The following is a 58,887-nucleotide window of genomic DNA, read 5'->3' as shown; positions in this document are numbered from 1 at the left end:
ATTAGAGGAGTGTCCAGGTACAGATAACCCCAGTTTCTAAAGTTGTGATAAAACGTATGAAGAGGTGACTTTATGGCACTTATCTCTGTTCTCCTTCAGTTTTTGTTTTTCACATTGAGCATTTGTCAACTGACATGTTTGCCTTATGCGTGTCCCTTTCCCTCCCACTCATTGGACCAGAACTGCCTGTTCTGGGCCAATGGGAGAACAACATGCACATCCTGCCTCCAAACGTCTGTCTGCATTATTTTCTCCTCCTCGCTCGAGTCTGTCTCTTGGTTTGACGCAGGCCTTTCGGGTTTGCCTCTCCTCACGCGAATCCTTGCATTTACTGTAATCAGAGGCACGCAGAGATAGGCTTGTGCTGAGTTGACAACAGTAAGCAAGTGCCACCACAAAATAGTACACAAAGACACAGCCAGAGAGGTGAGCATGGGAGCAGATAAGGCAGGCGACCAAACAGAACAGATGGATTTTAACGGGCCGAACCAGGGGGATAAATAAACTGAAGTCCGATACTTCTTTTGCTTTTCCTGAAGCCGACCATCCTCCATCAGGGGACGAAAAAGTGTATTTACAGTCACAGAGAAGCTGGATGTGTGTCTTCCTGCATGCTTTTGTCTGAGAGGGGGGGGGGGGGGGGGGCTCTCTGACGAATGAGCATCACCACCCCTCTGCTTATTTGTGTTTCTGTCTCCAACCTTACGCCACTGCGCCGGCAAACAAATCTATTCGAAACTTCCCGTCATGAACACAAGACAAGACCTGTTTTGGCTAATACCAGGAGCAGAGTAGACTCATGATAGTCCAAGGCCTTGGTGACCTGCACCAAACACTGCAAAAGTCCCCCTCTCCACTAAGTACTAGTATTAACATGTCTAAACATGTCTGCATGTATAAATGATGAGTTCAAAGCCACGCGGCGCATACGCACACCCACGTGTCCACTCTCAGCTGTTTACACCAACATACACTGTGTTTAATACCGACAGGAAACTTTCTGACACCATAATGTATCACACTTGGACCATAGGAGGACATTTAGACCACAGGAGGACACTTGAACCCCAGAAGGACACAGATTTCCATTGGATTTACCCACTGACTCTCTGATGGAAATTACAATATTAGGCGGGTATTTGGTCATAAACAACAGTATTGGACTAAAGCTGAGAAATGAATTGTGTGTTGTAGTTAAAAAATTGACTAACAATTTTGCTCATCAATCAGTTATTTAAAACATTATCTGGTTACAACTTCTCAGTTTGAGGGATTTTTCTACTTTTCTCTGTTTTTTACATCATCTTTGTGTATTGGACAATTTTTCATGGACGTAAAATTACCGCCTCACTGCCACCGCAAGCCAATCAAATAGCTGTTTACATCCATGTCTGTCCAAATTCGTATTCTATAAGTAATGAAAACTTTGAAGGAATTCGAGGTATAAGGAACGTACGCGGATATCTTGAGTTGTGCCCAAAAACCTTTGTCTCCTAAATTCTAACCAGAGGGATTCTAAGTGAATGTTTGTGCCAGATGTAGTGAAACTCCGTCGAAGCATTCCAGATAAATTACATTGACCATGAAACTTGGAACATTTGACCACCTAAATCCAATCTGTGAGTTCAACCAAACCTTTGTGCTAAATATGAAGAAATGATCTCACAGCGTACCGAGATATTGCGTTAACATGAGCTGGACAGATAGAAGGACGACCCCAAAACATAATACTTCAGAGTGGTCAACAGCTTTAGCTGGAAGCATTTTAAAAATAAGTATAAGTAGTTGAGTTTAATTGCATAATTCAAAATGTTCATCTGATCATGGTGTTAGATGAAAAGTCACTTACAGTTCATCCTAAGGGGAAATTTAATGTGTGGACTAAGTTTCACAGCATCCATCCCCTTGTCAACCCCATGGGGACACAGGAGGAAATAGCTAATGATTGGACATGATTGTGATTAGGTTACATTTCCTGGACACTATAAATATATGTAACAATACATAAAATTGCTTCAGAGCTACAGTATTTCAGTCAGGATCAATCAAAAGGACAACAGACAAGACACAAATGGTCTTTTAAGACCAGAGACATTTTCTTCAAATTTATGCACAACATCGCCGTATCATTACTAGAATGAAAGAAATCGGTTTTATGTGGGTATTATTGCTCTGTGTCAATCAATTTCCGCTCAGCATCAGAGGCACGCCGCAGCAGATACTGTATCAGACAGATAGAAACATGTTCTCGCTCTGACAGAACACAACAGTTACATGTTTTCGCCCCATACAGGGGACTATAAGTCGTAGATTACAGGACATAAAAGTCGACCTTGGCTTGACCTACTGGGACTGTGAACCATTCATTTCAACATTTCTCTGTGTTAATTGGGCTTAAACAGTGGTCTGTTTACACACTCCCTGATAACCCTGACAACTACAAGGATTCTGTGTCACTTAATGGGCCTTGCACTGTGGACACAAAAATGACTTTTGTCTAAACCTGTTAGTTTAGTGTTTCTGTCCTGGTGCTGTGCATAACCATCCATCCATCTTCTGCTTATTTGGGCTCGGGTCACGGAGTAAGCTGGCCAAGTAGGGTATCCCTGACTTCCCCCGTCACGCTTTCCAGCTCTTCCTGGGGATCCCAAGGGTTCCCAGGCCAGATGGGATACGTAGTCCCTCCAGGGAGTTCTGGGTCTACCTTGGGCCGACTGGTTGGGCAGGCTTGGGAAACCTTCAACGGAAAGGTGCCCAGGAGGGTCCTCTTTCCTGTTAAAAATACAAATTAATGTTTTGATACGTTCATATGTCCAGCACCCTCCTATCATGCTATTGTCTCTGTTGTCAAACAGGTGTAGTATAACTGAGCCAAAATTCCTATTATTGTTAAAAATGAACCAGGGCGCAAAACACAGTAAAGCCACCAGGACTCTTAATAAAAATGAAAAATTGCACCCTTTAATACACTCCTGACCTTGTGGTAGTGTGAGCTCTTCTTGCACCATGCACTTTACAGTCACTATACATCCATTCATTCATTATCTATACTGCTTATCCTGTACGAGTCGCAGTGGAGCCAGTCCCAGCTGATATTGGGTGGGAGGTGAGGTACACCGTGGACAGGTCACCAGTTTATTGCAGGGCAAACATGTAGAGACTAACCACCATTCACATTTACATTCCCATTCACAATTTAAGACAATTCAGGGACTAACTCCAATCTGCATGTCTTTGGACTGTGGGAGGAATCTGCATTGTCCAGAGAAAACCCACACAGGAGGGGGGAGAACATGCACTCCTCATAGAAAGACACTGGCTGACACCAGGATTCGAGGCAAGGAACCTTGCTGTGAGGCAACAGTGCCAACCACTGCATCACCATGCCGCTCTGGTCACTTCACAGCAGCTGATAAATCCTCACATAGTTGTAAACAGCAAAGCAGATTCTGAGGTATTTCCCCACCCTGATTTCCAGAAACATATAAACCCAATTTAATTGATGAAAAGGTTTTATTAGTTAAAATCTATCGCTTTATTAGTTATAACCTATCGTTTTAACGTTCGCAAACTCTTTTACTGGGCCTGCATGTAAAAGCAAACTGAATCAACTAGAGAGCAGCTAATTGTGTGCAGAAGACAAAGTGTTTCTGTGTCCCGATCAGACACAATACTGTTACTGTAAGATCAAAACAACTCAAACGACAGATCATTTGTCTCCTCTCACCCTCACTGAACTCATGAGACATACTGTATTTCTTTCATTCAATAAACACGGCCTAACAAAACAGCATTATTTGAAAAAAAACAAATCTGCCCATCAAAGGATGACGTTAGTGATGCATATGCTCACAGGGTGTGTTCCTCAGGCTGCACATGTTTACGCCTATTACAGAGTAAAGGGCAAAGATCTGTACAAATGCCTATACTGAAATACAGAAACTGTTCCTCATCCTGTTAACATGTGACTGATGTCATATGAGACATTTAACAGATCACCCACTTACGATTACGGTCAACTTTGAACGAAAGCTTTGTATGTCGCTTTTATGACCTGTGAAAATGTACGGAAACAAGTAATTTTTCTCATTACACCAAAGATGAGCAAGCACTTCATAATCACTGAGGTTTATGATAGAGAATATGAATTGGATGCAAAGTTAATCTTGATATAAATGTTGGAACACAGAGATAAAGGGTTGAGATAATGTTGTGAAATGTTTTGTTTTGATTACACAAGCATGTTGCAGAACAGAAACACTGCTCTTTGTGTTCGGGACCATATGATCTGTTGAGGTCACTGATGAACCTCCAGCCCACGGCGTGACCTCACTCATCCCACAGCGCCTCCTCTCTGGCTTCTAACGTCTCCTGCAGCTCAGACATGAGGAGAGAGCATCGACAGAAACACCCTGCTCACCGATTCAGCCTTTTGTGGAGGGAAGGCTTGAAATGAATCCGTTAACCAAGTTTGAGAATAGCTAGTGAAACTGGCAAAGACTTGTCAGAGGATAACTTTATATAATAATAATTATAATAATAATAATAATAATAAGTACAATCATGATCATAATCATAATAATAATAATATAATAATCACAATCATGATCATAATCACAATAATAACCATAATAATAACCATAATAAAAATCACAATCATGATCATGATCACAATCATAATCATAACCATAACAATAACCATAATAATAATGAATCCAAGTGGTTCAATATTCATGTTTGAAAAGTGTATTCAGTTGCATCATATTTTCCTTATCCACTTTTCCTCAAAAGTGCATTTGTGATTCTATTTTTCTTCCCATTCCATTTCATTTCCACAGTGACCTGTTGTGTTGTTAGATAATCACAGCTCTTGTCCTGTGACTAAGCAGAATTTAAAAACATAATGGAATGAATTTAGAGACATGGGACCATTGACGTGCGGATTACGCTTCCTCCGAATTCAACATACTCCTTTCTTCCCTGATATTAGTAAGGGAGACAATGATCTATACAACCTAATAGGCAATCCAGTAATATGATTTGGTATGCTGATTTATTTATATCTTTTCTACATATACAAACTATGCTTTGCATTTTCCCTCATTCTCATGTCCCTCTGTTATCAAACCAACTCATGTTCTCCCCTTGTGTAAGTGGGGTTTCTCCAGGTTCTCCAACTTCCTCCTAAAATCCAAAAACAGATTGGGGTTATGTTCATTGCAGACCATAAATTGGGAATGGTTGTTGGCCCTTTGGTTTGCTGACAATCTCTCTTTTGACATTTCAAAAGTGTTGACAAATCTCACATGTTGCATGCAAAAGTTTCAAAACTATATATTGGGTCAAGCTAAAAAAGCACTCCACATCTTAAACATCCCATAATGCAACTCTGTGTCTCTCTAGCCTCTTCTCCACTGATTTTGTCTGCATTGGGAATGGATAAAACCAGCATTCACAACCGAGCTAAACACAGGGGTTTATTGGCTACTGCTTCTATCACCAGTGATGGATACATAACACCGAATGGATGTGCTAATTTCTTCTTCTACTTCTTTATTTTGTCCGTCTAGACGCTGACACACTCTATTACTTCATAATGCAGTCTGTCCATTTAAGATATGCATTTTACCAAAACTGAGTCACAAAAGACACTATTCAAACATTGTTAACTTTAACATGTGTTAAACAGATCAGTCTATTTATGGCCATCAGAGAACATGAATATCCAGAGGGCTTCCTGGTCCTGTCTTCTTTTGTACGCAGGCACCTACTTTCACTCTAATCATCCGTTTGTCACAGTGTGAGACAACAGGTCTGTACACACACACAAACACACACACACACACACACAGTCAGACACACACACACATACAGACACACACACACACACAAACACACCTTAAACTGGATGGGCCCTTACTTTGAAAATCAACCTTGCTCAGAATGAATCAGGCTCATTGTCTCACCACTGTCAAGTTGCCAGTTAAACTAAAACAGAGACAGTCTTGTGCTTTTTATAATCGATAATGAATCCTTCGATTCGCACAGAGCACAAACCACCCAACCTACCAGGGAGTGTATTGGCACTGCAGGATAAAGAATAAGTCTGTAAACAGGTCAAATTACTTTGAATCTAATTCCATCAAGAAATTACATAGTATAGTGCTATAATTAGCATGAACAAAACAACCTAAGAAAGGCTCTCAATACAGGCTTCAGGATTCGAAAGGTGAACTAACAGGCTGTTGTTTAACCTCCAGGCTGCCATACTTCACAGGAAGAAAAACATTAACAGTAAACTCAGTGCAGCACCTTCCCCTGAGGCCTCCTATAATTTATGGCTAAGATATGCTATTCAGCAGGTAACACCGGTTTTTAGACATCTCTCTATGAAGGGAAATATACAAGTTTAAGTGGGGAAACATTAGTTAAGTTTAAATATCAAATGACCCATGCTATGCAAGTAGATCTTTGTAAGCTCTGCAGTAATGATTGGGAGCTTTGTATACATGTTACCTGTTTTAGCTCAGAATGTGACAGAAGTATTAATCTATCTATATAATCCATAGCACTTATACTTAGATGGTCACAGTGCTGGCTGAAACCAATCCCAGTTGACACTGGGCAAGAGGCTGCATCCTGGTCATCACACAAAGACAAACAGTTCACACCTATGTTTAAAGAAGCATCTCCAATCAAGCTGAATGACTTTGGAGTGTGTGAGAAAGACATGGGGAGAATTTGCCAGAACCTTCTTGCTGTCAGGGCAATAGTGATAAAAGTGCTGTTTATTTGAATGTGAGTGACACAGGATAGGAATTAAGATATATTAAAATAATACAGAGAACACCTGCAGACATGCAGAGAACTCCACACAGTAAGGCCACAGCCAAACTGGAATTCAAACCCGGAAACTTGTTGGGCAACTGGTGCATAAAAGATCATGTTAACACCATTCAGTAATGTTGCTAAAGTGCTAAAGTAACTCTTAGGGCTCTTTCAAAAAGTCGTGGATAAGAGTTCCTCTCCTTAAAACTGCTATAGAACAAAATCTATATTGCTTTTATTATATACTTTTAATTACTTTTTGTTCACTCTTGAACTGAGATCAGTCCTGATCATGATTACCAAATATTCACGAGTTCTAGGATTTTAACCCCTTTGATTTCCACAGTTTTCTATATAAAAAAGCATTTAAAATGTTTTTGATTATTTTCCATGATAATGAGATTACTTTTGGAGGGTTAATACATCCTGGTACTGTATGCGTAGTGTTTACACAATGTAAAATAGATTTATTACAGGAACAGATATACACACAAAAATACACACTTTTGGAAAATGTCCTGCCATATGCATTAACATTATTATAACAATAAAACTGTAAAGGTTAGAAATGTCCTCAAGCTGCCCTCAGGGTTCAACCTGTGGATTCTCCCCTGGTATTCACACTTAAAACACACACACACACACACACACACACACACACACACACACACTCACACACACACACACACACACACACGCACACGCACATGCACACACACACACACACACACACACACACACACTCACGCACACACACACACACACACACATACAAACAAACACACACGCACACACACGCACACACACACGCACACACACTCACGCACACACACACACACACACACACACACACACACACACACACACACACACGCACACACACACACACACAAACACACATACACACACACACACCAACCAGAAGCAAATTAGTTCACTTGATTGTGCAGGTTTCCTCCCTCCCCAGTTCCCTGAGAAGCTCAGAGGGAAAAAAGCACAACAGAAACATATAACAATGGGTCTAGGAAACAGATCTTCAGTCATTTCACGTGCAGTCAAATCAGTGTACGCTTTAAAAGTTAAAAATAGCCCCTTTGCAAAGGGATGGCATTGGTTTTATTTAACAAACAGGAAGAACACACTGTAAACAAAAGGACGTTTCTCTGACGGGCAGAAACTTCAGAGTTTTTTTTTCATTATTGTGCTTTATCATTAAAACCACAAGCTTCTTATTTTACTCATATTTACAACAGCATCCATTATTTCTAGCCATAATAGCAAAAACACAGATTAGACTATGAATCCGAGCAGCTTCCTGCAGTAAGGTCAGAGGTCAGAGGTCAGAGCAGTGCTACCTGTCTTCTGTAAGGACCCTTCACAGCGGACAGATGTTTGCCATCATGACAAATGTGTTTATAAGTCAAACATTGACATTGCACTTGCTCAGAGGTGTAAGTTGATGTCCCTAACCCATCTGTGAAAACAAATAGTTCAGACCCCAAAAAAGGTTTGAACTCCTTAGGTCGGTCTTTAAAAAAAGTGTATTTTAACATGTTGTCCTTCATGCTTTCTAGAGCAGCTGCAGCATCAATGTATCTATGCGTATGTGTGTGTGTGTGTGGGGGGGGGGGGGGGATGTGATGGCTGAGAGTCATGGAACTGAAATGAAAAAGGTCACAGCTTTCTGTTAAAAGTCTAAGGCCCTACTGAGAAACGACTGCAAAAATTATTGAATATTATCTGAATATTTTAAGAAACTTTACCAGATCTTCAACAGTTGTGTTTTTGGTCCTTTTTCACCCAGAAACTCTGGTCTTTCCAAGATCTTCTAGATTATGTCCTCCCTTGAGACTTTTGGCTACCGATTGGAACATTAATGCGTCCAGAGTGAATAGTGCCTTATCTGATGCGGCTCTCCCGGTTGTCTTATCTGGCCTGCCCGAAACTCCGGAAGTCCCCTTGTATCCCAGAGGGCCTTTCACCAGACCACCGTGATGGCCTCCACCAGCTCTACAGTGTACAGTATATGGTGTCTCTGAAACACAGGACAACATTTAGAAAACATTTATCTGTTTGGTGTTATGGAAAATAATATTGACGTTAAAATTTTGGGGCTGCTTTGTTTCTCTTCAATTGTATCGCAATAAGGGAAAACACACATTCCTTAAAAGGGTTGATGGTTGTATCTAATCATGTGTGTGTCTTCCATTGACAAAAACTTAACAGCACATTACTGCTGATGGAATGTATTTGCTACATGAACTTACATTGGAAAAACAGGATGAAATTATTTCATATCGTTATATCACATCATTTTGCAGCTTTATTGTTTTCCTTATTGCATTCTGTTGTGATTTATATCCCTTACTGCAGGTGACCGGGTCAACTGCTGCATTGGGTGTTGTTTCAAAGCAGGAATGAGTGTTATGTAAGAACCGTTGTATGTCAGGACCTTAAGAACTTGTAATGGTGTTCATCTCTTATCTGTCCGTGCCCACAGAGATACCAGCACATCAAGCCTGCCAGTATCTGTTTATTCCACAATACAGTTGCATAATAAAGAGGAGGTCATGGGATAACATTTTGAGGAGTAGTTGGCAAGTTTTGGAAATACCCCTCTATGATTTCTGGCAAAGAGTGAAATGATAGGATTGATGGTGTAGTTATTTCGCTGGAACCTGCAGCTTGCTCAGCAGACAGAAATGGAGATCCAGGAAACCGAGCACTATACGAAGCCAACGAAAAGCACTGTGCCACCAACGTTAACGGCTGGTATCTCTTTTGTTTAGATCAGTCTCTGCTGGATACCTGCCAGCTGGTCCCGATCAATAGTCTGCCAAACAGTAGAGCTAGTCCAATGACCAAAATAATTGATGTTTCATAAATATATTTAAAGATAACAAATTCTGGATCTGCTTCATTATCTCCATCCGCACCGAGATTGAAGGGCTTCTTCCCAGAACCAGACCATGATAAACCTATGATATTATCTCAACTACTTATTGGTGGCAGTTGCAGATCTCTAGTCATATTAGTTGCTATACTAAAGCTGGAAAAAGAAACTGTATAAATTTATCAATAACAATCCTCTAAATACATCCTACATTTCTCATCAAGATTCGCCCCAAATTGATTTTGTTCTTCCCGGACCCATCCTGCATCCTTCCAGCAAGTTTCATGGTAATCTGCCAAGTACTTTTGTGCAAAGCTGCAAACTAACAGATAAAACAGATAAACGCTTATGAAACATAACCTCCTTATTTATACACAAAACAGAATGGATCAGATTTGTTTGCTTGTGAAGTCAATTTGAAAGGAAATGCCAGAAAGCTCTCTAAATCTTTGAGGTTATCACGTGCGTCATGCTAGATTATCACCACCACCAAGGAGGATATGTTTTCATTGCTGTTTGTGTATCACTAGGATAACACAAAAACTACTGAACCGATCTATTTGAAAGTTGGTGGGAGGGTGGGGTACAGACCAAGGGAGAACACATTGGAATTTCGATTAAAGGGCAACTTTCATTCACATTACGAGAATTAAGGACATTTACAGGAATTTCTCCCAAAATAATGCAGAGATCTTTATGAAGAAGAAACAGGCGAAGAAGACTTTGACGGAGGTATTGGCACGACAATGCCAATCTAATGATGGAGGAAATTGTTGATCTTTGCTGACCAACGCGTTCCGCAGCTCACGGAACTGGAGAAGAGCCGCTGCAGCCTGCAGACATGAAAGAAAAGATCTTGTCACAGAAACACGAAATTGCTGTTTTGGGCCTAACCTAAATATTTAAATGAAGGAAGAGGTTGTGTATACTCAGTTCAACTCTGCAGGCATGTCACTGCAGGCCACCTCTGTCCAACACCTTCTTTGACATGAGAGTGTCCATCTTTTGAGTTCCTTTTGCAAAAAGTGGAAGATGTGAGACATTGTTTCCTTATGATGCCTTTACCTGCACTGGTTTGTTCACAGAACAGGCCAATACTTGCACCACAGCTTCCCGAGAACTGCACAGTCATTGTGATATGTCTGCACCTGCAAACTCCTACATGGTTCCTTCACAGTTTCACATTCATTTTCATCAGTTCATTAGTTGCTTTGATGCTTCTCATGTAAGGTCATTGTGTAAAGAGAAAAGCATTAATTAAGCAACATATCATTAGTTCCAACACTCACCCCGAAAAAACTAGCCGCTTGAGTTTATACTTACCTTTTCCTTGCCTGAGCATAAATTAGAATCTACCCACACTCACACGCACACACACACCGTAGGGAAAAAAGGCCTGGGGCAAGTAGCACACCAGTGATCATGATGCAATATCTTATTGCCTTGCATGCCATGAATTCTCACACATTCAGCCGCCAACTGTAAGCCCCATTGGTGCACTACGGGCTACAGAGTTTGGAAATGTCAAACAACTTGATTTTTTCTTTTTCCTCTCTCTCTTTCTAATGTAAACTAATGGAAAATTCCACTCAGTGTCTGGCTCTGTACTTTGACTGACCCTAGTGCCGCCATATCTCTGTCTGAGGATCTGCGGCTCTACTTAAACACCAATCAATATATTTGTTCCTTTGTTTGATCTTTGCTCCTCGCAGCTTCGACAAAGAAAACAGAATGCATCACTTGAGCAAACATTTGAGCAGTTGAGGTTTGGGCAGTGACGCAGACTAACTTCAGGGCGCACGTCCCTCAGCAGCTGATGGCCATCTTTCATCTGCACTTCTTCATTTGCAGGATCAACAGGTTATCGAGCAGGTTCACATGTGGAGGGAATTTCCAACTGGGACATATTGAGCATAAATAAGAGTATCTTACAGGCTGGTGACATTCCTTGAAGTTGTCTTATGAAATGTTGCTTAAGTCCTAAACATATAAAACCTCAATCATGTCTTTCGGACACATTGATTTGTATGAACTCATTAAACCTATGCGAAGCTTATACAGTGGCAGTGCTTAAGTCAATATTTACCAAATTTCAGTTAACAATAAACATCAAGACAGATCAATTAAAAGTCCATGGTTCCGGAATTTGGGGCAGGCCTGCAATCAATGGAGATCGTGTCACGATAACCTGCACTCAGCTGAATATATGGATCTTTGTGGCATTAAATTAGACTAAATTCTGAAAAACATGTCGGCATATTCAGCCACTGGGATGATAAATAATTAAACCATATCTACATTTATTTATTAAAAAAAAGCACTATAAATAACAAACATATTATTTTGAATGGTTTATTTTTTAGATAAACAAATATATATATAATAATAATGACTTTTGCTTTATAAATTAAGTCTATCATTGTTATTAATATTAGTAAAGTAAATAATTTATTTAAGGAGCTAAACGTTTTTTAATACTCATTATTATTGGGGTCATCTCAAATGCAAACGTGTTCATTTTAACGCATGAATTCATCTGAGGTTATTTAATTGAATCAATACAAGGACCTTTATGCAACAAAGCAACTTGAGCAAATTCCAGGCGTGGGAAAAAGTGACAGTTGTATCAGTTTGGGGCGAATGACTTCAGATCAGTTGATCTGCACTTTGTAGGCGTCAAACAGCGAGAGGGTGTTAGACTAAAAGCTGCAGTGATACCAAGTTACAGGAAGAGAGAGAGAGAGAGAGAGACTCCACTTTTTGGGCGGATCCTCCACCTCTCCGCTCCACACCCCCCACTCATCCCTCTCCTCCCCCGTGTGTCCCCTTTCCTCCCCCATGATCACGGTTCACTACATGCGCAGCGGTCAGTGGTGCAGCAGCTGCACGTGGTGGAGGAGCAACAGACACACAACAGGGCCAGCAGTAGTCGCAGTAGTACTCGCAGAAGTAGTTGCAGGAGAAGTTGCAGTAGTACTCGCAGTAGCAGCAGTAGCAGCAGTACTCGCAGTAGTCGCGCGCACAGCCCCACTCTACACTTATGCACCGTGCGCGTCTCGATGCTGTCACCGTGCATTGTGCCGAACCGTCGCGCGGAGGGACACGCACTTTTTGAATGCGCGCGCACAGAGCCGCTGTGAGAATGAATACAGCGTAACGCTCGGGTATTGTTGTCTCTCGCCCCCTCTTCTTCCTCCTCTCTCTTCTCTTCCCTCCTCTCCTCTTCCTCCTCATCCCGCGCGCTCTCTCTATCTCTCTCCCTCTCCTGAGCCGAGTCGTTGCACTTAAAGTATGGTAGATAAAGGCCCCTTGTTGACCTCTGCCATTATTTTTTACCTGTCCATTGGGGCGGCCATTTTTCAAGTCCTGGAGGAGCCCAATTGGAAGCTGGCTACAAGGCACTATAGTTCCCAGAAGGATAAAATACTGGAGGAGCATCCGTGTCTGACGAGAGATGACTTGGACAGAATACTTGAGGTATGTTCTTAAACTTTACTTTTTTCAACTTTCAACTGTTTTCACATTGTGCTGCACTCTTAATTTGAAAGGGAAGGCACGAGGGCTTAATGGTTCTCAGCTGGTTTGTCTCTAACGCTCACCAAACACACGCACGCACACACACACACACACACACACACTTGTCTCCTGTAGTCTGCCACAGATATGGTCCCTCCTGTTATCTGTGATGCATGAAGCCTGACTGTGTGTCCATAGTTAATGCAGATAATTATTTTATAACCTGGATGATACAGGTGCGTGTGTGCATGTGTGCGTGTGTGCGTGCGCGTAGCAGTGGTCCTGATAGCCAGAAGTGGAGGGCCTGTAACCTGTAGCCCACCACAGCCTCTGCAGACACAGTACATGGTGGTCCATTGCCAATTTCTTATCAAAATGCCTTTTCTTTAACTATTGGTAAATGTGGTGCCATTGACCCCATAGGTTTTACTTTCAGCTCTGAATGAGCACACACCATGTCACCCACTGTGGTCTCACAGGTGTTTTTACACTTGCCCTAAGACCTCGATATTTCACACATTTGTGTGTGTTTCCCACACACAAATGTGTGTGATGGGGGGCCCACGATACACAGCCAGGGGATATGAGAAAACATATTTTTGTACACATGTAAAATGATTCCAAGGCACATACATGAGTGTCCCCAGAATATATTCTACTATATGGGTTCCAGGACCTACGCATTGTTGAAAGCTTTTATACGTGGTACTACTACGTGAAACAATCTGTCCACAACAGTGTTATGGCTCAGTATTAGTTTTAATACAACGTGCCTGAAAACACATATCACGTGACCACCGTGTACACTGAGCAGGAAGGCTTGCAGGTCCCACTGGACACATTGCTGCATATTGCACAAATAAGCTGTTGTATCACTGTTTACATGCAGAATGTAACTGCTGAACAGCTGTTGGTAAAGACAACAGGGTCACAACACTTGTATGTGAAAAGTCATGTTGTGATTTACACCGGACGTCGAGGCCATTGCCGATTTTTTTTTTTTCCGGAAATGGGTCTCGTGATAGGAGCCTGACAAATCAACGAAGGCTTCAAAACAACCAAATCAACAAGCTGTGTACGTCATCGCAGTGTCTGCCCGACTTCAATGCCTCCCAGAGTTTTCAAACGGAAACAGGGCCAGCACGGTTTCTAAACTTGATTAATTTACCTGAAAACTCCCCAGTGTGGACGCCAGACGTAACCCTGGCAGAGTTAATACGTTTTCGAAACAAAACTGTAGTTGTATGGATGAAGCCTTCTGACCGGAAACATGTCTCAACCTGTTACCCTTCTGTGGGCCCACATCAGTAATGGGGAGTTACTATTACAACCCCCCACCCTCCCCTCTTTCTCGCCCCCGGCCCCTCCTGCTTCCTTCACCCTCTCCTCCTCTGAAAGGGATATGTCCCTGAACCTCCCCCCACTCATGGCACCTCCGCAACAGCCAAATAGCTGCACCGGCCAAAATCTCCTGCAGGAATATAATCATAGAGAGATTGGGAATTTTACCTCCAACAGTTTGCTGCGGCTGCAACAACAGCTGGAAGGCTCCAGGGGTGAACTCTCCAGAGGCTCCTCGGCTGCAGCTGAAATATTTCCTGCTGCGCCGCGCTCCGTGTGACAAAGACCACTTAATACCACGTGCGGGGGTTTTGAGGGCATTGTCAGAAGATGATATTAAATCACTCCTTAACTCTTTCCTCACCCACACAGACAGTTGAGCGATCCTGTTACCACCGTTGTAGATGTGCAGTTTCCCGGTGTTTTTCCTCTGTAGCAGTTTGCCAAGACACCTGCTCTAAAGGCTTTTTTTCCCCCCCTGCTGTCAGTATATATAAAAACGGAGAAACGTGGTGACTTTATCGGCCTCATTTGTGTTCGGAGCAGTGAGTTCTATTGGGTTTCCACTGTGGAAACTATGCTCGGCTTGTTAACAATTAAAATATATAAGCTGGCTTAACAAGAGCAGGCGACTGCGCGGCTGTAAAAGTTAGTCTTCTCTGTTTTTATTAACAAGGAGTTTACTATTAACTATAGGACCCTTGAAGTGGTCACACTTTAAACATTGTATTTTATGGCCCATCAATGTTGGCTCTTGAGAAGGGGTCGTAAAATCTCAGTGGGGGGGGGTGGGGGGGGGGGGGGTAGTAGAACTTATAACACAAACTCCCCCCACTTAAATGCATGTAATCTCTTTATGTTGAAGCTGTGTGAAAGAGGTGTTTATTCAGGTGTAATATGGTTTTTGAGGCGGCAGTCTTTGCTGCTGTTGGACTGAGTGGCTTTATTCAAAGAGGACTGTTTTAAAGTTACCTTCCAGCAGTGCTATTAGTGGCAGCCTGCAAAATGTATCATACAATCATATATTCAGTTGTACGTCAAAGCCCGATGTGAGATCGTGTCACTTGGGTTTCAATTAGCCTTTTTCCTCAGCGCCGCTTTTCTCTGCACTTGTTGCCTCTTGACTTTTCTGAGGAACATTGTGTTGCTTTGATTTCACTTGCGAGCATGACTCCTTGAGTTTCTCCAGTATTCCCCCTGCACATGACGGGAAGATCACGTTTCTGTGGTTAAATAAGATGTTTGCAAATGCTGCTTATCAACACACTGCTGTCACACGCTTAGAGGGAACAAGGCCTCTGGTCAGAATGGAAAGCGCAGATGAATGAAGTGATTCACTGCTTAGGATAGTTAACTTTGTCATGTGTCGATGTTGCCGTGGCGCTGGTTAGAAATGGTCAAGACTTTCTTCCTCTTTTTGAAAAATTGTTAAGGAAGGTAGCAGTGGATGTTAACATCACGAGTTTAGAATTCAAGGCTAATTAATAAACAAGACACAAATAACTTTGTTGACCTCAGTGATTAGTTAGATTTGACTCCACAGTGGACTGTGTCCCCTTTCAAATGTCACTACACTGTGCAGGAGGTCATAAACCTAGTTTAGCAACAAACTTGCAACAAACCAACAATTTTAGTTTGATTAAATATTGATCAAACTTACCAAAGAATTAGGATAATTAACATGTTTGGCATTAATGCTTTCAGACCTGTTAATGGTATGGCCTCTGTTAACCAGATGTGTTATAAGAACGGTTTTGCCGTCTTAAGATTTTACAGCTCGTCCATTTATGTGTTTACCAAATTCAGATAAAGCTGTAAAACTGTCCCAATTTGTCTGTACTTTGACTAAATTAACACCAGTTTCTTGTTAATGTTACTTTGTGAAGACTTGATTGGTTTATGCTTTGTAGTAAACTCTTTCCCGGATCCTTTCTAGATTTTCCAACACCCCTCTGTGTTGGCTCTTTTGTTGCTGCACTGCAGAAAGTAAAATTTCATTTTATTTCTTGGAGCCATTGTTCTCTATCCATCGACCTCCATATCAGAAATCAATATGGGATGACATTGACGAGCTGCAGTGACTTCATTGTTTAGAAGTCAGTCAATCCTGCTCACGAGCAGCTGTTGCTTGTTTGCTGGAAGTGGAAAAGTACCTCGGAGCTGGAGCGGTGTGCAGCACCGCCAGCTGTGCTGATAAGGGTATGCTGTCCTCTGGTTATCAGAATGTGGCAGTGCTAACTGCTAAGTCTGCACTTAAGCAATTGTTTCACTTCCCCAGAAGTTAAAGGGAGTGTTTCATTATAGGAGTCTGTGATGCACAGGCTCTGGTTTAGTCATGGGATTTGTGTCACATGTTTTGCTTTCAGTGTGAATGTAATTCAACTTCATGTATTTCATAGCATCCATTTTCACATCTTGAGCAATCCTCAGTTTACAACAGTGGCAACATTTGTCTATAGTTCTCTTTTTTACTGAAAGTGTATATTCAATGGATACATTTTTATTTCCACATTTATTAGTTTGTTTCAGAAAATATGAAAATCACAAAGACAAATTAAGAGCTCTTGCTGGAATTTCTGTTTCCACTCTGGCACCGTTGCTCGCTGTCTCTTCTACTTACTGTAACCTCCAGCTGACAGCTTCACATTTTTAGCAAACTTTGTGTTTTAACTGGAAAGAACATGTAACCTTGTGATCACAGTGCTGGTTTGCCATGGGTCTTGAAAGTATGTAGGACTTTCCCTTATGGCGAGCCCTTTTCATGTCCAACATTCACCTCCCCTTGTAGACAGCACAGTCTGTATAGTTGTGCTGTGTACTGTCCCCTTTAGCAGTGGTACTATTGTGCAATTGTCAAATGTAAAAAAATACAACCCTTAAAATAATTTGAAGCAAAGTAAGTTTTCAAAATTCAATAAACAATTATTTTATACAATGATGTAATGTAACATACTTGGGGCTGTAACTAAATAGGATTTTAACTATCCATACATTTCTGATCGACAATAATGGTGCGATGTCTTGAGTTGTTGGTACCATGGTCCCAAATCCGGAGATATCCTGTTAGTTTTTCCTGTTTTTAAACGAGGTCAACAACTACATTTCTGCCACTGTTTAATACTGGTGAAGTGTTAACTTTAGTCAAATCTAGGATGCCACTCTGTCATATATTCTACGGCTTGTAGAAAATCATCATCAGTGAGTTCACAAAGTTTTTGTGCTTGTGGTTTCATTTTATTTGGCACAACATCTTCACATATTTACCCCCCCCTCGTTCAATTTGTCATGCTCTGGTTATCCCTCCTGGCACAGTGCTACTTCGCTAAAAAAATATTTAGAGAGATTCATATCTGCAGAAGTTATTCACAATGATTGCTTATTTAATTTGTTGTTTTTTTTCCTTTTTTTAAAAACAATTTTTCCAGAACTAATTTTGAAATTAAGAAGAAAATTCAAGACACGTCAAATGATGGTGTTTCATTGGGTCTATATTTTAATTGTCCAACAATCTTGAATTTATGTTGGTAGCTGTGAGTTGATGACCAAGTATCCAGAGGTCAGATTTGTGAAGACGCCAGTGAAACAACTTCCTCATGAGCTGGTTTGTGATCACTTTTACACACTTATTGCTCATAAGGAAAATGAACTGCTTCACCTCCCAGTGTTGTGTAAGCTAAGCTCAAGTTTAGTTCAATGAATGTTTAACAAATGCATAAGCATGTTACCATTTAACCTCCATAGTCTGCATTTAGTTTCAGAGGTCATATTCTTTGCCCTCGCACCTATATTTCTGCTTGCAATTTGTTCCCAGTGCATTCCTATGAATCAGCACTTTGCATGTCTGATAATTCAGCACATTTTATCCGGCAGACAGACTGAACATGGGCAATGAGTCACCCTCACTGGGCTCAAGTGAAGGTGCAGACTGAACACTCGCAGTTCATAGACGTGACCCACAAAAGATTAAACGTGTCACTTTCTTTTCCTTTTTTCCACACAGCAAACAAACCTCAAGCTGTTAAAACAGTCATAACTGTGCAAGGGTGTAGGAGGGGAGGGGATTCAGATTTCATACTGGCTGCAATGGAGGAAATACTGTATCACAAGGTGTGTTTCCATGACCAGTGTCATAAAAACCAGTGTGGAAATTCTGTAAATTTGAAAAAAGATAATATTGCACAAACAACAAACTTGCAAGAGTTGGAAAAGTGGAATGGAAACAAATTGACCAAATGAATAATGAGGTGCAGGAGTAGAGAAGCTTAAATGTCAATCTCAAAAAAACGTCAGGAATGTGTAGATGAGGGGACTGAAGGTTTCTTGACTTCCAACTGGGCTTCAGGGTTTTCCTCTACTTGAGGTTTGATACACCTCGATGGGCCCTCTTCCTCTGTAGTGGAACATTGTTACCTGACTGCTTATTGCAATGAACCAACCAATATTCATATAGCTGTAGTGGGTGGAAATGTGCATATACTTAGTTTTCGCACAGGTCAATGGCAAAGATATGTCTTTCCTGTCTATATTCAATCAGCCCAAAATAGCCAATATAAGAAATTTATAAAAAATTGTCTTCCTTATGATATAAATTGGAAAGGCGGTGGTCTAGTGGCAGAAACTTGGACTATGGGCAGAGAAGGTCTCTGGTTCGTCTCTGGTTCGACTCCACGGAGAGACAACAAAAGACGAACCTGGATTGATCTGTCCAAAAATCCAAGAGTCTCCCTACCCTGTCTAGTGCCCCTGAGCAAGGCACCTTACTCCCCCAACATCTGCTCCCCTGGCGCCGTACATGGTCGCTCACTGCTCTGTGTGTCCTGCTCCAGATGGGTCAAAAGCAGAGATTAAATTTCCCTACCTGCATGAGTGTGCCATTGCATGTCTGTGCATGTGTTTGGGACTAATAAATGCAACTTGAATGTATGTGTTGCTTTGCCCCAAGCTATATACCTAAGAGTAAACAAGGATTTAAATGGGCACCTTACTGAATCCAGGTCCCATTGTGATCCTTTAAAAAAAAAAAATTATATCCATGAATGGCCTGAGCATGGCTAGGTTTATGTTATTGAAAGAACGGTTGATCAATTCCCAGTAGAAAAAAAAAAAACATTTACTCCTCAGTATTCATTCCCTTAGTTTACCCCATGCGTACAGCAATCATTACAGATGCTGTCACAAGAACTGGCAAATGTAAAAACGTACAGTTATCCACTCGACTGAGGTTTTTGCTCTTTAATTTCCAGTCATGATTTGAACACAAACTGGCTCACCACTACTGTCATCCTAAAGCCCAGTGGAAGAGCTGTGTTGTTAGAGCAGACAAAAGAATGGCCTCCCCTCGTGCCGGTAATTACACTGCAGAACTGTCACAGACCTGTTATTATTAAAAGAGCCAAGCATCCTCTAGTACTTTAGGGCTTATGTGAATTTTGCCAACCCCTGCACATTTCACCCCCACTCCCCTCCTCACTTCCAGCACGTTTGAAGAAAGAATAACTTTGGTGTGTGTGTGGGGAGGGGGGGGGGGGGTGAACTGTCCCAGCACACATGGCCAAGTGTTTCTAAATACACAAGGGACGCTTCAGTTTCTGTTGTGGCCTTTCGAGCACACATTTGGTCAGGATTGATTTAAGTGTTTTCTGCCTCCGCTTGATTTCAGCACTAAAACTTGCTTGTTAGCCGATGTTCAGTACGTCATGTTCAAGGATGTTTGAGACAAATATCTTCTGTGGCTTCAGCACATCATGATAGGGATCTTTGTGCATCCTCGGATGTTTGAAAGGACAAGCAAGAGAATAAACTGGTTCTTTTTAATCCAAAATTCCATCGTGTTTAAGAACTAGCTGTTTAGGGATGTAGCTTTTGCCTTCCTGTTTCCATACTAAAGTAAGCATCAGTTGGAACTACCGAGCCCTCGGGTTAAAGGCAACTCTCCGGGGTGCCGTGTCGTTTCGGCTCATCAGCTCCGCACGAGATGTGATCGTACGGCAGGAAGGATGCGGTGCAAGAAATTGAGTTTGCACACGACAAACGTCCTGTCTTCTTTTAGATTATTCAGATTAGACTCTTTTATAACATTCAATTAATGTCATGTTTTTCCATCGTTTTACTCAATCGTCTTGTTTTTCCTCCTTTCTTGCCCTCAGGTGGTGTCCGATGCTGCAGGCCAGGGGGTCACTATAACGGGCAGCAAGTTTTTCAACAATTGGAATTGGCCAAATGCTGTCATCTTTGCCGCCACAGTCATCACCACGATCGGTAAGAGCTTTTAGAGGTTCAGGAGTAATTAATCTAGTTCTGCTCAGAAAAGGGGCTTTCTTTTTTAATTTTGTTTTGACAAATGCAATTTTGCTCTAATAGGCACAAACGTGCGCCGGGCTGTCAGGCATTCGTTTAACACTTCCTTACTTTTTTTTTTACTGTGATAAACAATATTACACTTGAATGCTGAAGAACCTTATCCTGAAGCCCTTCTACAATGTCTAAATTATTGAATTATCTATATATGGCTGTAACAACCTCTCTTTTTTTGTTTGATTTTTTTAAAGGATATGGCAACATTGCCCCCAAAACGTCAGCAGGCCGTCTATTTTGCATCGTCTATGGGCTGTTCGGTGTGCCGCTGTGTCTCACCTGGATCAGTGAGCTGGGAAAGTTCTTTGGTGGCAGAGCCAAGCACTTGGGCCAATACCTGACCAAGAAAGGGTTTTCACTGGTATGTTGATGATGGCATTTTTTTTATTCTGGCGAACATATTTTAACATCGGGTATAAAATATTGACCTGAGGTAACCGTTTCTCTTTCTCTTTTTCAGAGAAAAGCTCAGTTTACCTGCACAGCCATTTTTATCCTCTGGGGCGTGCTGGTCCATTTAGTGCTTCCACCTTTTGTGTTTATGTCCCAGGAGGGTTGGACATACATTGAAGGCTTGTACTTCTCTTTTGTCACCTTGACTACAATCGGCTTTGGAGACCTAGTAGCAGGTGAGATGAGACATAGAAAACCTCTAGATAAAAGCAGCTTCCTCTTGATGGCCTTGAACATGTCACATTTATTGAATCAGTCATGTCATCACTTTTCCCTTCGGGGATGAATAAAGTAATCTATCTATCTATCTATCTATTGAACCAGTCAGATTTCAAATGACTCAAAACGAATGTCTTTGCTCTACAGGTGTGGAGCCAAATAAAGAATACCCAACTCTGTACCGTTACTTTGTGGAGGTGTGGATTTATCTGGGGTTGGCCTGGCTCTCTCTGTTCTTCAACTGGAAAGTGCGGATGGTCGTCGAAGCTCACAAGGCCCTGAAGAAACGCCGTAAGCTGCGCAAGCTCTCTCTAGACGAGCTCCGTCACTACAAAGAGTCTCACAAGGCCGCCCTTCGTCTGCCTCCCACTCCCAACGATGTCAACATCTTCAGCTTTCTGTCCAAGAAGCAGGAAGGTTACAACGACCTGATAAAACAGATCGGCAGCAAGAAAAAGGAGAGGATTTCTGGCAGTGCCGGTAACGGCATCGATAAATCCAAAGACATCAACCGCTCCAAGAGTTGCAATGACGCTCCCCTGTATAACACCATCCTCAGTCTGGACCGTTCACCTCGACAGAAGAGACGCTACAGTTTCAGTGACCGCGTCACCGTTGCCTTTTCAAAGTCCAAGAACTACCTCCTGGGCTCAGACAACGGTTTGCTGCTAACAGAAGATCAGGTAGAGGGCGACCTAGAGCTGGACCAGGACCAAATGTACGAGAACCAACTTGATAAAGATGTCGATATTGAGAAACGCGGAGTGGGAGAATGTGGAACGGGTGGTCGAAGGACGTGGGAATCAAAAGAGTACCACCCCCTGACATTCCAAAATGCAAACATTACTTTTATTGACGAGGAAAATTTCCTCAGCAATAACCTGGAGGAGGAGGACGATGTCGGCGATGATGATGATGATGATGATGATGATGGGCATTCCAAAGCAAAACTATCAATCACGACATGTGACGAAAACATTGAAACGAATTCCAAGGAGGAGCACAGCTCTGAATCTGAAGGCTCCGTGTTCACCAGTGACGGTTCAGAACACAGCCACTCGTATGAGACCCTTGTAGAGGAGTATGCAAAGGAAGAAAATACAGACTCTTAAAACTTAAGTCAACACAGCGTGCTGTTCATCTGTCGTTGACTAGTTTGGACTAGCATTGAAGTATACAAATTCTAATGTGAGCCATTTGAATGATATCAGATCCCATTGCAACGTCAGGGGCTCTGATAATGACACTGCCAAGATCAGATTTCAGATCGATGATTTTTTGAACGTTCACGTCATATTGCCTGATAGTTTTTTTTTTTTAAGTTGAGCTTCCTGTAAACTCTTGAACAACTGATGTCTAACATCTTTATTACCGAACACGACATGTAACCCCATGAGTATTACCATCTGCTCTATTTCTGTGTTTTATACAGTTTGAGAAATGATAGGCTACACATTTTGGTGCAATGTCCAAACCCAGAACTATTGACAAGTGCTTTATTTTTTTTTTTTACTCAATGGCTGATAAGGAATTTTATGTGGAAATTTATTTCTTTTCCCGTAGTTTCTTAATTACATATTCACCATATTGGTGTTTTTTTATATTTATTCAAATGAAGGACAAAGTAGCTTTTTATTTAAAAGAGTTAAATCGACATGGGTTTATATGTCTCCCATTGCACAATTCCACCAAAAAAGGACGGTTCATTGTCCACTCCATTACAGATTGTCTTAAAACCTGAGCCAAACATTTGTCCTTGAAGTTAATGTTCTAGAATGGTTAATGTGCCAATTCCCCCCTTCTTTTTTTTTCCATTTCGAATTTATTTGTATTTAGTGAAGTCCTTGATGACTTGTTGTGTCTGTGATTGCTGTTTTTTTGACTGTATGGGACAGATTCGTGACTGCACTAGAGGTCATCAGTTACGCGAAGGTCACATGTGAGGAAAATTTGAAACTCATCATTTCATCAAGTTTTTATGGTTAAATCTGAACGATTCCACCGGGGACGTGGTTTAAACTGAGGTTGTTTTTTGTTCTTCCAATCTTGTCGACACACTTTGCACCTGCTGATGAAGGTCAAATCTGTAGCGTCTAGCTTCTTCTCCCCACGGTAGCGCACGATGTCAATGCAACGACAATATTCCCACTCTCTCTCCCTCTCTCTTAAGCACCCTTTTGTTTCATTGTGTTTGCCGTGTAAACGTTGGCTGGAAGCCAATCAATGGGTGGCCACAAACACAGCTCAGCTCAGGACATGGCCTTGCTACTTGTTTGCCTTCGGGGGGCTCACACTGGCATGTATGACAGAAGTGCTGCCCACGACTGGTAGCCAAGGTGGACCTGTAAGTGATCAATGGTCCTTTTGACGTACGTTTTGTCATAAGACAACATCAGCAGTATTGGGGCTGACTATTGTTGTATTTCCCTTTTTTGTTTCACGTGAATACAACTGTACACTCAACACACCACAATCGAACGTCCATTACATTTCAGTCTTTTTTTTTCAGACCCTGCTAACCCACTGCCTTTTGCACGGGATAAACTTGCACACAATAACTTTTTAACAGTGTTACTTTAATTGGCAGTGTCAGGCAAGGCCATGCTGAATTTTAACCAGTTTCCTATATTCATACCAGATTTGGTTGGAATTTATATTCTAAATATATTCCAATATTTGTAGATTTCTGTTAACACGTGGCACCGTTTTAACTCCGAACTCTGCCTAAATTCCACTGCCTAGCAGAGGACATGTAGTACAATAAAACATCTGTTGAATGTACTTTGCAGTGACTCACGGAAGAGGTGTTACCTTTCAAGCTCTGTGTTTTTTTCGCCTCTCCCTTCTCTTTGTGCATTTCATTACAGGGACATCTTTATTTTGGTGGTTTCCATTTCCATCTACTCAGTTTCACAGTTTTTTCTAGGCGTCTCAGATTTGCATTGGGATGCAGCCATGGTACTTTATCTGGACTGAAAGCATGTCTCTAGATCTTTGACTAAGAACAGGTTAGGCTGGTTTAACCCATTGTCCCTAATTGTGTTGTTTTCTTGTTAATGTTGCTTCATTGTGTAAAAACTCCACTATAGTTGTGTTTTTTATGATTAAATTATTCATGTTTGTATATTAATTCCAAACAAAACTATATATTTCATGTAAAATAAACGTTTAATAAAACTTGTTTTTGTGATCATTGCATTGTACTAATATTGTGAACATGTAATGCATGAAATTTAGTTTATTTGTCAAGGTGTCTTTCTGAAGCTTTGTAAAGAAACCCTGATGTTATACATAAGACAAAGAACATGATAACAAAGATATAGCATCTGCTTTTAAGTGTTGCCACTGTCAACATGCTGATGTTAGCATTAAGCGCAAAGAACCAGGAGTTCTGACATTTGAGAGGAGTTTATAAGGCAGCGAGGGAGGGTCTGGAGATGATGCTCTTGAGTTGTGTTATGGGAAAGTAGGATCAACTATGTTTAGAGTTGAACCCTGCGGGACTTAAAGTCAGGATATTGGCCTCTGCTGCATCTGTTTTAGCCATTCTACTGTGAGCGCAGCAACTTTATGGTCGTGCTGGAAAAAGAGTTTCTTATATTGGAGCAGATCCAGTTTTGTGATACTGTTACTTTATATAATCAAATGTATACAGGTAACTTGAGTATTTAAATGCTCTTGATGCTTTAATACGTACTGCATATAGAGAGACTATTTACATCAAAGCAGAAAAAAAGTGACTGAATAAGGAAGTGTATTTCAGTCTTTGAAAATAAGTGTTTTCCTCTGATATGCACTAGTTAGATTTTATTTTAATAACATTAAAAATATATTCATGCACTTTTTTCACTGTCCAATGTTCTGTTGTTGGATCTACTTGAGTACATTTAAAATCTTTTATTCTATTCTATTTTTCTGTTGATACTTTTACATTTGCTTGTACAATATTTATAGATTTTAGGGGAATCGAAAAAAGGATAGTGCAGAATAATAAATAGAAAGAAAGGATAAAAGGGGGAATTAATGAAGTTAATATGATGCATCGACAACCTATTTTGACACTTTATTATGTAAAATATACCACTTTTTGAGATCTGACTCTACAGGAGATTATATCCATTTCTGGAATATTGTTCACAATTTACTTCAAGTTGTTGTATGAAGGAAGATTAAAGGTTTTAACCAGTTCCTCGTTTTCTGTTTCTGAAACAGAGAATTGAATTGTTAATACACAGGTAGCTTAATAACAACTTACCTGCTGGTTTCCTGTAAATATTCTTAACTAAACTGTTATCCTCATTCAGTTTACGTATTGAATGAACTTGTTTCCCTAGTGACACCAGACATTGCTTATTATGCACACACACTTCAAGGTCAGGCTGTCAGGAAACTAAACCACATTGGAGCAGGACGCACAAACAAACTCTTATATAACAACAAACATAAAAATGCAATGAATATCTCCATTATATGTTTCTGAGTCTTATGTCAGCAGACGCTCAGTTAATGCCTAGAACGAAGGTAGACTTTAATTGAAGTGTGGATTCAATTGGAGTCAAGGTGCTGACAATTACTGATATGCAAAGGAAACACAAGATTGGCATGTGCACTAAAGTCAGTTGTTGTTGTCGCAGATTAAAAATAGATTGCCTGAATGGATTAAGAGGAATTGACCTCAGAGACACGTAGAAGTGTTTCAGGCGTTCAGGAAGAAATGAACAAAGCAGATACACGTTGACATTTTCTTTTAATACCTAAATAGTGTTGCTGCCTCTCAATCCATGTTCAACACTGATTCACAAATTATTAATAGAGAAAGTTTTGACTTCGCATTTCGAGCATCAATGTTTGACTGGGATTTGTGGCGTTGCAGGACTTCGCCCTTATAAATGTTCAGTGTCGAGGCCTTAACTGATGATGGTTACTGAAGCAGACTGAAGACTTTGAAAATGTGCTGAGCCTGGTGGAAACCAGAACGTCTCCTGTTTCTGTGGGATTCCAGACGCAACATTAATCAACCCCCATGTCTTCAAGTTCCTCACTCCAAAGTTTGATCCTTTATGTAGAGGAGATTATGAGGCTGTTGTTGTGTAATTTTAGCATAGTAAACCCCTTTTATACTGTTCGGGGTATTTTTTTGTATGGATGCTATGATTCATGCTTAAATGTAAATTCCAGTACATCTCTATATTTAGAACCAATTCTAAAAACAATCAGGGCAAATCATCCACGTATTATGAAGGTCAAGTTGACTCGACATGTGTACCTCATGATGCTCTTACTTTGAAGCTGAACACTTTCCTAGCTTTCTATTTACACTCAAGGAAGTAAACAAGTCTATATTTGTCTGCTGTGAGTCAGGAGGCGGTGTGGGTCGCCCACCAACTAGGACGGTGGTTTTGTAGTTTGGGACTTGTATTGTAATGTGCTTTGAGTGGTTAAATTCCTCATCAGCCATGTCTCATGTTTAGCTGGCCTTACTGCACAGGGCAACATAAAGTGTGCACCTGTTTGTTTGTGTTGGTTTCTTCTTAAAAACATGGTCAGAATGAATAGTGTACCAGCTCTGTATTCAAGTGTCTCACATGAGAATCCTCTTCTCAACATGTAAAATTATTATCTAGGTAAGGAAATCTCAATACAAACCATAACCTGTACATAGAGATTGACTAAATGACATCAACACATATTGATCGCCCCCTGGTGGCTGGTTGCAGTATAAGTCCTAAACCTGCCTAGATAGGATGGAAAATTGGCCAATTAAAAAAGTCTGGTTTGTTTGGTAAGTAAGTTTGGTTTGAATAACTTATTTTATTGCTTTTAAAAACAGGGTCACAAATCACGATCTACGCTCACCTGACCCACATCATTATGTCATCAGTCCAAGATGGCAGCACCCGTAAACAAAGATATCTTGGCAACATGTTTGTACATTGGGAGGAAGGAGGGACTGAAAAAAAAGGATCAGTTACCAACTTTTAAGAATCACTCAACTTTCCAACTTAAGTTGAGTTTGTTATGTAGTCTGTGTTCCAGATTTTGTGATCATGACTAGATCAGATAAGAGTTGCAACCAGATTCTGAGTGAAATAAATGTATATCCTAGTTGGTCCATGGGTATATGTAACAAGGTATCAAAGCCAGGTATCAAACCAACGACCTTCTGTAAATCTTACTGAAATCTTCTGATAAGATCAATCCAAAACTATAAACTTGTGCAGAAAACTTACAATAAGAATCAGATAGAAGTTTTTCGGGGCCTTTAGGATTCCAAAATTTGGAATCCAAAGTATTCTGGGCCTTTTTGGGACTTTGACTGCAGCTCCAGTTGCTGTAGCTTTTGAAAATGACATTGCCTTGGGGCACATGACGTTCCTTTGAAAGTTTTAATAAACCATGAAATGTGTCTGAAATAACAGCTTCAATAAAGCTGCGACCACAGAAAGTTGGTCAAATGAAAAAAAAAAGAAGAAATCACACAACGGCTCTCGTAGACTGTGAACTCTGGAGCAGTCGTAAAGTGCTGCCTATGTGAGGAAGGTTTTATATCTGAGGATTATTTCTATGACTTACAGGAGGTGCTGTGTGCCAAATGTCACGTTGAACACTGGACAAGGTGGCACATACGACTCGCCCCCTCATAAAAGACACATAACTATATGAATGTCCTTGTTGTCATCAGAATAACTGATTTAATAGAGGCCTCGGGACAGTGGAAATGTAGTGTCTCTCTGTGATGAGCATCAAAAGGACGATTCTCAGCCTGTGCTGTCTGCTGGTCAGCTAAAAAGGGAGATACAGTATAGACTTGTTTCATGGATGTGAATGCACTTATACACATTTCATAATGACTACATTCAAAAAGAGAATAAGGGACTTTTGCGTCTTCACTTGAACAATTGAAAATAACAAATTTTACGACCACTGCAGCGGCCATGCTCTGTGTGTAGTTTCAGGGGGATTTTAGGAGTAAGAATAAACAAGGATAAAGAGATAATAGAGCTCCTCACGATTTTGTTCTCTTCATCTTACTGATAGGATCTGGACACAAAACCATATTTCTATGTCTTTGGTGCAATATTTCAATGAGTCTTTTTGTACAATAAACCAGAACTTCACAGCCTATATTTATATTTTCTGTATTTTCTTAAAATATTTGTATATATTTTTATACTAAGTTTGCCTGATTTTGTGTTATTATTAATCATTTTGTGCTTCTCTTTCAATTTACCTGTCTGTTTTAATTTTTTATTCTATAAAAGCTGAGGAAAGCATTCCAATGTTGCTCCCTTATCTTGTACCTATGCAAATGGCAATGAACATCTATCTATCTTGAAGCTGAATTCCACAGAAGCATTAACTGGTTACATATTGTTACAGAACACAGAACACTTGAGTAAGGCAGGGTTCAGAGAACAGATTTTATTTGTCTACAGCTGACAAAGTTACGACTGTTAAGAGTTTGACCTTTGGATCTGTATTACCATTTTAAAGTTAACCATAAAGTCATATAAAAACCAAAAACAACAGAATGCACATATTCTGATTGCAACAGATTAAAATGTATTTCAAGGAAATGCATATATAAAAAATTGGGTATTTTCATGGTATTGCTATTTTAAAGCACAAGTATATAGTAATGTTTTGCTCTACAGCATTAACTTCCTGCTCTTTGGATAAGATTTCTAAATAAATCAACAATGTAATCGTGCAAAATATGCAAAGGGTCAGTGAATTCCACTGCATCTGAAAAGCAGAATGGAAAATTACCCTCGGCTGTGACGAGCTATTGAAAAGATCTGTCAATTATATTAAATATACATATACATATACACATATAAAGTTTGGAACTAATATGAGAGATATCCGAAATGTTATATTTAGTTTGATTTTATCCTTAAAAAATTCTCTAATCTCTTCCTTATATAAGTGTAAGACCTGAATCCTAATGTTTCACTTCAGGTGACCTGCAGGATTTTTTAACGTGCGTGGGCGCCTGTTTGAACATTATTTATTTGGAGAGTCCGAGTTATGTAGGTAGTAGTCCTGAAACCAGCGAGCGCGCCGTCCTCCCTTTTTCACACTGCAATACTTCCTCCAAAGTTTGTGTTTCAGATGTCGAGTGTACTTGTGAAGAGATTACAGCGGGGCAGTGTTCAGGACTGGTTGGCAAATACACTTAAACTCAGAACCTACAGAAACCAAATCATTTTCATGTCAATATTACAGTTTCTTACGTGGCTATAAATGCTTGATTTGATTTATTTTAATTCCACCTTATGAATCTCTGGGGTGTGCTATGTTTCCTCGACTGGCTTTCAAGACGAACATCCTGATCATGAATACACGCAACATAAAACTATCTTCAAAGTGCCCAAGGTCTTAAAAGCGGTGACTTACACTCGGTGTGCACAAATAAATCACTCCCATCACTTTTAGTACATCAACAACAATTCCGTCCTGGGAGAGAGCGATGCCAGCTCCTTGTCAACAAAGGAAAAGGGGGAACCAGATGGAGAGTAGTTTCTGCGGCCTGTGAAACGGCTGACGTAACAACGCCTCAATGAGCAACAGCCCAGGATGTGGAAATGTGACAGGGCCCAAGGTCCTCTCTGACACCCAATTGTTTCCTGAGTTTCTGTGTCCAGCCTTCCGAAGCGGAAACTGTTGGGCACCCCCCGAAGGTGAGTTTGTATTTGTGTGTTTACATTTGCACACACAATACTGTAAGTGTGTGTATGTGTGTGTGGGTGTGTGTGGGAGCGAGGTGGGTTTGTTAGAGAAGACGCAGGAAGTACACTTGCAGAATGCCTGTTGCTTTTTAAAGAGCGTGTAGAAAAGGATGGGGAAGAGACACTGAGCTGCGTCGAACAATGCAGCAAACAGCTTCTCGTGTTGACCTCAGTCATTTTAGGTTTCTCAGAGACGAAAGAAAGTATTCACCCTGACCTTTGACCTCACCAGACTCCGCCCAATACAGAACTTTCTGAGGGGTCAAGAGATCCAAGAACCACATGATGCTTTTACAGAACGATAGTTTGTGCTGTGAGATTATTTTCATTTAACTTTTCACCTCAGGACAGTAATAAATCAACTGCTGTATCCAGGGTGAAAATACCATATAAAATAGTCTATGGCCTTTTCAAGGTAGCCAGGTAGCAAGTCAGTTTTACCAAATCATTTAAAGGAAAAATCTTAATTTAAAAGCGCATTGTTGCCAAGAGGATTTTTAGTTTTTGCCAATCATGACTCAACATAGTGTTGCATTCTAATTATCTTGGCAAATAAAGATCATAAATATCAGAGATTGGTATTAATCCCTCTAGAAAACAAAAGACCAAAATGAAAAGCAATCACAAGACTCAAAACAGACTACGGCCAAACTCCAGGGCAAATACCACAGAGTGAAATACAGTAAACAATAAAACTTCCACTGAAGAAGTTATGAGGGGTCATTATGTAATACTTTTTACAAGACTATGTGTGAGATGTCATGACCTAGATAACATATTTGTGTTATGTGCTCATGAAATCAATCAGTATTATACAGTAGGATACATGCAGTGTATCCTTGAAACCATATGCAGTAAGACAACAATACAATTATATGTAATTGATAAAACAAGGTAAAATCATATTTGTTTTCCAGATCTTCATTTAGCAACAACCAAAATAGTTCTATGAATGCAATTTGAATTAATGAGTTTGGAGTTTGGATTGGCATTACAGATAATACTTCAGTGAGCTCAAAGTACAATGACAAACAGCATAATGTTCTCGTGTAGGAATCGTAGGTTGGAACAGAACACTGAAGATGAGGAGTGGTGACACATGTGACATCTGGGAGGAAGAGGAGTCCTTCCACTTGAAAAATGTTTCTCTATCGCCATCTAGCGAAAGAAACCAATACACTTTTCAAATGACTACATTTTTTTATTCTATTTTTCACTTATTTGAAACGATAACAAAATACCTATTATTATCATTTTACTTATACACACATTATATTTAATATATCTGTAGTGTTATTTTTTCGGTTATTATTTTAACAAAAATATATTACTACTACTTCAACTACTACTACTACTACTACTACTACTACTAATAATAATAATTATAATTATAATTATAATTATAATTATAATCATAATCATAATCAAATTACAACATTTTGTGTTATATTTTGTTAAAAATGGAAACCCAGTCGCTATTATTTTGAAAAGTTCTGCTCCCCCTTAACCCGGAAGCAAACAAGTGTTGTGATGCTAACGATGTGTCATCGGAGCTCGGGTGGAAACTGCGAATAACAGCAGAAAGAAGAGCACCAGACTCGTTCACTTACTTCTGCGGGGGGCAGATAGAGATACGTCGGTGTGACTGTCTTTGAGAATTAGCTGTCACCGAGTTGACTCGTGCTAACAGACTCCGTACTGCGTCGGTCGCTCCCCCACTGGACTGTTAGCCAGCTGTGCTAACTGGCTGCCTCCCTGTGAGCGGACGGTTCTGACGGGACGAGCAGGGAGAGATGTCCTGCAGCTTGTTGGAGTTCTGTCGGCTCCAGGAGCTCAGAACGGTCCGAGACTATTTGTTCCACAGCCAGAGAGACGAGCCGGTGGAGGAGAAGAATGAAGCAGGTACCAGTGCTTCAGATATCATGTGTTATCTCTCTGTTAGTGTTCATGTACAGTCACTGCAACACAGCTAGCTCCCTCTTGAACTACCTTACCACAGAACTAATGTAAACAGAGGAACTCATGGTTGGAACCTTCCTAATATTGCAACGCAGCTTCTGTAAATAGTCTTCAAGTCTTGCGTGTCTGACATGTACTTCCACTGCATCTTATGTGATGTTATAATATAAAAGATACTGTACAATGTGATATTAGTGGCTTGTGGTGACCTGACTGTTTAACATTAATATATTCAATAGTAAGATCCTGCAAGGTGGGAAAGAGTGAAGGGGATATCTGCCTTAAATAATCATTATATTCAAATTAACAAAAATAACCATAATGTTTTTTATGTATACTACTTTTTAATAAAGTACTTCAGAAATAAACACAGTACAAATTCATTTTCTTTTTTAATCACACTCAACAAAGAACACAGCATGCAGTATTTGAACAGACACACACACACACACAAGACACCTGAACTCCTCCCCTGGTTTTCATGTATTGAGCAAAGAGAGATCACTTCAAAACCACAGCACAAGCTCCAGCAGCATGACCTCACAAACTAAACAAGTTTTTCTAATTGGATTTCCCTTTTTGATCCCTTTTTTCCTCAACAGATAACCAGATGTCTTGGGACACGTCTGACTGGGAGTCGTCATGGGACAATGGTGACAACCAAGAGGAGGAAACCACCTCCACCACAAAGGTCTGTCTTTAGCTGTATTTCATTCTAAATTCTCTTAACCTCTTAAGAATATTCAGCTGCATATGTCATTTGGTTTTTAAGAGTTGCAATTGTCACAAACATACTTTGTAAGCACATTTTCTGATTAACTTAATTAGTCAGAACCAGTACACCCAATTAATTAATACTGATCCATGCGGGTTGCTGTCAACATTGTTTGCAGAGTTTAAGGAAATAACACTTTCCACTGTCTCTGTTCTTTGCTCCACAGGTGGAGGAGGAGACCAAGGGGCAGACTGGACCCTGGCTGCAGGACTGTGTAGTCGCCCTGTCGCCCTGCTCTGATCTGCTAGTGGTCGCCCGTGAACACAAGGCAGTCTTTCTCTCAGGTCAGATATTCAAACGTTCAAACACACACACACCTTTATATCTGAAACCCCTTTTCCACTGGTAAAAATACCCACTAACCCACACTAACATATGGATTTTGTCTGCAATGGGAATGGATACAATCAGCATTCACAGCCGGCTCATTCATTAAGTCAAACTTGACTGACCAGGGGGGGAAAAGCAGGAAGGAAAACTGCTCTATTGGTAATGGGATAATAGTCAATCAGCTTTCTTTCAACGGGTTGACCCACTTAAAAAAACCCTGCATATATATATATGAATATATATATATATATACTGCTATTTTTGGTGTAAAAGAGGTGCCAGTGCACTGTGGATTTATATGTTGCTGTTAATGCTTATTGGTTTCTTGCAGCAAAATGGCGCACAGATGACAGTGGCAGAGAGGAGATGACTCTAGGTGTTTCCTGGTCTGGGACCCTCAGTACTGAAGATGGGTAAGACTAACCTCTGTAAATATGAGATGGGATTCGAATGCTGAAAAGAGCATATCTAAGGACGAGTTAAATAGGTAGATGGCTCTACATGGGAAGAGAAAACCAAATAATCTTCACAGCTAGGAATTAACTATAGGAGGACATGAGGAAAAGGACAGATAGAATTGCATTGAATAAGTGTTATGACCATGTGGAAACAAACAATATATGAGTATGTGTGCCCCATCTTTTAAGAGATAGAGAAATGGGAGCTCAATCATGCCGATATAACACTTTACTTTATGTGTCCTCTTTCTCCAGAGAGTGTGTGAGCAGCTGCATCTGTATCCCCCTGGCAAGTCAGAAGAGGTAAAACATCATCATGTTAGTGATAGAGAAGATGTCTGTAGAGGTGCAAATGCTTGCTTTCACATATACTTGTGATTGCATTCATTTTAACATTGAATGTTTGTTTATGCATTTCTAAGGAGCTCCACAGGGCGGCCAGACTGGACATGTGTTGTCGTGGGTTTCACCTCTGGCCATGTTCGCTTCTACACAGAGGTACCTCAACAATCAACAGTACATTCTCAGCCGGTGTAATAAGGGTCTTGAGGAACGGTTCAGAGCATTAAAACTGATTGTGTGTCATCAGAACGGGGTTCTGCTCCTGGCCCAGCTTCTGCACGAGGACCCCGTCCTGAGACTCAAGTGTCGCACATACGAGATCCCTCGTCATCCTGGAGTAACTGAGCAGGTAATAATGTACACACTGGACTCTGCTTTCAAAACTGTGTAAAAGGTTATGTTCAAATTTTAATTTATAATAATTTCATTTAAAAGGGGGGGGTGTATTAGATGTTTTAAGGAGTGTTGGATGACACACTCAATTCTCAAACGTGCACAGCAAAGTAACTGTCATCTGCCAGTTAGTTTAGCTTAGATAGTGCGGCCTGTAGATTGTGTTGTTGCGACACTTCTACACTTTTTTATACATGGTTCGAATTACAGGGGAGCTAATGAGAGAAAATGACACAAAGCCTGAAAGAGTACTTGGGAATATTCAGGGGGAGCTCTGAAACATTGACTACTTAGTCATAGACTGGTATTTTCTGCACAAGGAGATTCCTTAAAACAAATAATAATTGTAAACAAATATGTCAATGTGTGTTTTTCAGTCATTAAAATACCAATGTGACTTAACCAATTAACACTTGGCTTTATCCATTACTGCTATTGCAGTGCCCTTAATTCAGACGTTTTAAAGTTACAATACCTCTTGAACTGTTGAAGTTGCCACGGCCGCAATGTTTGTGTGTTGTGTGTATGTCACGCAGACAAACGGACAGGCAGTTGGCCATTTGCTTTTTGTGGTTGTTAGACGGAAGGGGAAGTGACGTGAACACAACAGCAAATAAGCATAAAAGTCCATAAAGTTTCCTTCTTCAATTATGTGTGATAAACAATTCTACATTTTCATTTTATTTTCTGTCGATTTATTTGTATCCCACCACAGCATGAGGAGCTGAGCATCCTCTACCCTGTCGCTCTGGTCACCATCGATGGCTTCAGCCTCTTTCAGTCTCTGCGGGCCTGCAGGAACCAGGTGGCGAGAGGTAATGTGTGGTGTGTGTGTGTGTGTGTGTGGGTTCATGCAACGGGGTTTTTATCCACTTTCAAATGTTACGATATTGTTGCATTGTGTTAACATTAAATGTGTTCTCACTTGCTGGCGGGGTGGATAGTGTTTGCCACAAGGCATTCAGGTACTAAGGAGAGACGCAATTACTTGCACTGCCCTTCTAACACCATCACAAACACGTGTACACCTTTAGTCAGCTTCTAGAGGCTTTTTATCAAAGCTTTTTTACACGTTAATGACACAAGTGCTGCAGTTTTATATCAGGCTAAATGCAAGTCATGCCTGCTAGCTTCAAGTAAGTAGTCGGTCATGAATAAAGAAAAAAACATGTAAATTCTATTTTATTTTGAAGTCATTGTTGCTTTTTGAGTCATCACCTGCTCTTTGTTCCTCCAGCTGCTGCAGCAGGTAGTGATGTAATCCAGCCTCCTCCCCTGGCCTACAAGAAGTGGGGTCTGAAGGACATGGACACTATTGTGGACCACATTAGTGTGGGTAAGAGATATCTGAAATGCTAACTGATTTTTGTCCAAAATATATTGGTTGATTGCCTTATGAGAGAAAGACTGGTGGTCATGGCTTATTCCCTCACAGAGTTTCAGTGAGGTGAGTTGATTTTGAGTTGGTATTGCAGCCTTTTTTCACTGTAGATATTAACTTTTCCCAGTATTTTCACAATGAAACTTGCTCGAGAAGAAGCAAACAAAGGTTTTTCATTGTATAAGCACTATAATGAAGTAAATAGCAAAAGTTCACTGTATAGTTGACATATGCATGAAAGATTCTGATACTTGAAATAATCGAGTGTATTGTTTTGTTTGTATTGTGCCATTTTCCCACTGCTCTTTTCAACCTGTCTCGTCTGTCTCTTCCTCATTCTCTTAGGCATCATGCCATTGTGTGTGTTTGACCAGATGAAGAATGCATCTATCCTGGGGGGATTTACTGCTTCAGTCAAGGGCAACCCACCTGCCATGAGCCAGTATGTCACTGTCGGAGGAGGACCATACACTGGCTTTTATTATTCTGTCGAGGTGTGTATGTGCAATACTCACGCTGTTATAACATTACACACAATCACCCATACTTTAACTAAATTTGGCTTTTGCTTGTATCTGTTTCACAGGGAAGCTCACAGCCTCTTCTTTCTCATGTGGCCATGGCTGTGGCTAGTAAACTCACCTCAGCGCTTTTCAGTGCTGCCAGGTACGTCCATGTCCGCCACTTATAAGCACCCTAACACTTTTCTTCTTTAGTTCTCAAGTTATTTAGAGGTATCAAATAATAAAGCCAGATTCAGACATGTACTCCAAATGTCCAGGAAATCGGGTCTCCACATTTTCCAGAGTTTGCCTTTCATACATGCAGAGCACATGCATCTCCCCTTTTCACTCTAACCTCATTGTTTTTAGATTTTGAATAATGTCAACCTCTTCTATGTGTTTTGTGTTCAAATGTCGTGAATTTTTAATGCCCTTTGCTCAAATGGCCTTGCTCTGACATTTTAATTGACATTATATTGCAAGGCTTTTATTGGAGTCCATCCGAAAAAACTTCCAACAAATCTAAGTGAGTCAAGTAACGATGCCAGTGGAGTGAGACAACAATTTGTCAACCTTTGTCTCCTGTGTGCACTTCATTCCTGTGTGACGCACTTAGGGACAGAATCCTTGAATGTGGAGTTTTCAATTGCTCTAACAGCTCAAAGAAGCCAAATAGATAATCTTAACCAAAACCTATTCTCCTCAGTGTCAGTGTAGCCCATAAAAGGAGGATGTTTGATTTCCTCCTCCCTTAAATGTCCTTTCACCGGATTTCCAATATATCTTTTCCCTCTCCCACATCTCACATTTACTACTTCTCCCATACTCTAATCTCCATTAATCTTTTTTTTTAACTTGTACTCATCATCATACTTGTCTCCTCTTCCTCTATCGTCCTCCCTGTCGTCCTCTCAGTGGGTGGCTGGGCTGGAACAAGAACAAGAACAAGAATGAAGACGAGGCTGCTCAGAAACAGAAGCCCAAGGTGGAGCCAGCAACGCCTTTAACAATCAGGTACCAATCATGTTACCTGAATAACACAGATGCAGCAAATATCTGTTGTGTCCTGTTGATACTGGTAATACAAAGCTTGCTGATTGAATTCCCTTGACCTGACCTCTCTCTTCCAGATTTGGTCTCCCAGACTCTCGTCGCCATGGAGAGTCCATCTGTCTGTCCCCATGCAACACGCTGGCTGGAGTGACAGACGACTTTGGTCGAGTCTCACTGCTGGACCTGGCCAGGGGCATCGCCATCCGCATGTGGAAAGGTGATGCGAAACAATCAAAGACTAAGATATAATAATAATAATTAATAATATTAAGGTTTTGAAAAGGCATTTTTGTAAAGAGCTGATTAGGGTTAAGAATGGAGCTGTGTTAAGAAGTTTGAGCTTTTCTAGTGAAACGTATTTCTGCCCATGAACAAGTCATTAGCCTTGAATGCTTTCTATCAAACATACATAGCATCTGTTCCTTCTTTAAAATATTCCAATTCATGCATTTATCCGATTTATAGTTTAACGTGTCACTTTCATCCAAAGATAACCATTCATTAATTCAACTTAACTGCAGGTTACCGAGATGCCCAGCTTGGATGGCTCCAGGTTCCTGAGGAGCGCAGTGATCGGGAGTTCTCCCCCCCCACCTCCCGTCCCAGACGGCATGCCATGTTCCTTGTGATCTACGCCCCCCGCAGGGGAATCCTGGAGGTGTGGGGGATGCAGCAGGGGCCTCGGGTTGGAGCTTTCACTGTGGGTAAACACTGCAGGTATGAACAATGCACTTCCCCAAACAGAGCCTGTAACCTTTTCCTACATCTATCTCTCAGCATCAGAGGCATCATACACACATAAGATAATGTACATTACATTGTGTGTGTGTGTCTGTGTGCGTGTACCTCCAGGCTGCTGTATGCTGGCTACCGTCTGATGGGTGTGAACAGTGTGACCAGTCAGGGCTGGCAGCTCCACACACAGCAGGTGTGTCTGCTGGATCCTGTCACAGGAGCTCTGAGGACTGTGAACATCCCCTTTCACCTGGCACTTAGGTTTGTACACAGACTGACAAACAAACACATACTGTACTTTGATATTACAGACGTTGTAGATCACCTGTTTTTTAAAGGAATAGTGCCATCAATCCACTTAGACCCTATGTTTCTTTGTCCTTATCAGTGACAAGAAGAGTGAGCGAGCCAAAGATATGCACCTGCTGAAGAGACTGACGGCTTTACTAAAGAGCAGAGATGTGGACCCTGGTAAGAGATATGAGAACGAGAGCTGAATGGGGATAAAGAAACGGTAATTAAAGAAAATGTTGTCTGTGTGTTTACTCACCTTTTCTTTATAGATGTTTTGGAGAGCGAAGGCAAAAGTGTGCTGCTGGATATTAAACATCCTGCGATTAAAAAGCAGGTACGACTTAAGATCAGTACATACTCATTCACACACTAATGAATGTGCTTAGTGTTCAGCAAGTGAAATCGTAACTATATTCCTTTCAGGCTCTAGAGTCTCTGCTGTCAAATAAGAATGCTCCTGTCTCCTGTCTCACAAACATCACAAGCACCTTATATGACACTCTGAAGAAACAAGGTAACACTCATTTCATTATGTTTCAGAACTATAACTGTCATAAACTGGTCGACAAATAGTTTGCTCAGGTAAAAGTTGGAAATGTTAGTTGAATTAAAAAAAATTCTCTTTATGCTAGATAAAGTTTTTACGTCATAACAAACTCTCTTTATTTCTGGTGATTTATTTCTGTATCACAGACACTGAGGACGTTGATGCACTGTTACTCCAGCTCTGCTCTTCACAACTGAGACTGCTGCAGCTTTACACTGACATCCAGCAGCTGCACTCTTCTGCAGATACAGAACCCTGCTCTGACAACGTGAGCATGCACACGCACACAAACACACACACTTGGCCAATGGTATTCACACAAATTGTATAGGGCTAATGAAAGGTTGATGATTGACAGCGCTGTAAATGAGGCGTATTATTTTGTTGAGGTGATACATTTGTATCTGTCTGACTGTGTCCTGTTGAGCCAGAAATTACTGCAGATGTAACAAGTGTTATCCTTGGATCTCAAGACTTTTTCTCATGCAGTAGCGCACAATTAAAAATGAAATATCGTCCCATACCAACAGACTATATTGTATTCTTGTTCCTGATAAAATTGTGACTAAAATCTTACATAATTTCTTAATTTTGTTCTTGTGGATTTATAACTTTATAATCTCAAAACTATATTCATGTTAATACAACTCATACAATGCAAATTATTCCAGTATTGTTATTGGTGGTCACCTCATTCTATTTCCTTCCAATTCTTTTATATCACATATAATAAAAATATTATTATATATTTGCTCAAATTACATATTTTCTCCCCGCCCCGCAGGATACCCTAGAAGGCATGAAGGATGAACTGTCCCGTGTGGGTCCCACTCTGAAACGCTACGCCCAGTTCACCTCCAGGCCCAGTGTGAGCTTTGCCCAGGACTCACCTGACTCACCCCTCACAGCCCAAGCCTTTCTCTCCCAGATGGAGTGCAGCGACAACGGACAGTTGAAGGTGAACCGCGGGGCTGAAGCCGAATGGAACCAGTTAGGTATGACAACATAAGTGTTCACATTCTACGCCTTGACTCTTACCCAGTTATCTTGGAGGAGAAGAGAAACTGATCTAATAATCTTTAATATTCAGAAAAATGTGTGACCTTAGGGAAGGAGTATTGACACCACATGAATTCAAACTCAGGGCTTTGCTCTTGTGTGTCTTTGCAGGAAACTTTCTGTTCTGGGGTTGTCTGTCTGGAAAAAGTCCAATACAGAAAGTCTGTGACACACTGCAGCAGGCTGGCATCAGTCCACAGCAGCTACTGGTAAGATGGAGGAAAAGACTGACTGATAGAATGTGTTATATGTGAATGAAACGTTTGAAGGTCTTCTGAAATATCCAATTTCAATCTGCCATATAAAAAGATGTTGGTAATTTATAGTGATAATCTGTAGAGTCAGTTCATCAGGTTCATTGCCTATATCAATCAAATGTTATTATACACAATATTATAAAAATCGTTTAAAATGTAAAAATACACTGAGGATATGTATAATTTCTTCAATTTATATTGGATTGTGCATCTTCACATTGCCCTCTATTTGTCAGGTTGTGCACATTGTCAATAGTTGAAGGTATCACCCTGAATAAAACAATATAACATTGTGAACAGCTCCAATCCAGAACATAATATATATAATATCATTTTTCATTAATCTTTCTAAATTAAGGTATTTTCATGTGTTTTTACTTTATTTATTTTTACCTATCCTGTTTTTCTTCCTGTCAGGCTTTGCTGCTGAGTGTGTGGTTGCTGAGGGAGAAGGAGGTGCTACAGAAAACAGAGGAAACAGTTAGAAACCTTCACACACTACTCATCGCCCTCAGCAACATAAAAGGTTGGGACTGTCTTCTTATCCTGTGTGCGGGACACCTCAAGTCTCAGCCTGGTTTAGGTTGCATCCATTACAACCAATGAAAGGCAATTCAAATAGATAAGGAGAGACTTTCTACTTGTTCTCATTTTCCTTAGGTGCAGTTGAGGAGTCGTGGGACCCCCAGTCCATCTCCCCCTGGTGGCAGCAAGTCCGCACCACGTGTATCCAGTCCCACAATGCTGCCGCGGCTCTGCTGGCTGCCTTCGTCGCTCACCGTGCTACCAAGGCTAGCATCACCAACCACGCTGACACCAAGGTATAACCCACACACAGACAGAGTTCCCTCTGCAGGCAAAATGGGAACATGGGAAAACTCCCCCTTTTAATATGATCCTGCACTACAACAACCAGTCAAACATTTTCAGCCAGTCAAACATTTTCAATCATGGACGTGTGTGTCAGATGCATTCAGAGTGGGAGGCGGTGTCCCTGGAGCTGGAGCAGTGGGTGGTGTGTGTTCGCCAGCTGGAGGACGTGCTCGTGCTGCAGACGCTGCTGTTGGTGCCTCCTCCTCAGGGAGCGCCGGTGGGTGCTGCATCACAGTGTTCCATCAAAACGCTGCTGGAGGGAGGCACTGGTAGGATGGAAACAAGAAATATTCATGTTGTCGTACTTTTTTTTCTTCTACTTGGACCCATCCAAAAAATGCAGAAACCTCTCACAAACATGAATTGTTTCTTTATTATCTAATTATTCCTTTCTAATGGAGCTGAAATTCTTTAATTTCCCTTTTGCTCCTTCACTTTTTTTAATCTTTTTACTGTTTACAATTCATATTCCAAATGGGGCTGCAAAAGAAATTCTCATATATTTCCTTTGTTTTTTTCTTCAATGCAAAGGTGGCATAGCCGACAGTGTCTCCAAGTGGGTGTTCAGGCAAAACTTGGCTCCTCAGCGGCTGAAGGAAATTCTCCAGAAGAAAGTAGACAAAGATGCAGATGACAAACTGGAGCAGATGGAAAGAGCCGAAGGAAACGAGAAGAAGGAGCAGAGCCAAGAGGACACAGACAGGACAGCAGGTCAGGACTAGGAAACATCTGGCAGCTGCAATGAAGTTTCCTTGAGATATTAATGACACATTAGCTTTCATGTCAACGAGCATTGACAGTGCTATAACTCTTGCTTATTTATATCCTGAAGTTACATCCAAGTCTAACACTGTTCACTTTTTTTTGTTTTTTTTCCAGAGCTGTTGGTGGCAGTGTGGGAGCGGTTCCCACACTCGCTGGCCCCTGACCTGCTCTTCGCCCACTGCTGCTGGGAATATGTCGTTCAGTGGAACAAAGACCCTGAGGTACACACACAAATAAACACATAAATAATATTCAGTATATAATCATACATGGATAATTAAAAAAAAATATATATATATTTCAATGAGTCTAAATACCTTTGCACATCCACAGCGATGTGAGTAATTTGCACCCAATAGTAAATAATTCAGATGTGAATTTTGATGCACCTCACTATTCACATGGAGTGTGATGTGATTAGGCAAATTAATTATAAGGATAGGAAAAAGTGGGAAAAGAAACATGGAATCAACATCAGATGATGATGATCCGGTGCTCCGTTTACTACTCTGTGTGCAAATGCCTTTAGGAACAAGGAAGACAAAGAACCTCTCACAACTGCTTCTCTTCCTAGGAGGGTCAAAGCTTGTGCTCGGCTGTGGAACATCTGAAGTGGATCTCCAGTCCACACATCCAACTAGGTTAGCAGCTCATTGGCTTTTTGTTACCTGTCTGTCAATGCTTCTATGCTTCTCAAGGTTATAATCAGTGTTTGAGTTTTATTATCTATAACTGTGAAGGAATTGTTGAAAGTATTCTTGCTGATGCTCTTAAAGTTATAGGCTGCCATTAGACTTACCTTTATGTTCCCCACAGGTATTTGTACAATGATGTGGAGTACTTTCATTGTCAAACGATTCTCGGCAGCGGCCTACCTCATGGAGAAGGTGAATCATGCATGTTCAGTACTGCAGTGAGCCTGTATATATGTGGGAGGATGTTGTATCGTCTGTGAGGTAGCATATGAAATGTTTGTACTTTTTCAGGTGGGGAAAGCACCCAAAGATCGTTTATGTCGAAGGGTAAGTTTGTGTTTCAGTACAGATTCTGAAATACAATTCCAGATTAAAATATATGACACCAGTTTGATATGTTACAGATTCACGTATTCGTTCGTGAGATAATTTCAGATTATGATTCATGAAGGACGCGTGTGTCTCTGTGCAGGATGTGGGGATGGGAGACAAAGCTGTGACGTCTTTCCTTGGCTGCTGTGTCCAGCTGCTGCAGATCCTCATGGAGGTGACTGGAGTATTGGTTAAATATCACTCCCCTTTGTCTTTTATAAATAACTATGTAAGTACAAAGAAATCTGAGAAAAGCATGAAGAATGAGCGGCGCCTCGCTCAGCGCATGGTCAGTGAAACGTGGTCAAAACCATCTATCTCTATGCTGCTTCTTTTCTTTTTGCATTCTAACGGAAGTGGAAAAAGACTAGAGGTGTTTTTGAGAATGCATTATGAAGTGTGTTTGCTTTATTGACATGTGGTGAGAGAAAGTGGGATTTATAAATTTGAAATAAATCAGATTTTAATATAAAGCATAAACATGGTACATATTTTCTGAGCCACACTGGCAGTGTGTGCCGCTTGTGATGGCTGCGTCTCTCATGCATCTGTCGTTCACACAGGAAGTGTTGTATTTGTAACATTCGACAGACATAGACATTGGAGTAAAAGGTCATTATTTTTCTTTAAACGCAAGTGGAGGAAAGAAGTGAGATAAATGTAATTAATGCAGTCATTGCTACTAACGTACACTGCTGCTTATTAACAAAACACTGTTACTGCTAACACTTAGTTGTGATGACAAAAAAACTTCTCTTGTTTTAGCATGTTAAACTGAGATTTACTTTGAGAACAGAGAAAGCAGATGAATATGAAATCTGCCTTATAGTGTCAAACTGCACTTATCTCACTGCTCTGCAGAACCAAGTGGCGAAAAGCAAAAAAACACTTTTGACCGGAGGAGAATTATTTACATTTTTGCATCTGCTCTATCAGGTGTCTTAACTAAAATCGGAACTGAGAACCATTGTAACGTCAACCAGCCACCAATCTATCTTCTCACTTTGTCTTCTGTCATGCAGGCCGACTCGGCGGTGGAGGAGGAGTCCCTTCCCGAGCTGTCGGTGGAGGAGTCGTGGTGCGGAGCGGAGGGCCCCGCCTCCATAGCCGAGCTGGCTCTGGAGCAGAAAGGCGTCCACTACCCCCTGGTCCAACACCACTGCCTGTTAGCCTCCCTGCTTCACGCTGCCCTGACCTTCAATCTGAAAGTCAAACCACTCAATCTGTTTGACAGCAAGGTGAGGAGAGAGCACCAGCCCACACACAACTGACCTGTTCTCTCAGTCGAAAACTGCCTCAGCCTGAAGAGTGAATTATGTCTACACTTTGAATTATATAAAGGCATTCAGTGGTGGGTATACCTCCACCAACGTTCCACTGTCAAGCAGCACCTGATTCCATGAATCCATGAATTATTGATATTGATAAATTATTTCCAGGTGAAAATCCGGGCTCCACCCCAAACTTTAGTGTGTTCTTTATTGGCTCATGTCCCATCCTTTGACCAAGTTTCACTACAAAAAATCAGTTATAGTAGTTTTTGTTGTCCTGCTCACAAACAAACAGACGGACAGAAACTTAACCTCCTCCGCAGAGGTAATTAATGTCTCACTCAAGACATCATTATAGCTATTAGAGCTGTTGTAATGGAATTTATGTTGAATTGGAAACTACCCACTGTGGACCTGCTTCATTTGTGCACCAATGTATTTTTGTGTTCAAGGGTAAGAATGCCTTCTTCAGAGATCTGACATCAATCCAGCTGATGCCCAGTGGAGACATGGACCCAGGCCTGGTGTCACTACGACAGGAGGTGAGATGGAAGCTTAAACACATCACATGTCAGTTGCAAAGTTGATCTCTCCTCCCAAAGACGTGATCTGAAAAATGTAATGTTACTCCCTGAATATTAGCAGTTTTGGTCTACAACACAAATAATCATGCACAATTCTGCAGGGGGGGGGGGGGGTATCGTAGAGAGGCTTAACATCATGACGACTGATTTGAGTTTTTACCCATGGAGTGAGGATATTTTGGCCGGTCTTCACTTTCCGATACGTTCAAACCGCTGTTCAAGGGTTTCAATTTGGTTTCATGGTAAATTAGATTCAGGTAAAGTTTAGGTTTGGGCCAGAGGCTGGGGGATGCTATATAACAAGTGATGATTGACAGCGATTACTTTAGTGTGAGCCTATACATAGATTTTTTTGGAACATCCTGCATAATATATATATCACAGTGCAAAGGGGGAGAGGAAAACTACAAAATACATTTCATCCGTTTACCATGTCCCCTCTTTCTGTCTCAGTTCCTCCTGCGGGTGCTCACTGGCTGGGTGCTGGCAATAGATGATACTTCCAGCTCTGCCTCTGGCACTGGGTGCCCCCCTCTACCATCCAGTGGCCCTAAAGCTGACTGGTGGCCCTCGCTGTGTCTGGAGCTGGGCTCCCTTCTGCAGGTCAACCCCGACATCCTGCGTCGGCACCTCGTCTGTGAGCTCTATAACCAGGGTCTGGACCTCCGGGCAGAGGAGGTAAAATACAAATGTTCTGTATTTGCTTTAGACAGAAACTACGATGGGACTGATAACTCCTGTTTGTCCGTCCAGGTGATGTTAGAAGTGGAGGATAAAGATGTGCTGGGCTCTCAGCTGTTGGTGCTGACTGGACAGAGACTGAGCTTCATGCTGCTGCACAGCCAGAGTCAGACGCAGGCTGCGATGGAGCTTCTGGCTCGCCTTCCCCCCACCCTCTGCACATGGCTCAAGGCTATGGTAAGACACCCAGCTCCATGACCTCTGATGTTTCAGTTACAGAGTCTCCAAAAAAGATGCTTCATCCCATTACTGTTTCCACAGACGCAGCTTTTTTCATTATGTTGACCCGTTGTCTGAACTAAGATTGCCTTGGTAGTCTGTGGTACAAGTGTTACATTGTGTACATGGTTAATAACCAGTCACGTTAGTTGTTATCAATTCTCAATCTGACACTGCAGTTATAAAGTGACAGTCACATTTACGATGATAAGACCGTTCTTTGGCACCAAATCCTCATCATCCTTGTCGGTGAACTCTCCTCTCCTCATGTGTTAGGACTACAGGAACTTACTGTGTGATGTGACTCTGCTGCTGCACGGATCTGACACTTTAAAACAAAAGCATCAGACTAACTTTGGATAACTATTACTTTTCATTTTTTTATCTAATGAACGTGAGCTCTATCACCGATACACAAAAATTTACCAAATGCCGACTATAGCAACCATAGCTATCGATTCAAAGCAGTTTTGCACTAATAACTCTAACTGCCTGTTTAACTATGTATGAGTAATCAGTCTTTATTTGTTTGTAATGCAGGACCCCAGTGAGCTGCGCTGCCCCTTGGTCCCTTTGTCCCACAGCAGTCGGCTGGTGGGTCGTCTCATTGAAATCCTGCCTGAGAACCACGCCCAGTACAGCCTGGCCCTGCACCTTCTGGAGGCCGTAGAGGCTCTGACCACTGAGGACTGACCCTATGGGGGGAGGAAGGCAGGAGACCAACTCCACCGCTTCAAATTTACAGATCCTGGTGAAGCTTACTCACATGCAGCATTGAAGAGACAGTGGTCACAGGGAAAGAAGAAATGCAGCCTCCTCACGTTCTGTGGTCATTGTCACAGAGGTTTTGTGTTTTGTCATTCAGCTCATGTTAATGTGCTTTTAAGTTTTTTAACCCAGAATTTTTGGGCATTTAACATAAATTTAATTGAGAACTTGTGTAATTGAAAAGTGTTATTTAGAATGTCAATGTTTTTGTCACTTCTGCTTCATTTCACTGCAATGCAATTTAAAAATCTGTGTCCTTTGGGTCATATCTGAGTTCTGTTTGACATTTCTCCTTCTTCCCTCTCACAGACAAGAGATGTATCATAAAGAAATATGGACCTTTATTTTTTATTTATAATATAGAGACAGTACTGTACTAGCTTTGCCTGTACAACGCCTTTTCTGTAGTCCTTATGTCCAGCCGCTCCCACTGGGCTGATCCAACGCAGAATAAAGAGGTTTCTAAAACTGCAAATGTTCATTCCTCGCTGCTCATTTCATTCAACCCCAACACGTACCACATAAAACTCCACTTGTTAATTATCATACATAGATATCCTTTCTGGACTATATAGTCTGTGCTGCTGTCACATAGTGACACTCCGGTCAATTCCTTCTATACATTTACACATTGGTGTGATGAAAGGCATCCTCTAGACAGTGTTTTCAGTTCCACATCATATATACAGAAAATAATCGTTGACATGTTGTATCAGACTGCAGTCGACACATTCATGCCCGAGCCAGGTGACCAGAAAATCTTTGTTTTAAAGTTCCCACATGCTGTTCAAACAAAAATAACGTGTCAGTCGATTAAAATAGTGACGCCTGAAGCACACGAGAAACCTCGATGCTCTCTCTCTCTCTCTCTCTCCAGAGTTCAAACCTGACTGATTCAGAGTCAGGCTTCCTGTCGATGGTGACAGTGGAGAGTGAACCCTGGTCTCTGTTCAGCCGTCAGGGGGCAATGTCAACAAAATGCAGCGAAGCGAGAGTGTTGTTGTGTCTGGCAGGTCAGTGAGCCTGTGAGACGATGGCCTGGCAGCGTGGGCAAAGGCAGTCCGCCGATTCGGCCGTGTAGCGGCGGCACCGTGGGCAGCGGGCAGCAGAGGTTGGCACCACGGCGATGCTGTAGGGACTGTCCTCACGGATTACACCACCTGACAGGACAGATACACATGTAGTGAGCATGTTGGAATCACAGTGTTCTCCCCCACAGTGGAACAGACGTCAGACATTTTGATTTGTCAAAACAGGAGAAGCACAAGAGCTTGTATCACACAGTTCTGCAAAGTTCGATTGGTTCTCTGAGCCAAACACAAGTTATCCTGTAGAGTAGCAGTATTAGTCCTCTTAATTTGAAAGAGGCAGAGTTCAAGCAACATGACTGGAGCACTTCTGAAGACTTCTGATGAAATGGTGATGGTGCCGTTTGGTTACAGGAGGAAAAGTAGAAAAGTCAGCATGTGAAATATAAACCATAAGGTCATACGTAGTTGATGTAATTAATACATGTAGTGTTTAAGAAGTGCTGTCTTCATCTAAAATAGTGACATTTTTTCTTAATATTTTTTTATTTATCAAACGAATTGAAACACTTAATAAATTATGAATGTTGGAAAAAATATTGTTAAAATAAGGTTGAAAAGGTATTTGTAATTTACTAAGTTAAATAATAGGTGCATACCACCGAGGTCTTGTTATTAACTCAGCTGACATCTCTCTCTGTACCGTCTAGTATCACAACTAGTGTCATTAGCAAAAAAGCTTGGCGTTGATGTTGCTCACCCTCCAGGTTGATGAGGAAGGTGCCGTGGCTCAGTAGTGCGTCCGGGGGCAGGTCCCGGGGCAGCTCACTGGTCAGGGTGACCCGCGCTGTCATCATCAGCTCGGCCAGCTGGGAGGAGGTGGAGGTCGGCTCCTCCTGGAGAGACTGGAAGTGAAGGAGGGTGAGAGATTGTATTTAAATGGACTTACAAAACTTTAACATGTGCATTGCGAGTATTTCTTACATGTGTGATCATATTCTAGTACTCTGAATTGGATGTGTGGGAATACATATGTATTTCACCAAGAAACAGTAGATATACCTACATTTGGCTATTGTTTTGATCCAATTATAATTTTTCATTGATGCATTTATTGGTCCCAAATACTCTGGACCTTATCCCCACACACCAGAGTGAACTGACCTCCATGAGTTCAAACAGCAGACCAGGCTCGATGGCAACAGTGAGGTCGTACTGAGCTGCATTTTTGCCAGGGATGGACGACAGGAACGAGTCTCTGATGGCACACGATCCCTCCACTACCTCCTCCAGTCCCGGCCGCCGCCACACTGAACTGCTTTTTATCCAGCCGCTACGGAATAAAGTCTCCCCTTCTGCAAGGTCAAAACAAACAGTCTGTTTCTGCCAGGAAGCGAATGCGACACATGGACATGGACGGTAGAGTCATGCACAGACGTAGGAGTAACTGCACAACACAAAGCATCATGCACATACTGTCATGTCCGGGTGCGTGTAGGTACACTTCTTCGGCTAGATGTGGCAGGATGGGCGCTATGGATCTGGTTACTCCGTCCAGAACTTCCTCTAAAACAGTCTGACACGATCGTCTGCCCAGCGAGTTCTCTGGGTCGCAGTACAACCTGATTTAAAAAAATACATTGTCTTAGTATGCTGGGTTTTTTTAACCTGTCTTGAAATAAGAGCGTGGGCTTTCACTCAAACTCCTGTACTCCCACACTAAAAAAAGCCTTGCTTGCTTTTGCACTCAGATATCATGCGCTCCAGCTCCAGCTCTTCTCCTTGCTCCTCTGCTGATTCTGTGCACGTCAGTTTGATTTCTCGTCAATGGCTGAGGAATCCATGCACAAAACAGAGAACTCCCTCAGACGTTTCACCCTTGAACCGAAGCAACATGAGGACAAGAGTGGAAGCTAGAGTGCAGGAAATCTGAGAGCAAGCACACAGTTTGAGCATGGAGGGGCTTTTTGAGTGCGGACGCAGGGTTTTGTGTGAAAGCATTGTAAGATTTGAACAGTCCTTTTCTCAAACTGAGAGACCACTCTTGATAGGGAAAAGACACTTGAGTATAAAAGATGCTTTAACTTTTTTAAGCTATTGGCAGAAAAAGCGTGTGTGGATGTCATTTTGCGGTCAGTTTTCACCTGTCTTTGATGATGCTGAAGTAAAAGCTGGAGAGGTCTCTGGTGATGAACGCCTGGAGGACACGGATGACCCTGCCAGCGTCAAACTCACTGTACGCGTCTGTAACCTGCACACACAGACACAGACACAGACACCAGTGACCGTCAGTCACTGTCGAACTGTCAAACTGTGGACACCCAATAAAATGTTTCTATTCACACCTTCATGCTGAATTCACGGAGCAGGTGCAGCATGTACTGGTCGATGAAGTGCATCTCTTTGGAGTCCACCGTCTGAGACAGGGGGTCGAAGCCGTGCAGGTTCCCAAGCAGGAACTTCAGAGTGTTTCTTAACTGGGAGAGAGAGGAACAGAGAGGGAATGAAGAAACAGAGAGAACCACTCAGGAAAAAAAAACCTGCAAACTTTGACTTCCTGTTGCTGTGATACCTTGCTGATGCTCTCTCTGGCTGAGTTGAGGGCAGTTGGTCCGATCTGGACCTCAGAGAAGATGTTGGACTCCGCCACCCACCAACGCAACACATCTGCCCCGTAGGCCGGCAGGTCCTGAGGAAGACAAAAAAAGAAACACGAGGCTGGTCGAATCCATTTTGTTCAATGTTCTTCATCTCGCCCATCGTTATCTCACCTTCCCTCCATTAATGACCACATCAGGATCCACAACGTTGCCCAGGGACTTGGACATCTTCTCTCCCTTCTCAGTGACAGCAAAGCCATGGACCACCAGAGACCTGAAGACACAAACACAGCAGCGTCGCATATCAGCAAAATGATTTCACTTACGCCGAAAAAGGTTATTTGGTGTGTTGTCTCTTTCCTGCCACAACTGTCACTTTATCTGCTTTACTGCTCATTAAAAATGAGTTTGCCTAGTTTAGATTTTATATTTTGAAAAAGCATATTCAGTTTGTTGCAAATAAACAAAGTTATCATGATATTACACTAAATTAATTTGAATGACTGTGAACAGATGCACAGAAGAACTTTAGATGTTAATGAATCAAATGTAAAATGTAAGCACGACAGAAAATTAGGGTTTTCTCATTCATCATCAGTTCAACTGAATACAGCAGATTCAGACAGCTTATTAAAGTAAAATATCACATTGACATAAGTAATCAAAGCCTTTTCTATGACACCATCTCCACATGGATCACAGTACATATACACAGGATGGGCCACTCACTTGTAAGGGGCCTTGTTGCCGACGGCCACACTGGTGAGCAGTGACGACAGAAACCAGCCTCCGATCTGGTCCTTTCCCTCCACGTACGCATCTGCCCTGGAGTCGGACTCTGGAGGAGGACGCAGAGACAAAAGAGATTAATAATTAGATTCTACACTCGCTCTACACAAAACAAAAGTGAAGCAAATGGTTAGCATTTGGGAAGAATGTCTAGAAAAAGAGAGAGAAGGCGATATTAGTGAGGAAATAACCAAAACAGCCTCTTTTTTTTAAAACACTGAATGGTTATAGGTTCCATTCAGACAGCCATCTAACAGAGAAGTGGTGCAGCCATGGCATCACAGGCGTTCAACCTCATCTATCTCCATCGCCAAGCCCTTCACAGAGAAAACCAATAGCAAAGAAGAAGTGCAGAGTTTGGAGCATCCCTAGAAACAGAAACAAACTCCTACAATGTTCTCTTGAGTCAGGTGCTCTGTATAAAACCTGCATGCAAAGGAAAGAGAGAGAGAGAGAGAGAGGAGGAGAGTGAACACAGATTCATGCTGCATTCAGCACTTTTATAATCTCCCGCTCCCATGTCTGATGTCCTCAGATATTCCTTAAATCACATTCAAATGCTTTTGGTTTGAATTTGATGAATTGGAGGAGGATGTCTGGTTCTAGTAACCGATGTAACTGGCATGTTAGCTAACCCTGGTACTGCAGAACAGTCTTTCAATTTATAACTCAAGAGCATGTGAAAGCAAAAAGAGGGAGCAGAGGCAGAGTGAGGAACAGTGGGAGTGAAAGCCGCAGTCGGCCTCAGTAGGTGGACGGTCAAACAACCTGCGACCAGAGGTTTGCGGAGCTGAGCGGGGAGCCAGCTGAGACGGGACTCAGGCTCCGCAGCATCTCCCTCCAGCTCCTCTGGAAATGAAAACACAAGCAAAAATATGTCTGCTCCGCCAAATCTGCCGCTGTCATGTTGTCGGATGGGTTTAAAACAAGCTGGATCATTTTCTACTGCTCGACAGATCTGCAACATCACGTCTAATTCACTGATCACACATTGTTTGCAGTCGTAATAGTGTTGAAGAGAAAACACCAGCGCAGTGACCCTGCTCTGCTGAGACTGCACTTCCCTCTAATCCAGGTTTGTGGTCAGCAAACTACAGCTTTTGCTTACGACTCTGCACAGCACCTTAATTTAATGGTGGACTATGTAAAGTTGGATTAACTAGCTTTCTCTACAATAATACTAATTAAAGGAGGCTTGATTCAAGGAGTTTTGAAAGCCTGGAGTCAGTTAAGTAGCAGAGACTTAACTGCTGCGTCATTTAGAACCTCCCTGGTGAGGGTCAGGGGAGAGAGAGTGCAGAGGAGCAGCATGATCACATCAATACACAATCACAGGAGTCACTTCATTGCAGAATATGAAAATTGTATAACAACAGTTTTGATTCACACTTTCCTTAGTGTGATGGAGTGTTAGGACCATATTGAAGGACAAAGAAGTGTAGATATTTTGAGAATAAGGTTGTAATATAACAAGAATAAAGTAGTCATAATATTTAGGGATAAAAAATAAACAATTCTAGACAATGTGCTGATGAACCCGAATATGACATATTTGTTATTTGTGAAACCTGTACTAAAGAATAACTAAACAAGATGCTCCATATTCCTTATTTTAACACAGGCGATACACTGTCTTCCGATATCCTCCCTCTAAAATGACACGTAGCCTTATATTATGAGTTTAGTCTGTAAATATGACTTTTATTGAAATCTAAGATTTATTTTCTCTTTAAGTATCCATGACACTCTGTCCCACTTCAGCAAATGGAATGCTAACCCTAACCCTGATTAAATGGAGGAAAGTGCAACCACAACACAAAGTAAAGAAAACCTGTTGTCTTGTGTGATCTGTGGAACAGGACAGACTGAAGAGATTCCACATGTACCTTCTAGCACAGCAGCCCATGATGCTCCGCTGTCAAACCAGATGTCCAACACGTCCTCTCCACGAACGTAGTCACTCACTGGACCTGCTTTACTCTGAGACACAGACACACAGAGCAACACACAGACACACACACGTGAACTGTAGTTAGAAGCAACAGGATCCATTGTGACTTCCATCAGCATAGCCCCAACTAGCTAGCATATTATTGGCTAGGTTAACCGATACATTAGTTCACAGTCTAGTCCTCGGAATAGTCCCTAAATCATCACGGCTTTACAAACAGAGATTAGTGACGACACGTAGATGAAATGGACTGTGCTACTTCTTAGGGTCAGGGCATTTTTACATGTTTTAAATTAACACCTTTAAGTTTGATTTCCTCAGCTATTGGGGAAATGGGTTAATTAAGGGATTTAAATAAATTAATTGTGTTCGGATAAACTTGTAATGATTATTATGCTCTTTATGCATATGTACAGGGGTTTAAGTTTATTTTGATAGAAGTTCCTGAATATCACAAATGTCAATATCGTTAAATTCCACTAAATTAATGACAAACAGAGAAATAGTGTTCTGCTCTTGGCAGGTTGCAAAAGCCACACCGGAGTAGCATTCATCAGAAGACAGTGGGATTATACTTGGTCAGTGTCAGCAGATGGTTACTGTCACTCATTCAAACCCACACCTCACTCCTAACACACAAACACACACTAACACACACATATTCTCACCTTTTTGAGGACTTCGGGTGGCAGTAGAGTCTCAATAGGAAGCTCCCACCAGCAGTCACTTCCTTTTTCTTTGAAAAGCTTTGCTATGTGGGAAACTGTGTGTCTGCAGAGGCCAGAGACAGAAGAAATGTTCAGTGTACAACATTTGTGTGGGTGTGTGTGTTTACAAACATCTTTGTTTTGAGGCCTCATCATACGAAGCGAGGCCATTTTGGCCGGTGCTCACGGTGTGTGTGTTTGAGTGCAACAAAATATCTCTAAAAAGAGAGTGTGTTCATGTGTGTGTGGGTCCGCCTGTTAGCCAGCACGTGTGTTGCGTGTTATGTGTTGGCTCACTTGTTCATGAGTGGCTCTCCGGTCTCTTTGTGGTAGAAGACGGGGATCGGGACGCCCCAGCTTCGCTGTCTGGAGATGCACCAGTACGTCCGTCTGTCCAGCATGGCCAGCAGGCTGCTCTTCGCCGAATCTGGCAAAACACGCACCTTCTGCAGCGTCTCCTGGAAACACACATGCATGCGAGTAGATGTTTGTTTTGTGTGAAAACACACAAATTGTAAAATGAATACTATCCTGGAAACATAAAAACTTTTGTGTGTTTTCCTTTTTTAATAAGGCAAACTAGCATCAAATGATGTGGCCGAGCAGCTCACCTTAGCTTTGTCTTTGAGCGACGCTGTGTTGATGAACCACTGTTTACTGGGCCTGATGACCACTGGCTGCTTTGTCCTCCAGTCGTACGGGTAACTGTGGACACACTGCTCCTCTTTCACCAGAGCCCCGCACTCCTTCAGCATGGAAATCACTTCACACAGGTAGGCAGGGGAATTACATAGAGGAGCATGGACGAGAAAAAAAAGACCGACAATATAAAACATTCTTTATAATAATAATAACCTCACAGATCCACCTGCTCTCAGGGGGAGAGATATATCCTCTTTATGCTGTTACCTTTATCTGTGCCTTCAATCATCACTGACAGATTCTGTAGCTCAGGACCTGCTGCTTCAGTGAACTTGCCATCCTCATCAACCATACACTCCTGAGGGGGAAGCAAAACATACAGTCTTACAGGTGTAACCAAGTCCTACCAAAATATTCACAACATAAAATAAACAGATAACAAGCAGAGAAATAAGTTCTTTGTCATTGATTAAACCACATTTAAGAGAATTTTACACTTTGAGAAGCTAGAAATGTTTTGATTCTCGAAAATCTATATATTGATTGACACCAATGGTTATAAATGGCTATTAAACCTAACATATCTGTCTCTACTTCACAGTAAGGTTTTACAAACAACAATAGTATAAATAGTCCAAAGAGAAGATTGTTATTTCTGAAAGGATGAGTTTTTAAAAACACAACGCACCACAGACAGTTTAAACTGCGAGGCCACACTGTAGTCGTCCATGCCGTGAGCTGGTGCTGTGTGGACCAATCCTGTTCCCTTCGCCATGGTCACATGATTGGCTGGCAACAGCGGCACTTCCTTGTCAGGAATTGTGGGATGTTTGCATATTCCACCTTCAAGTTGGGGACCTTAGAGGACAAAGACAGGGGACATGTGCGTGGTTATATTTGTAACTGAAAGAACCCAATAAACGCGCTTAGGACTTGTGTGTGTCTCTTTGTGTAAATGTGCTTTCTACCTGTGAAGGTGCCGACACTCTCCAGCTCTGTGCCCAGAAGGGCTGCGACGCTAGCTGTACGCTCAGAGGCCAACAGGAGAAGCTGAGAGTTGTCCGCCCTCTTCACCACCGAGTACCTGCACACACAAAACAAAACAGAGAGACTGCTGACTTTCCACTTTAATTGGTAATTATGACATGATTTATTTTAATTTTTATAGAAAGGTTGTTTAATATTTAGTATGGATGCAGTTTAGTAACAACACAGAAGTGAGAGGAAATGTTGAAACATCCTTTTTGGGACAAGAAAACAACCCAGAGTGGATGGAAATGTAATGCAACTATTAGATCAATTATTAACTGTTAAATCAATTTTCAAATATGAATGTTTATTAGTTTTCTTGGTCCTCTATGATAATAAAATTGGGTTTTGGACTATACATTTAAGAGCTGTGTGAGTGTGATGAGTGAGTGCATTAATACAATATTTCGGTGCAGGTACTTACTGAGCATTGGGCATGTAGCACACAGCCTGATTTGCAGGAAGGGTCCAAGGCTGAGTGGTCCACACCAACACAGAGACATTCTCCAGACCTGCACAGGTCACACATGCAGACAAACATAAAAATGAAAAAAAAAAATTCAAAGGTGAGAAACAAAGCTCGGAATTACGTATTTGGATGCGTTTCTATTACCTTCTTCTGAGGCCATTTTAGGTGGTAGTGTGATCAGGGGAAATGTGGCATAAATGGCCCTGCTCACATGTTCAGGGTTGTATTCCAACTCTGCCTCGGCTAGGGCCGTCCTAGAGACACACAGAGACAGGGGTCAAGATAACAAGCAAAATTGTATATGTACAATCTGGTTCACACTACATAAACTAGGTATACATTGTATATAGTATTGCTTTAAATATCTATTCACATATTCACTTGTTTATTCTTTATATTTATATTTGTATTATCTCCTTTGATGCTGTAGCAAAGCAAACAACTGTAGGAATAGTAAAATGAGTATCTTATTCTCTTATCAAGTATAGGAAAAGGAAAAGGAAAATGTAATCAACATATCAAGACATTACCTTGATGAAGGAGACCAGAAGATCGGCTTGTAGTCCTGGTAGATGAATCCCTGCAGATAGAAATAGTAGGAAAAAACTGATGATCATCCTCTTCAGCCACTGACAGGTAGAGGTACATTTCAATTATTTACCCACAATAGTAAATAAATAATTCTTATTTTGTTATTCGATAATGAGGATAGATCCGGGCATAAACTTTGATGAACAGCATATGATTGGTCACCTTGGTGTGCATTTCCTGGAAGACTTTCAGCTGAGCAGCCTCATAGGCCCCGTCATAAGTGTAGTAACACTTGTCCCAGTCAGCCATCACCCCCCAGCGCTGGAAAGCAGCCCTCTGACCAGCTATGGCTCCATCCGCAAACTCACGTGCTAGCGGAGATAGAAACTTAACTTTTGAGCGACTGCAAATCTAATATTGATCTTGTTCTGTGGACTGTCAGCCCTTTCTTACCTTTCTGTCGGATTTGTAGTGGTGTGAGGCCGGTGGTCCCCAGCTCACCCAGAGCCTTCAGCTCGATGGGCAGCCCATGGCAGTCCCAGCCAGGGATGTAGTGGACCTGTCGCCCCCTCAGCATCTCAAAGCGATTACGGATGTCCTTTAGGATCTGTATCAAACAGGTTAACAATTACTTTGGCTGCTTGAGCCAATTGTTATTGTTTGTTGTACCAGAACAGTAGGAAATAAATGAAATACGAAAAGAACACTGTAAATCAAACACCTTATTGAGTGCGTGTCCAACATGAGGGTCTCCATTGGCATACGGGGGTCCATCATGAAGACAGAACTCCTTCTTGACCTTCCTCTCTCTCTGCCAGGAGTATAAATCTGCAAATCCACACTCCTGCAATACACAGAGAGAGAGAGAGTTAGTGTGTAATGTAGAATGCAAGTGACAAAGCAACATAGTATGTTATCAATAAAGTTAGGGTGTGTGTTGATAAAAGTAAAGTAAACACACACATCACCGACACATAAAGGCTGTGACAAGTGAGTGACAGGCAATATTTACACTTTGCATGATCAAGACTTAAGTCTGCTACTCTTCAAAGTAAGGAGGAAATTACAAATCATAGCCTTTTGTCAAATGCGAATTAAGCTGAATTAAAGACTGAGCCCATATTTAATGAGGGCGATGTTAGTGTATGAGCTACAGTGTCTGTCCAGCTGCCAACAGGAACTTTTAAATAAACGTGTCAGTTTTTGAGCTGAGGTTCGTCAGCCTCTGCCTTGAGGTCCTACCTGCTGTATCTGCAGCTCCCGGTCCAGCAGCTTCTGTCCGGTCAGTTTCATTGGGAACTCGGTCCGTGGGAGGAGCACCGTGTCCCGGTACACACCCGGAGCAGAGCCGTGCTCTGACGGCTGAGCGCTGCCTTCTCCAGAGCTGACACCATGACAGCGGCTGGCGCTGAAGGGGCAAGCCGGGTGGAGGAGGCCGACTGCCCGCTGTGACCTCCGTGTCCACCTCGCCAGCGCATGGCTCACTGCCGAAACCCGGCACAGCAGCATGGAGAGGCGAGGAAGCTCTGCGGCCACGGAACTGAGGCTAAAGCACTAAAACAGTTAGAAATGTGAGGCTGCTTCCTTGTTGTGACTGGAAGGGGCTCACCTGTCGCTGAGTTCCGCTCTCCTCAATGCTGTGTTTCTTCCGGAAGAAATAAGAGGGCGGACAACTACGGAAACCCAGTGAGGTCATTACACACCCAACAAGATTCCACAATAACTTTGCAAATGACATTAACTGTCAAGTCTTGATGATTCCTCGTAATTACCTCATTTAAATTAATACTGATGATAATATTACTAATACTACTACTTATGATGATAACAACAATAATCACCATCATCATCATCATCATCATTTACTTTGACTATCAATTTGGAAGGATGGGTGGGTTTTGATTTAGCTGAAACCAAAACATGAAATATTTGTTTATTATTAATGAACATGAATCCTTTTGACATTTTGTCATCAAATGTAAAATGGTAAATATGTTTTTATTATTCACTGAAGATATTGACAAATACATGAATCAGACTTCTATAGCCAAAAACAAAAAGGCAATTAAAACCATTACATATATCTCTTTGATTGTCTTTGTGTAATGTAGCTAATGTAAGACACTTCTGTTTTTAGTTGATGTCTTTTATATAGTATTTTTGTTACTATGATTGGTATGTAAAGTATCTCTAACAAAGAACCGAGGTGGAAAAGTAATCCAACCATATACATGTTAACAGTTATACGCATGTGGTCACTGGGAGGCGCTGTTTATCTATGTTTTAGGGTACCAGCCATGTGCTTTTTCTGGAAGAATATTCACATCAGAAGTGATGACTGTATTGTCCTGCCTAGGGGATATAGATACAGATACTGAGATTCATTAGAGAAATTATGGTGGACTGTCCATTTTCCAAAAGTATATTTCAC

The 58,887-nt window shown here is 41.5% G+C and overlaps 3 protein-coding genes and 1 long non-coding RNA gene across 6 annotated transcripts; 2 read left to right on the top strand and 2 right to left on the bottom strand.

Annotated features, from left to right (window-relative positions):
- Positions 1–2,090: 2,090 nt before the first annotated feature.
- Positions 2,091–9,622, bottom strand: LOC133962185 (uncharacterized). The gene is made up of 2 exons (XR_009922088.1): positions 8,592–9,622; positions 2,091–2,772 (listed from the first exon to the last, which is right to left on the bottom strand). It is a non-coding gene; the product is annotated as an uncharacterized LOC133962185 (long non-coding RNA).
- A 2,966-nt stretch (positions 9,623–12,588) lies between these two features.
- kcnk5a (potassium channel, subfamily K, member 5a) lies at positions 12,589–24,781 on the top strand. Its single transcript, XM_062397205.1, has 5 exons — positions 12,589–13,198; positions 20,725–20,836; positions 21,127–21,293; positions 21,393–21,561; positions 21,752–24,781. The coding sequence occupies exons 1-5, from the start codon at positions 13,013–13,015 to the stop codon at positions 22,714–22,716; spliced, it is 1,599 nt and encodes a 532-aa protein (XP_062253189.1). The 5' UTR covers positions 12,589–13,012; the 3' UTR covers positions 22,717–24,781.
- Positions 24,782–31,855: 7,074 nt separating this feature from the next.
- Positions 31,856–47,185, top strand: rab3gap2 (RAB3 GTPase activating protein subunit 2 (non-catalytic)). Of its 2 annotated transcripts, none has more exons than XM_062396796.1 (35): positions 31,856–32,238; positions 32,898–32,986; positions 33,237–33,354; positions 33,732–33,813; positions 34,114–34,161; positions 34,281–34,356; positions 34,448–34,549; positions 35,309–35,408; positions 35,831–35,929; positions 36,320–36,468; positions 36,561–36,640; positions 37,393–37,491; positions 37,608–37,747; positions 38,052–38,247; positions 38,383–38,526; positions 38,654–38,736; positions 38,829–38,893; positions 38,983–39,073; positions 39,253–39,374; positions 39,891–40,101; positions 40,277–40,374; positions 40,840–40,948; positions 41,083–41,243; positions 41,390–41,564; positions 41,827–42,006; positions 42,175–42,281; positions 42,635–42,701; positions 42,877–42,947; positions 43,047–43,082; positions 43,228–43,302; positions 44,150–44,365; positions 44,851–44,940; positions 45,436–45,660; positions 45,736–45,900; positions 46,483–47,185. In XM_062396796.1, exons 1-35 carry the CDS (start codon positions 32,130–32,132, stop codon positions 46,633–46,635), a joined length of 4,131 nt encoding a protein of 1,376 aa, XP_062252780.1. In that variant the 5' UTR covers positions 31,856–32,129; the 3' UTR covers positions 46,636–47,185. The 2 variants fall into 2 exon arrangements, with proteins under 2 accessions (XP_062252780.1, XP_062252779.1); XM_062396795.1 differs by having other exon boundaries at positions 43,228–43,356.
- Positions 47,035–58,111, bottom strand: iars2 (isoleucyl-tRNA synthetase 2, mitochondrial). 2 transcript variants are annotated; one of them, XM_062396797.1, is made up of 24 exons: positions 57,699–58,111; positions 57,178–57,300; positions 56,910–57,063; positions 56,679–56,827; positions 56,456–56,505; positions 56,070–56,179; positions 55,881–55,968; positions 55,396–55,511; positions 55,116–55,285; positions 54,695–54,785; positions 54,397–54,548; positions 54,083–54,243; positions 53,747–53,849; positions 53,014–53,107; positions 51,896–51,976; positions 51,068–51,176; positions 50,510–50,612; positions 50,311–50,427; positions 50,084–50,215; positions 49,883–49,989; positions 49,215–49,360; positions 48,903–49,093; positions 48,499–48,643; positions 47,035–47,870 (listed from the first exon to the last, which is right to left on the bottom strand). In XM_062396797.1, the coding sequence occupies exons 1-24, from the start codon at positions 57,963–57,965 to the stop codon at positions 47,725–47,727; spliced, it is 3,105 nt and encodes a 1,034-aa protein (XP_062252781.1). In that variant the 5' UTR covers positions 57,966–58,111; the 3' UTR covers positions 47,035–47,724. The 2 variants fall into 2 exon arrangements, with proteins under 2 accessions (XP_062252781.1, XP_062252782.1); XM_062396798.1 differs by lacking the exon at positions 51,896–51,976.
- Between the last annotated feature and the right edge of the window lie 776 nt (positions 58,112–58,887).

This window comes from Platichthys flesus, chromosome 10, assembly GCF_949316205.1.
Source record: "Platichthys flesus chromosome 10, fPlaFle2.1, whole genome shotgun sequence".
In the NCBI taxonomy this organism is placed as follows: Eukaryota; Metazoa; Chordata; class Actinopteri; order Pleuronectiformes; family Pleuronectidae; genus Platichthys; species Platichthys flesus.
Note: the sequence above shows the minus strand (reverse complement) of the source record. Positions and strands in the feature narration are given on the sequence as shown.

What these genes read in the sequence shown, in the direction of transcription:
- kcnk5a (XM_062397205.1), top strand. Translation starts at nt 13,013, where the DNA reads ATGGTAGATAAAGGCCCCTTGTTGACCTCTGCCATTATTTTTTACCTG. An exon ending in CACAGTCATCACCACGATCG is followed by an intron (nt 20,837 to 21,126) that starts GTAAGAGCTTTT and finishes ATTTTTTTAAAG; the next exon opens with GATATGGCAACATTGCCCCC. An exon ending in CTTTGGAGACCTAGTAGCAG is followed by an intron (nt 21,562 to 21,751) that starts GTGAGATGAGAC and finishes TTTGCTCTACAG; the next exon opens with GTGTGGAGCCAAATAAAGAA.
- rab3gap2 (XM_062396795.1), top strand. Translation starts at nt 32,130, where the DNA reads ATGTCCTGCAGCTTGTTGGAGTTCTGTCGGCTCCAGGAGCTCAGAACG. An exon ending in CCAACCACGCTGACACCAAG is followed by an intron (nt 41,244 to 41,389) that starts GTATAACCCACA and finishes CGTGTGTGTCAG; the next exon opens with ATGCATTCAGAGTGGGAGGC. An exon ending in CGGCCTACCTCATGGAGAAG is followed by an intron (nt 42,948 to 43,046) that starts GTGAATCATGCA and finishes GTACTTTTTCAG; the next exon opens with GTGGGGAAAGCACCCAAAGA.
- iars2 (XM_062396797.1), bottom strand. Translation starts at nt 57,965, where the DNA reads ATGCTGCTGTGCCGGGTTTCGGCAGTGAGCCATGCGCTGGCGAGGTGG. An exon ending in ACTACAAATCCGACAGAAAG is followed by an intron (nt 56,828 to 56,909) that starts GTAAGAAAGGGC and finishes TATCTCCGCTAG; the next exon opens with CACGTGAGTTTGCGGATGGA. An exon ending in TTCTGGTCTCCTTCATCAAG is followed by an intron (nt 56,180 to 56,455) that starts GTAATGTCTTGA and finishes GTGTGTCTCTAG; the next exon opens with GACGGCCCTAGCCGAGGCAG.